At 45.3% G+C, this 64363-nt stretch overlaps 2 protein-coding genes and 1 pseudogene across 2 annotated transcripts; 2 read left to right on the top strand and 1 right to left on the bottom strand.

Annotated features, from left to right (window-relative positions):
- Positions 1 to 669: 669 nt before the first annotated feature.
- Positions 670 to 32989, bottom strand: LOC142573054 (uncharacterized). The gene is made up of 5 exons (XM_075682556.1): positions 32740 to 32989; positions 29402 to 29528; positions 21518 to 21657; positions 8078 to 8198; positions 670 to 2153 (listed from the first exon to the last, which is right to left on the bottom strand). The coding sequence occupies exons 1-5, from the start codon at positions 32822 to 32824 to the stop codon at positions 1904 to 1906; spliced, it is 723 nt and encodes a 240-aa protein (XP_075538671.1). The 5' UTR covers positions 32825 to 32989; the 3' UTR covers positions 670 to 1903.
- LOC142573356 (protein GVQW3-like) lies at positions 16260 to 16913 on the top strand (annotated as a pseudogene).
- Positions 32990 to 42279: 9290 nt separating the features above from the next.
- Positions 42280 to 48069, top strand: LOC142573053 (uncharacterized). The gene is made up of 3 exons (XM_075682555.1): positions 42280 to 42361; positions 43425 to 43505; positions 45876 to 48069. Exon 3 carries the CDS (start codon positions 45977 to 45979, stop codon positions 46388 to 46390), a length of 414 nt encoding a protein of 137 aa, XP_075538670.1. The 5' UTR covers positions 42280 to 42361; positions 43425 to 43505; positions 45876 to 45976; the 3' UTR covers positions 46391 to 48069.
- The last annotated feature ends 16294 nt before the right edge of the window (positions 48070 to 64363 follow it).

The raw sequence follows: 64363 nt of genomic DNA on the forward strand, positions 1-64363 counted from the left end.
TTCCGCGTGCAGGAAGTAAACGTGGGGGTCCGCGTGTGCGACGCTTGCCCCTTCCTGGCGGGGCAGACCGCGAACGCAAAGCGGTCACTTGTTGGAGAACCATAAACTCTAGACCGCTATCCTAAACCCCCATAATAAGCATCTTATGCCTTTGGTCAACACAAACTAGGTGTGTGGAAAATCCTGCTTGCGGAATTTCGTCTACCATCTCACATTCGGAAATGTCGTTATTCCGTCGAGGAAATGCCGATTGAGTTCCACGAGAATAGCGTGACCCTGCCCAGCCCATTTTGCCATATTCTACCAATATTTTTTTTCTTTCGAAAAAAAATATAGAAAACGAATGCAGGCTCTAGGATCGGCTAATGACCTTTGAATGCGGAGTATGCATCATGCAATTTAGGTGTGGTCGCTGAAGTTGAGCAGTATTGAGCTCAGTCAAGGTTGGGGACGGGTGGTCTTGTAGACGTCTGCTCTATTGTCGTTAACGTCAAAGTCCTCGGACACCGTAATCGTTTACCTCTGGATGAATATTGTGATGTGCTAGCAAAATATTATCTACAGCTTCTTCGCGCTTTCTACACGCTACGCGTGAATAATACGAAGACGCAGCTTACAGCATGAACCTTTTATTTACAAGAATGTCGATGAAAACAGCATAAATCTCTGTCATAGGTATGTCCAGACGGTACAGTGATCAGCAAGGAACGCGGTACACAGTTGCCACCGAATAAACAACTTGTCATCGTTAACGTGTAGAATAAGTAATCTGAGGCCAGGAAAAGCTTGTGCAAGGAATTTGTGCGCTCAGAAATTTTGCACGGTTCGAGAACAGACACTGCCCTTGAGTGCTTCTCGCCATGGGTGCACATGGTCAAAAAGTTGCGTGGTTGTTAACAGGTGACCGCATCACGTCACGTAGTTCAACTATGTGCAGCCGAGCCGTTTTACAGCGAATTTATTGGTGCGACTATATGTGGGGGAAAACGTTCGCCCAAGGACATCCATAAAAATTCTGCCCGCTCGACATGCCGGTGGAAATAAGTTTGAAAGAACATTCGAAGTGGGCTGAAAGATTTCTGGGAGTCGTTGCATGTCTTTAAGTACACTCTAAAACAAATGTACACCCTATGGGTCATATCCTGCCACACAACGATAATCGTCATTTGTCTTGCTTGAGTTTCCTTTCTTGAAAACGCCGCGCTCGCTACTTTCCTGTCGAGAATGCTCTGCCATGCTTCACGCTTCCCGTGAAGCTCTGCCATGATAACACGCTTCCCGTTCGTGATTTGGAAGTACCGGGCTCGCAGCTTGAAAGAGAGGAAAAGCGGACAAGACAGATTAAGATTATCGTTGTGTGGCAAGATACGACCCAAAGGGTGTAATTTTGTTTAGGTGTGTAGAGGTATGGGTATTAGCATAGGTGAACGAGTAATTAGGGGACGCGTTGTGGGGAAACTTCCGAATATTAATTAAGCTCTGGAGCTCCGTGGAGTGTTCGACACCACGCCGCTTGAAAATCATTGTGCGTATAAAACCAGTACATTCCAGGAATTAAATATTGCGATGGGCAACTTGGGGGAAAAACTTCGACGCTGTATGTACATTGTGGAGCGAAGTAGGATAGTTTCCAAAACGCTATTGCTGCCTTCTGCAGTAAATTAGGTTTTACATTTGTTGCTGAAGGCTAACGGTTAAGCTTTTCTCCTTGAAACTTTGCACGCGTCTATACAGGGCGTCCCAGCATACGTGTTCCGCACGCCCCGGAGTAGGTACTGGCACAGCATGCTCAGACGTGTATCTATGTCATACAAACATTAAAATACGGCATCGCAAATGTACGCAACTTTATCCCTATCTAGCGTCCTAGCTCCCAGGCTAGTCATTGTTCACGGTGCGCACTCTAGTTACGTCTCGTGAAAGCCACAGCCAGGACGACAGTCAGCATGGCAGCAGAGCTCGAGCAGGCTTGCGTGGCCACGTTGCCTCTTCCACTGCCGTCGCCGCGCGTTCCAGGCGCCACGTATCCAGGCGCCGCGCGTTCCAGGAAACTCGCGATAAGCTTTTCAACTGGCTCCACGTCGGCCTGTGCGCACTCCGTGCTGTTATTCCGGGCGCCTTCGACACACTTGTGCAATTCCACCTTCAGTACCCTGCAGTAAAAGCAAAGGTCGACATTATTTCCCTGTGACTGCTGCAAATCGCGTGAATTACTGCTCCTGAAATCGTGAGAAGTTGACGCTGCTTTCCACCTGATCTATTGTGCACATCTTGCTTGTAAGGTGCATAAATTAATTATCAGAGCTGAACGTCTTGAAGTGTCTCTTTAACCCAAAGGTTGATTGAGTGGAAAGAGAAAGGGAAGGCAGGAAGGACAGGCAGGGAGCTTAACTATACTTTGTCCAGTACACGTGGGGAGGGACATGGGGTAGTCAGAGAGAGAGAGAGAGAGAAAAGACAAAAGCCTTGGTCACAGTTTCACATGCACTAAGCCAGGTGTAGCCTATCCAAAGTCGGGCACTCAAGTCTGTAGCCTTCAGAAGAGCGGTGAGGCCAGGCTCCCAAGACCTTTGTTTCTGCTAATAGCCGATCGTCCAGTCTAATAAAGGCACATTGGAGTGTCTGGCGCTGTTTATCGAAGCGAGGACAGGTGGCACAGAAGGTGATCGATGGTCTCTTCACACATTAACTTAGCACACATGGATGAGTCAGCCATTCCTATGTCATAGTTGTGTGAGTTAGAGAAAGGTACTCTTACCCGCAGCCGACACAGCAGCACTGACCGACGTTATGAAATATTTATTGGTAACTGCAGTTTTAATACTGGGTGGGGGCTGTATAATCGACGGTTGGAGTTCTGCAGAGTATTCCGGTGACTAAGCGTGATGGTATGCGCGAGGTGGCGGAGCACCCCTGCCGCGTCCACCCTTGATAAAGGTAAAAAGACTGTCGTTGCTCAACCCTGGGCATGTAGGGCAGATTCATCGGCAAGATGGTTAGTTAGCAACGATGCCACAATGCCCCGGCAGCCACTGAGATTTTTTATCACGTGCTCGTTCAGAGAGACAATGGCAAATTTCGTTGATTTTGAACACCAGTCGGTCGTAATATCGGGGTCGTTAACTCGGCACGCTTTGAAGGGCTTGCTTGAGTGCATGCCTGCGCATCAATTTTGTCATCCCGCGGCTATGCCGTGTGCGTATAAAATGTGAGTATGCGGGCGTTTCTGTATTCCCCTCACCTCACCTCTCCCATCTCGCGCTTCATCAGAATGCGCCTGACACGTGCACGATGTTGTCGCGCCACGTTGTGCCATGTTGCGCGACGTGACAGCCCTTCCGCCGTATCTGAATTACGTAAGACGAAAGCATTGCTGTCATCTAAGCAGATTCCCCGCTAGACCTGGCTGATTTAATGCCTTATTGGCGGCATGGTGAACGCTCGGCGGTGCAGAAACATCCCTTACATATTTCTAACGGGTTTCAAATCCTTCTTGGAGACTACCAAAAATTCCTAGCGCACGAAATGCAAGGGCGATGGACGCCACATTACAGGCGTGCGATATTAGCTAGCTTTCGTCAGAGTAGCTTAGGACAGAGAAAGCTGAAGTTTCTGAAGCTAGCGCCTAATATAAATCAAGATCTGCTGCACCTTGTGGTCCTTGCTTCGGAATGTTATATCCATTTGCATATCACATGGGTCGAATTGACGAAAAGGTAATTCTGGGACACATCTCTGCCCCTTGGCCAGGCACCCCAGCTTAAATGAGTGGACTTTGTGCATTTACTTTGGCGGCAACGTCTCGTACTCTAAGTAGGGGACGCTGATAAAATTTGTGCACATTGCGCGCAAACCGAGTACCACTTGCATCGTGAGGTCGAAAATGTAATGAAATGGTGAAAATTCACGAAGGACAGAATTAAGGATACCCTCTGTCTCCATGGTTTTTCACGCTTTATGTTGAGGGCATCAAGCGACGACTGGAAAGCAGTGAATAAAAGTTTGCTTTATACAACATGCGTAATGGACAAATAATGCAACAGAAGGTCCCCGGACTCACGTCTGCGGACAGCACAGTGATACTAGCGTAGAGTGCAACCGATGTACAGATATTTACGAATACCTGTGGCAACGCTGCAACAAATCTAGGTCTTAAGTTTAGCACATGGAAATCGGGAATTATGATCTCTAAGATATTTAATGCAGAGACGAGTAATTACGCAGTGTGAATTCAACGGCTAGTCAAACCCATAGTCAAGCACTATAACTAGCTCAACGTATACATCAACGAAAGAATTACTTACTCAAGCACCCGTCAAGATAATTGGAAGATAAAGGGGAAGCGCAATGCACCAATAATGAAACATAAAGCACTTTGGCACCACGATAAACGTGAAGTGGCGCGTGGAATCTGGAAAGGAGTAATGGTGTCAGCGCTAACGTTCGCAAATGCGATTCTCTGCTAATCGGATATCTCGTAGGGTTGAAAGCTGACCAAATATCGGTAGGCCGGATGGCTTTGGGAGCCAACGTTTAAAACGTCAAATGAGGCAGCGCAGGATGATGTGGTCTGGTCCTCATTTGAAATCAGAGAAGCGCAGATCAAAATTAGTTTTCGCGACTCAGGAAGATGGGTCGAAACATATGGGAAGCTAAAGTGTGCAAGTATCTGTACCTAAAGCGTGGACACAGAATGGAGGAAGAGGTCGAGAAAGTCGGCAACCAATTACGGGGTAATTGAAAGTTTAAATAAAGGAGCAGGAATCAACAGAAAGAAAGTGAGACCAACGTAAACAACAAATTGGACACAAAGAATGGAAAAAAATCCATCGAGATTTACAAGAATGGGACAAAAAAAAAAACTTAAGGAGGGAGATTCTGTACGATAACACAAAGAGCAGTACCTTGCTATTTGGGGCTCGAACTTGTTGCCCAAGGAGAAAAACATACCGGAGCAAATATTCGCGACAAGATGAGGCATGTGTATGCCGCAGCAAAAATATAGAGACTCCTCAACACATCCTGATTGAATTCGAAGCAATTCACCGAGTGAGACCCGTAGGTGCGGTACACCTTCCAGGAACGCCTGGATTTAAAGTGGATGGAATCATCAACCGGTCAGCTGTCGCGATAAGCCAGAGACGTTTACAGTATCGGTGAAAAAAACAAGCAGATAATGAACTGATACGACCGGATCCGGTACAGGCATAAGTAGCGCTATAAGCTTGATAGACAGGTTTTGAGGAATAAAAGGAAAGGTGATGGAGATCTATACAAAAATGCTAGAATTAAAAACTCTTCTAGCATGCCTAAATAAATTAAGCAGCCAGGATAGGTGACTAGTTGTCACCACTCCGTTTCAAAGGGAATTTCAAAAATCACCATCTTCAGCGGCAGCGGCAGCAGGGTAGCTATCTTGTACGCGTTCGAAAAGCTCACGCTCGATTTCTCCTACCGCGATTGGCCTAGATTGGGCTAGGCCGCCATATCGGTGCGGCCATGGGCAAATGCCTGAGACAAAACTGAATGTCGGCTTTTCGAACCCGCACAAAACCGGGGCCCAGGTCGCAGAATATAGTGGGCAAAAGTGGAGCACGTGAGATGACCGAAACTGACTAATAAATGACTAATAAACGCAAGTGTGGCTGAAACCTTCCTTTTCTAGTGTTTCGGGCATCGACGCAATATTTCGCACCTGCGCTACGTTAAGAAAAAAAATAATTAGAAATACCTACTTTATTTGATCGCATCTGCGTTGCTTCCTGTTTCATTAACGCATGTACCGTATTATCAATGAAACGCAACTCATGAAATTTTAAAATGTTTTTAGCAGTATGCACATGAAAAGTGCCAGCACTACTGGAGAGCTTAACAAGCTCGTCGCCGCTGCTCTCGTCATCGTGATGCCGATTTTTGGACCCGATCTGCAGCACTCGGCCCCACGTCTTCCGAAGCAGCAAGCACGTTGCGGTACGTTGCTGGGAAACCTGTTTGTGTGCTTGGAAGCTATGTGTTTTCGGCTGCCTTATTTTGATTGGTCGGTGTCAGCGGAAATTCAACATATACTCGCATTCAACGCAAGCTTGACTTGATAAATATCTATTCAAATAGTCTAGTGAATGCGTTCGATAGCTAATCCCCATGATCGTATATTTTCTTGCCTTCATTTTATTGCGATAGCATTTATATGGACACACCTAGCAAATTTTTGCCGTCGGCGTCGCCGTGAGGTTCCGTAAATATTTACGTATATGTATGCTATATGGCGTGCCATGATCGACATAAGGGTTATATTTCCACTCCATTTTATCAATATAGTTGCTCATATCAGGCCTTACATTAATGACAATATTATTCCTCAGAATTTTGAGAATGGCGGCCCACAAACAAATGTCGTGAAACAAGACAGCGACAGCGCATGCTTTTATCTTAAAGCTTCTCAGGCTTAAATATTAAAAGTGGGATGAATAAAAAACTCAAATCTGAAAATCATGAAATTTTATTGGCGCTGCATTGCACTCCCTGCGGGATCGGCCCAGGAAAGAGTTTTGAAACATAGCCGATACGAAAAAGCGATGGGAAAGTCGTTAAGAAAGACACTGGCGTAAATAAGTAAACATGAATGAAATTGTCCGACGGTAGGATTCAAACAATACACCGCTACAAAGCAGCTCGTTTTTATTTACTTTCTGAGCTTACGTTTACTTCAATTCAGGCTGCCACTACAGCTACGAGCTTTACGCTTAGTGTAAAGTGCTAACATGTTGCTATCGCATTCATCGCTTCACCGTTATAGCGAAGCTGTGATTTTATTTCCTTTCGCCGCCCTATTATAGCTAGGGACTTTGTGTTCCAGGTCACCATCCTTATGCACATCAGATTAGACGCCCACATATAGGCTACCGAATTCCCTGTGTTCCCCTAAACAGCTTTCTCTCTCCTTCTCTTACACACTAGTATGACTAGATGTTTAAATAGTAGGCGATGTATATGTAATTTTACCCAGCGCGCGCGTATTTTGATAAGCAAAGTACCTCCAGCGGCCAGACGCGCGGCAATTTTGCTTGTATTCGCGGGCTTCCTTCATGCTGAAAAAAACACCTTTATGTAGCACGTACCGAGCAACAGAAAGCTGCATCAGGAGCTCTTCATGTTGGGCTACTATATTCTCATTGAAACTTCTCATCTAATTATACTATCTGACAAGTTGATTAATTGTTAAGACTAATTATGTAGTTAGGGGGAATAAAAAAAGTAATCTGAGTATCTACAAGTGACAGCAAGCAACATTAGTTTGGTTCTGTTCAGCAACATGGCATTTTCACATTTTAAAATCTTGGTGCCTGAAGGTTGGGACACACTGTACACCCAGCAACTCAAGGTAGAAGGCACCGCCTGCTCTGCCGGCGCACTTGACTAAACTAGACTAGACTAGACTAGACTAGACTAGATAGATAGATAGATAGATAGATAGATAGATAGATAGATAGATAGATAGATAGATAGATAGATAGATAGATAGATAGATAGATAGATAGATAGATAGATAGATAGATAGATAGCACCACCACTTCGGCCACAGATTGAAGAGTGCAAGGAACACGGCGCACCACCCCCTCTGCATAACCCCGTTCCCACTTCTCGTTTTCGTCGCACCAGCAGGCGAACCGACGCAAGCAAGAAAAAAGTAGACTGCTGCAGCGACAGGCCGACACGTGACCTTGGCCTCGGCAAGCTCCCAGCTGCCTGTAGATCGCTGTCTTAGCTATCAGGTAAACTTACTTTCACTGACACTTTTCGGTTAAAGCCGACTCTCGGAAATAAAATTCGGCATAATATATTTGTTTCTTTTTTTCTCGATTTAAACCGAAGACTGCGCACACCATGTTCTATAAACAAAACATGCAAAATAGAATGGCACCAGTTTTAGAGCAGCGATATAAGGCCACGCCTTTCCTTCCGCACTCCTAACAATCAAAGGGTGAGCGTATGGTCAGCTGAGTTAATCGCACAAACTGCCCAGTTATTAAAGGCAACAGATTGGTCAGAAAAAGAAAATAAGAAAATATAGTCCTACTCCAAATCCTTTTGAGTCCGCTTTGCAGTGAAGAAGTCAAGACCCGTGGCCGTCAGGGGAACTTCCTTGAGACAGCTGGAGAACATTTCCAAGTTCCAACACCGGAAAGTAATCAGCAGCTCTGCGCAAAAGAAAGGGAAATGTTATGCTATTAAAGATAGCCACAGACAGAAAAAAATCCCAATATGAGCAAAAGAGAAAACAAACAGCTAAAAGCCGTTCGCATAGCATTGCGACTGAAGAAATTCGCCACAAGTGCATGCATGCATCGTGCACACGGTGACAATGACGTAGCATGGGCTCTTGTCCCCCAGTCGCCGCTCCAGGTGCACGTAACTTTCTATACCGAGGTGCATATATATATATATATATATATATATATATATATATATATATATATATATACACCACATGACTTGATGATTTCTCTGTACAACGTTTGCGCTTGGTAATTTGCACATGGGTCTTGCGTCCCACACGTACAGACTACGAAATGCGTGCGCTCATTTCGGAGGCCACAACAAACAGCACACTTCTGCGAAGGAAGTCGATGTTGTGTGCGTCGCAAAGTAGTAGTTCAGAAGATGGCTGTGTGAGCTGTGACAGCCTGCTGCTGCTGTGGCAGGAATTGAGTTCACCACCACAGAAATTACTCAAGTATGGCGAGGCTCTCATGAGGTCAAGGACAAACGTTCTGGTGGAGCGATATGCTCGGTATTAAATGTCAATAAAAGAACAGTCAGCAACGCAATCTGCATCGCAGTCCCAAGTTATTGCTTTAAAACATATAATTATTCAACTAATAAAGGGAAAATTAGATGTACACCCAATCGTAGCAATTGCTACTAAGGAAACACATAAGGGTTCCTCGAAATAAAAGCCTTGCAGTTGAAGAAAAATTCGTCCGGCACTTGAGCCCGGGACCACCGCCTTTCCGGAGCAGCCGCTCTACCGTCTGAGCTAACGAGGCGGCTAGCAGATGGCAGAGCGAAGTCGAACTTATCGACAACTCGAAGCAAAGGCAAGTGTTTGACGTAGTTGTTCTGCGGAAACCCAAGTCGCCACCACGCGTGCAGGAATAACTCGGAATGAAAATTAGTCGTCTATGCAATAAAGCCTGCGAACTGCATCACAACGTTGCGCTGTAGTGGCTACCAGCCCACTGCGGAATACAAGGCAACGTCTAGGCAGCCCATGCTGCCAAAGCCGGACACGACACTTTGAGAGAAATGGTCCAGATACCTTTCTCGAGAAAAGACGCGGCGACACTGGCTTGGCGTCTAAAGCGATCCCTCTGGACAGATGTGAGCTACCAGTACGGTCCCATACAGAAAATAGATCCATCGTGCGACTTTTTGCATGCCGTGAGGCCTCAACAGACAAGACCAAGCATGCTTTTACCGCATAAACCTCTACGTGGCCTACACAAACTACTTCAAGTGTAAGATTCAACTCACGGACTCGCCAATAATAATAATATTTGGGGTTTTACGTGCCAAAACCACTTTCTGATTATGAGGCACACCGTAGTGGAGGACTCCGGAAATTTTGAACACCTGGGGTTCCTTAACGTGCACCTAAATCTAAGCACACGGGTGTTTTCGCATTTCGCCCCCATCGAAATGCGGCCGCCGTGGCCGGGATTCGATCCCGCGACCTCGTGCTCAGCAGCCCAACACCATAGCCACTATGCAGCCACGGCGGGTGGACTCGCCATTGTGCGCTGAATGTAACGTCCCTGAAGACCTGTAGAATGTTCTGTGCGACTGCTACGGCTACGAGTGAGAGTCTCTGAAGGCGTGACTGCGCCTTCAACGGGACTCGAGCGTGGCACTACAGCACAATCTCGGCCCATGGCAAAGCACCACCTTTGCGTTACGCGCCGCGAAGGCGCTGCTGACGTTCTTGCGGGCCACGAGCCTTAACTAAACATTGTAAATATCTGTATTGTGTATCTGTGTGTGTGTGCGTGACTGTACGTGCTGTAAAGTGTTTATCACTGTATGTATCATAATCATCACTCAGTACCTGGAATAGCATGTTAGGCGAACAGTCAGGCTAACATCTCCAGCATACCATTAAAGCTTGTTTCTCTCTATCATCGCAAATAGCTAGCTAGTGTTGGCACGAGAAAAGCATACGTGCTTTTGCGGCCTAATGAATAACACATATAAAGTGTTTACATGTGAACACAACATAATAGGCATCTACAGAGGTAGTGCCTCAAGCCCCAATCACATCGCCACCGGCATACTTACTTGCGGAATCCTTACAACACAGAAAAAAAAGAGAAAGCGACTGTCGCCTAATAGAGCATCAGTTTGCTGCGCTGTGGGGCCAGGGCTTGAATCCCCGCCGCCAGAAGCGCTGAATATTTTTTTAAGCGAATGCGAATCTGCTCGGCGAGAACCCGACCAGCGACGTATGACAGACCCAGCCGAAACCATGGAATGGTAGGCAAAGATAGCCTCACCTTAAAACTACGCTTGAATAAGTGAGTGCGAGAGGTAAGTGGTGGAATATAAAGTGCATGACTGTTTTTTCTTGACGACATGTTTGCACGGGATGTGGGGAAGTAATCATTTGAGTTAACCAAGTTGAACAGAAGTCTTAAGATTTCTACTCGGTGCCGCTCGGAGAGTGGGGTGAGCCCTAATGAAGCTGGGTGGGAGGAAGGTGAGACGTTACAGTCATCACGATTACAAATAAAACTAACGGATTTTCTTTAGACTGATTCTACTTTACTAATGTCGGAATTTGTGCATAGATTCGGTACCGTAAAACCATACCCGAATATTGGTCTCATGAGGGTTCTGTATGTTAAATGCCATGATAGAGGTACTCGAAGAATGCGTCGCTAGTAATCTAGTTTTTTTAGGACCTTGTCACAAAGTTGTATGCGCGTAGTTTAGGACGTGTTAGCAGGAAAATGAAGCCCGAGTTACTTACACTGTGCTACCCATTGCGAAGACGTAGTTGAGTAACCGTAGTTAAATAGAGAAAGAGATGAACTTTTTGAGACGGACATAACAACCATTTTATTAACGATTATGATAATTTGATACCTTTTTCACCATTTTGAAAAACTCGAGAAATAAGTTTAAGGAGAATTGTTGCCCGTAGGCGACGTAACTGTCTTACACAAAACCCAATCGTCAGCATATTGATGTATCTTTGCGGAAATTGTAAAAGGAACGTCATTTATATAACACGAGGAAAGAACAGGCCCGAGAACTGATCCTTGCGGTACAACTGATGACAGATGTCCTACTGTACAATTAGATGAATTGAAACGAGGATATTTGAGTGCGGTTCAAACATAACCTGGCTATCGAGTTAACGAGATTAGGGTTGTTTAGTATGATGCTGAGTTTGTGCAGAAGTTTTGATTGCGTGACGGTGGCAAATAGGCTTCGGAAAAATCTATGAATATTGCATCAATCTGATTACCTATGTCAGGGGCCTGCATGCTATCATGCGTGAATTCTGTTGGCTGGGTAATTGTGCTATACGTGCTACGGAAACCACGGGGAGCATGACAGAGAATATTATGAAATTCCGGAAATTCTGTAGTATGCTTTTAGATAACATATTTTAGCTATATTGTCCTGTCTTCCCAGGTTCGCTCTTATAGTAAAGTAGCGTGAAGCTAGAATGACCTTTGTCAAGACTAGCTGCTTATCCGCATAGCACGTGCAACAATTATCACTTTGCTCCTCCCCTTCATCACCTTGTATGTACGCTGCTCGGCGAAGGCATCTACCAGCAATCTCCAGTCAGCCTTGTCTTGCCTCGGCCGACTGCGCCCTCTGCCTGCAAATTTCTTAATTTTATCCTACGGTCTCGTTCTACGTCAGCCTCGCAGCAAGATAGAGCGCCTTAAATTGCCACTGCAAGCATACGTCGCTGATCACAAGCGTGTAAGCTCCCCTGCAAAATCAATACAGCCCTCAATAGTGGTTGAGAATGTACCGCAGAACTATAGCCTGATCCTGCGTGCTATAGACTTTCAGTGGTTGAATTTATTGACGCCAAAGCAGAGAAAACAATAAAAGCACCATTATGAGTTGGTAAGTCTTGGATTCAAATAAATTAGTTGTCAGGATAAGTGGCGTATTCGGTTTGCATAGAGTAAGTGCCAGCCGAGAGTCTGGTAGAACTGAAAGTAAGGTGAGGAGATTGAAATGCTAGTTTTGTATTGTTTATGCTCTGACATACCGTGCGTGATGTTTTACTGTTCTCGTTTTCTCCATTGTTTCGTCAGGCAATTGCGCATGGTGTTGTCTTCAGGAGACATATACAGCTCCACTTCTTCTTTTCTTTTTTTTCTCTGTCTCTCTTGTGCTGCACCCGCATGCTTTGATATCAAGATTACGAATATTCCGTTTGCACATAGGGTAGATGCTCGGCGAGGATGACGTTATCTGTTGCGAGACATATAGCTTCACGCCTGCGCCGCTTTATTGTTCTGAGAGCTTTAGTAAGGATCTCAGAAGATCAAAGCACCCGTGAGGGCGTTTTGGGTGATAAAAGGACGCTGCCGACAGAAATCGCTTGTTTGGCAAATACTCGAGGTAGCGGGTGCAATAGAACCGCTCACAAGATTACAGGCGCTTTATAAATGTCAAGGAGAAGGTGTAGATTACGCGTGTGTTCGTCTTATACGTGCCGTGATTGCGCTCACGTATAGGCAATCCAGTGTGCAATAAAACATCTAGAAGCGTAACCTCGTAGTTTACTGAGTGAAGTCAAATTCTTCAATTACTCATTGTACTATCGCGCTCAATACAAGCTGCAACGCGTGGGTCGTGACTGCAGGGACGCTTTTGGGCAAAAAAAAAAAAAAAATGGAGTGTGTCGCCATTTGAGCAACGCGCATACCCCCTGCTTTCTGTCGTGCGCTTTCTTCGCGGGGCGTTAATTCATTGGCTCACCGAGCAGCTACCGCTGCATCACGATAAAAAGGGAAAAAAAGAAAGAAAAGAAAAACAAGAATGGTTACGAAGCTAGGTTAGCTCGCGCTATGACGAAGCACGCTGCGCCAAAGGCTAAGGACTTAGGGGATTATTTGAGGGCCACTGCATTGTCGCGCCGCGAAGAAAGCGAACGGCGTAAAGCGAGGGGGTATGCGCATTTCTGGAGTGGCGAAAGCTTGTGGTCTTTTTTTTTTCTTATTTTTTGTCGAGAGCGCAGCTGCGGCCACGGCTTGCGTGCAGAAGCTCACGTTGAGTTTATTGAAACAAGATTGTTTTGTCATGTTAGATGCGGTTCCTCTGTTTATATATATTGCGCGGTGAAAAAAAAAACAAGCAAGGAAAGATGATATCTTTTCAGAGTTTCTTTTTCTCCAGAAATTGGCGGCAGAGTAAAATGAGGAAGGTGCACCAGAAACACGAAGTCGGACTCGACCTGAGAGGCACAGAAACCGCAAGTCTTATTCCACTGGCGTGGTTCCGTACTCTGCCTAGATCGACATCTCTTTTACTTAAACGGCCCTTCACCAAGCCACATACAAAATTTCGGTTATAGGCTGGAAGTTACGTGCACTGAAAGCCGTGTTCTACCGCAAAGTTTCAAATTAGTTAATTAATAGCAGACATAGAAGTACTTCCAGTGCCACGAACTCATAATTTCAGGGGGCGAGCTTCACAGCCAACAGAGGCGCTATCTCCACATTTCTCCGACTAGCCTCCGCAAGGGAAATTCCTTCCCTGCGTTCTCCCATGCCGGAGCCGGAGGATTGCGTGACAGATACGCCACGGGCGCCGTCTTTCTTTCTCTCCCTCTCTCGCGTCTTTGCTGCGTCGCGCACTTCCGGAGACGGTCTCCCGCGCGAGGTGTTGCGTTTGTCTCATTTCGCGTAGCGCACGATTTTGTGCGCTCTGCACGAGAATACGTGATTAACAGTATAAGTCAATGCCACAGTCACGAGCACTGACTCAAACGCAAGCGGCCGTGTCAAAGAGCACGATCGAGCGTTGGAACACGGCACAAAGTGGCCGATTGTGTAGTTTTCTGCGCGCGCAACTGTACTTCCTGGGAACAAGCAGACGAAATTGAAGTACGCCACTATTGCTACAGCACGAAGTAAAACAAACACTCGCGGACATTATGTTTGTGGGTATTATTTCTCCAAACTTTTAAGCGTCTATAGAAGCGTTTTTCAGCAGCGGCGCGCGGGCGCGGTCATGTTTGTTATAACGTGATCGCTCCGGCATGATGGCCTTGGGTTGAAAGAAACAGGCCGCTTTTATATTCTCCCTAACATACGTACGGTTCCCGTAGAAGAAATATTTGTGGCAGAAATCCGAGGTCGGCCAATAGTGTCTAATAACAACACACCTACCGAGTCACTAAGTTCTTAAATCGCCACCTGTCAAACATCCCTACCACCCTCCCATCTTCTGTTCAAGTGACGCCGCACTTCCTTCTAATTATCGACGGAATCAACGCCTATCAAATCCTTTCCAATTGCGCTATTTTAGTCACTGTGGATGTTTCTGCCCATTACACTAACATACCCATGAGTGCAGGAATTGATGCCGTATCTAAGTCCCTCGCGGTCAATCCCCAAGCGCCCGCTCCTGAAGTTTGCCTGTCACTGCTTAGGTTAGTGCTCACGCTCAACTATGTCGAATTCGGTTCTACTGACTACCTGCAAACTTTCGGCACTAGCGTGAGACCACCATTCGCTCCCACGCACCCGAACATTTTCATGGGACAGCTTGAAGCAGACCTGTTCAAGTCTTACCCTTTAAAACCCCACACCCACACCACACGATTCAAAAAGAGCTTTACAATCTATTCGCTATGCTAAATTTCAAGCTATAGGCAACAACACTTACTTTGGTTCCTTAGCGGCTTTTCCCCTCCTTTCTTTGCTGTTCTTTTTTTCTTTTTCAGCAACGTTTTTTTTCAGGAGCACCGCTTTCTGCCGCTCCTTTTATTATCTCTTTCAGAGAGACGATATTCCACCGACCTCCAGCGAAGCAGATAAGAGAGGTGTGCTGTGCACACGACCGTTGACACGCCGGCTGATACGCGGCCGTGTCACTGGCCTTCTGTGCACAACACTCCTGTATTCTCAATCCTACACCCTCGCCGCGAGCACACCTTCGGTCGTTACCGCAAGAATATACCATTGCCGCACCCACCAGCCTTACCTCCTTTCCCCTTCAGAAGCATGTCGGGGCTAATAGACATTTTTCATAAGCGCCACCATATTGCTACGTAGTGGCGCCATCTATGGGGAGTCGGCATGCTGGCTTGGACGAGCGCTCCATTTTGCATGGCAGGTATGCGCTCGGCGGTAGTTTCAGACGTTTGTTTTCGCGCTCGTGCGGTCTATTTAGTATCAGGTGGCGTCTTCTACGTGGAAAACGGTTCTATGAGACGTACTGAAGCGGTTTAAGTCGACATGGCCGGGCTTTCTGCTGGCGTTGAGGCGGACGGAGCACCCACTGTGATGTGTACGCGCATATATTTGAGCCTACAATCAGCCCCGAATATCAGTTGTGTATTTCTGAAAGTTGCATTCACTAATATGTCCTTATTGCAGTATTATCCTCTAGCTCTAAGCTGCGGTTTAGGAGCAATGAAACATTAAATTAAGAGTTTGATGAAATCTCGTCTGGTCGGGAAGTAACGGCATGATAGGAAGGAAATACAGAACGCCGACCGAAATGGGGTTGTCAATGAAGCATACCGACGATCGTAACAGCATGGGTACCGTTCTGCTACTATAGGAGCTCTGCTGTTATACTTTACAAGCGTTCAAACTCTTAGCTGAAGATTACATTGCGTGACTACTTGGTTCGGTGGATAAAGTTTCCAGCCATGAATAAAATAGTTTTGGTTAGTAATAGCAGCATACCTTACAGTGGAAATTATACTTGTCCAGCTAAGCGACCGTTTACGAACTGCGCGAGCATCCTAACCAGTAGTAGGTGCTGGATTACAGATATCTTTGTTGTACGAGATCTGTTAGAAAATTATCCTACCTTATATTTTTTTTTTGCGAACACCTAATGGATATCAAACATGCGTGCTTGCATTAGCTGACCTTGAACCTCCGTACGCATGCGCGAATTTTTTCCCGCCTGTCGATAGCGTCAGTCGCTGGGACGCAGCGTTTGAGTGAGGTAGTGCGCAGTGCTCTCGTCGGTTTTTTATTGCAAGGGAAATGGCAGAGCGACTGGAGCAGCGCTACTGCATCAAATTTTGGCAGAAACTGGGCGACAGCCAAGTGGAAATGATTCGGAAGACTGAGACGGCTTTCAGTGACGATGCTATGAGCAGCACACAGATTAAGGAGTGGTACAACCGGTAAAAAGACGGCCGCACATCGGTGGAGAGCGAGCCACGCTCTGGTCGGCCATCAACATGCCGAAATGACCAGGTCATTGGCGAAGTGAACGCTGTGGTGATGCGGGAACATCGTGTGACTATACGAGAAATTGCAGAAGAGGTGGGCATCACCACTTTTTCTGCATCTTCCATTATGACCGAAGATTTGGCCATGAAGATAGTTGCGGCCAAATTCGTGCCAAAGCTGCTCACGGTGGAGCAAAAGCAACTTCGTGTTGAAGTCTCATAGGACATACTGGATTCCACAAACAGTGACCCCGACTTCATGAACGCCATAATCACTGGTAACGAGTCCTGGGTGTACGGGTACGACCCGGAATACAAATCCCAGTCGTCACAGTGGAAACATTCCACGTCAACTAGACCAAAGAAGGCCTTCCAAGCACGCATCAACGTCAAAGTGAAGCTGACTGCTTTCTCTTACTCGCGCGGTGTGGTACACCACGAGTATGCATTACAGGTCAAATAATCACCAAAGAGTACTACAGGGATGTCTTCCTTCGCCTACGTGATGCTATGCGGCGCAAGAGACCGGAGTTGTGGTCCACATGAAATTGGCGCATCCATCCAGACAATGCTCCTGCACATTCTTCGCAGTTGATTCAGACTTTTTTTGGCGAAAAACTAGACTCCTGTAGTTCAACAGGCTCCTTAATCTCCTGACATGGTCCCTGCGACTTCTGGCTGTTTGTAAAAACCAAGAGGCCAACAGACAAGGGAGGACATTATGGCTGCAACGACAGCTGAGCTAAACTCCATTCCGAAAGAGGCCTTCTCGGAATCCTTCGAACAAATACAGCACCGCTGAGAGAAGTGTGTGGAGTCCCAAGGAGACTATTTTGAGGGTGATTACGTTTCCAACGCTTCCGTTTTGCCACTTTTTTTCTTCGGCCAAAGGTCGGATACTTTTCCAACAGACCTCGTATATAGCGCACGGTCCAAGCATGCGGCATCAGCGTTTATAGATCTACAAACGTTGTGGGGCGTGACTATGCGAGGTCGTATTGCGGCGTTAGGCCCGTTTTTTCTTCCTTTTTCGGTAAAGAGGATGATAACCGAATGCTGTTTTTCGGTTGTGTTCGTTCCTTTCGCTACGGCGCACTCACACCTATTACGGAAATTTTGTTCTCAAGAATAGTCATCGCATTCTCTTTATGCGATCCCCCTCGGATATGATGGCTTTAAAGAACAAAAAGGCAATGCCGAAGCACATAGCTTAAATATGTATCATGCTGGTTCACCAACCGCAGTGATCGTTGTATTAAGCAGCGCCATCGACCTAATGCAGGAGGCTAGCGTAGATATATAGTGATTTCAAGCCTACTAGACTTGAAATGCGTGAGAACCATGCCGGTATATCCCAAATATTTGATAGCGCCTGCCGCTTAGATGTTTCGTCGTAGCCTTAGGTTGACCGTACACGAGCATGCGCTCTTATGTTTTAGTCGCTATTAAGCGATCATATAGTGAGCAGATTTACCATTTCATGCTGGTAATACAGAGACGCCGATTCTCTTCGTTGAATTAAAACCGATATACGCAAAATAGTGCACAACACATACACACACCGTGGCTGATAATGCGCGTCGCGTGTTCGCGCCCCCAAGAGATATTTCCGCTTAGTGTAGTTACCGATGCAGCGGAACACTTCACTGACGACCTTATATGAACGGACATTGCGTAAGTACGATCTAAAATCTCTGAAAATCGTTCCGCAGCAAGCGACAGAATCGATGGATGGATATTATGAGCGTCTCCTTCGAAACGGAGCGGAGGGTTGCGGCACCAAGCTCTTCCTATTATACTGCCTAATGTCCTACCTAGGTTAAACAATAAAAAAAAACACTATGAACTCACACAACCAAATTTTCTGATCCCTTATTGCGAACTATGCTTTTGTACATCTCAGTTTTTTGTCGTATCCTTATTTTTCTTCCACCAATCCTCCAATCACATCTTACTAACCGCTTTTGCGGGACAAGTTTACTTTTCCACTGCTCTCGCCGAACCCAAGGGCTTCAAGGAGGCCAGTGGTGCCTAAATCGACCGGTGGGTAGACGTCTTCATATTCTAGTAAAACATGCTCCGTAGTTTAACTAGCTTTACCGCAGCAAGCACATGCTTCTTCTTCCTTCTTATATCTCGCTTATAGGTGCGTGTTCTAAGGTAGCCCGATCTGGCTTCGAAAAGTAATGAGCTTCTCTTTGAGTTATCCTTAAATACTTTCTTTCCTGATTTCGTTTTTCCCTCTTAAGTAGTTACTCATGGCGGGTTTCTTTTCCATTACCGCCACCCATGACATTATTTCAGCCTCTCTAACTTTCCGCCTGACGTTCTTTGTTGCTGTGTTGCCCAGCCTTCAGGCCGCATACTTGCTGGTAAGCTTCCTAGTTCTTTTCCACCACTGTGAATCAATGTTGTTGCTGTAGAGATAGCTCAACACTCCCCCAGGAAATTTACTTTCTTCTATATTCCTCAATCGTTCTTCATACTCAATTTTACTGCGAGCTTCCCTCACTTCAAAACTAGTCCAGCTCAAATCACCCTGACAGCCATGCATTCAAGCAGTGCCGCGCCGGATCGCACAAGCCAGTGAGGAGGAAAGGCTCAAAGCGCGCCCTTTCCTCCTCGCGCGATGAAAAGGTCAATATATGGTGTGTACGTCGCCTTGAAAAAGAGAAGTACACTTCTCGAGACGTTGGCTCCCGCTTTTACCGTGTTCTCATTTTGCTCATCTTCTTTTAGCTTAGTATGTTAGGAAAGGAGGTACAACGAGAAAGAAAGAGAGCCGTACAAATAACCCTCTCAAAAGGCCGTTTTAGCCAACAGTGCAAAATAAATGATTTTTGTTATGTACGCATAATTTGCAAATTGCTTTCTGTAGCGTCGACACCATGCTTGTAGTTCTTAAGAGTTGCAGGTGATCAGAATCGTTGGAGGTGGCATGTCTTTACCTAAAATAACGAATGAAAAAGTTATTTTTCTAAAAAAAAAGCTTTGTACAACCACCTTTACTATGTATTAGGCACACTTATTATTGACTTCGAACATACTCAGTTACACTTTAAGCGTTCGAGCCCAAGCAACACGATCCCGATCCTTGGACTGTGTTGATTTCGATCGCAATTCCAAGCCGGATCAAGGCTCGATCGCGATCGAAAGCGCCCATGTGACAGGGGTATAACTTTGGCTGTAACTCAAGCATTTTATAAATGAGAGCTCCCGTTTCAGCCTTTCAACTTCATAGGAGAGCAACGCCAGCTTAGTAATCCAATCAATATTTACTAATTAATTGAATTCTAAAAATATAATTTAGAGATCCAAACGAGCGCTTTATTATCAAACTGTATCTACTGTGTCGTTTTAGTTCATTCATAGATCCGCAGCTGGCTCGAGGAGCAAAAAAAACAAAAGTCAGGTTGCCGTTATTGCTTTTTTTTTCTCATTACGAAAGTACACGCAAATCTTTCTCTCCTGTTTCAGTGGCCTACGAATACACGATCAAGGCAATCGACCCAGACGGGAAGGACGCACAGAAACGGCCTCGTGCAGCCTTGATTCATCAGCGGCCCGTGCGTTTCATAACACCGGCGTGCAGCACTGCCTAATGTCGCCGTAACGTTCCTTGCGACCCGCCACAGCACAAGCTTCTCGTCTAAATCTCCACGTTGTACAGAATAATGTTCCACGTCGCCCGACAGCACACAGCGTTCAGCAAACGGCGCTTGTCGGACGCCTCTAGCTTTGCTTTGGCGACGGAGCAAGGGTACTTTAGTTTTCACGTCCAAGACCAGCAGAGATGCCGAAAGCGCGCGGCATGCCGGTGGCGCCACGTGATTTCAGTTACAGAAACGAACTGCTGCAAAGCGCCGCATGAGATGAAACTAATGGTTGATGTTACCCTGAATAATTATCGAAGCCTCGCGTCACCGTGAGTGACGTCACAGCGCTGCAACTTACGTAGGCGCTCTTGTGCGATTAACGTTGACTCGGGGGTCTGGGGGCGCGGTGCCCGCGAAGGCCAGGCCGCACAGTGTTTGGTTTGAAATTTCAGCTATTTTCACGGCACGCGGGGTTGTAAAACTTTGCAGACGCGATCGTTAGCGCGCATTGTAAGCGCTGCGCTTGTCAGTTCAAAACGACTGTACACCTGGCAAGGTCTATAGAGCACGCAGCACTTTCTCCAGTCTTCTATAATGGATTCGCGTGGTGTTGAGCTCCTCGCAGTTTCCTCTCTATTTGAGCAAACAGCTAATGTAGCCGTATAGTCGAGTTTCGCACTTTAAGAGCGCATTGAAAATTTTTGATGACAGTGATGATGCATCCCGAGGAAAGTCCGTCCTGTCATTGGCAGTTGCAGCGTCGCTCGCACGTTGCTCTCGCTGAAGAAATGCCAGTCCTACTCTCAGTGGAGCCGAACTACGGCTTTAAGAGGGCAAGGAGGAGTGACAGCAAATCTGTAAAGCAAGAATTCTCGCAACACATAGCAAAATGCCCTCTAGTTTTTGTAATCAAGACAGCAGGACTTCTAGGTTGCATATTCGGCGATCAAAAAATAAACGTTGTACTGTCAGAGCGTAATTCCTCTTACGATTTTTCGTTTGTGGTACCGTTAATTCGACGTAAACTATTCAACGCCGAATGTGCGCTGCGCGCAGTGTTCTCTCCCTACCTAAATTTGGTGAGCATCAGGGCGCATGTATCTGCGTAAAAGGTCAAAGTGTAAAGGCAGCCACAGGGTGAGATAGAGGGCAATTTGCAACTCCTTCAGAATGGCACCTTCTAGCTGTTTTCTTCGCCCTTAGCTAAAATTCGGAATTCGGCTAAATGCTGCCACGTGCTTAGAAGTCGCCTAAAGAAAAAAAAACTAATAGACACCGACATTCCATGAGCCAATACGGGGTATCATGCTCACTTAATTTTCCTTCGCTTTTAAATGTGTGCTGATGGTGCATTGCGGTGCATTTAGTGATATTACAGCGGAATGAAAACACACGGCACATTGACGCCGCGTGCCGACAAAAAAACAAACAAACAAAAAGCTTAGGCGTCAATGGCAGCTTTAATACTTACTCTTCAGAAGGGATCCTTCGTTCGCACAGAGGACGTCAAGCCCTGCCACGACAGAACTCTCTCGGAGAGCCAGCGTCTTCCTCCGTTCCTCGGGGCAGTCTGGACTTGCGTGGAGGTCAGTGCAAGACTCGTTCTTCCCGCTGAAAGTATTGAAGCTTATCAGGGAGCAGTATATATATATATATATATATATATATATATATATATATATATATATATATATATATATATATATATATATATATATATATATATATAGGGTGTTTCAGCTAGTTTATGCCAAAGTACTATAGACAACGCCACAAAATGCATGTTGCTCACTTTTGTACGTATGTACACTCTAAAACAAAATTACGCCCCTTGGGTCGTACCTTGCCACACAACAATAATCGTCATGTGTCTTGTCCGCATTTATTTTCTTTAACGCTGCGAGCTCGGTACTTCCCAGTAATAAAGGGCATGCGCGTTATCAGCATGACAGCATTCCGGACAGGAAAGTAGCGAGCGCCGCGTTTTCTAGGAAGGAAACACAAGCAAGGCAGATGACGATTATTGTTGTGTGGCAGACATACACTCCAAGGGGTTCACCTTTGTCTAAGAGTGTAGTGTATCACTCTAATTTTTGTATTTTGCTTAATTAGATTATATGTCAAGATTAATTAACCATTTTCTGAAGCAACGAAGTTAGGCGAAAAATTCCAATTAGAAAGTTGTAGAGCTCTTTGAAAAACATCTGATTAGACAGATTCTAACTTCTATTTATTAGGTATTAGTGTTTTTCAGCTTACTGCGGATGCCCGCGTAATACAAAAAATAATACCACGTGACATACCTGTTTGCGCGCAGGGATTGCTGCGCTCCCAAACTGTCCGCGTACAAAAGAACAAAGACCCTAGCCGGGCGTTCTGCCGCTTAAAAGGAGACAGGGCAGTGACGAAGGCGTTGACTGTGCGATTTACGCCAGCGATGTGGTTCCCTCGAGGCGGTTAATGATGGCGATAACGGCAGTACAACCTGCTAAATGCTATGTTTGTTTGTGCGCGGAACGCTTGGGAGCAGTGCACTGACGACCCGCTAGCGGGCATGTCACGTGGTGTAATTTTCTTTTGTATTTCGCGGGCATCCGCAGTGAGCTGAAATACACTAATACTTAATAGATATAGAAAGTTAGAAACTGTCTAATCGGACGTTTTCCAAACCGCTCTATAACTTTCTAGCTGGAATTTTTTGCCTAACTTCGTTGCTTCAGGACTTTTTTCATTAATATTCATTAATTATCTAATTAAGCAAAGCACACAAAATAGCGTGCACACTGCACACAAAAATGAGTAACATGCATTTGGTCGCGTCGTCTTAGAGTGCACGGACACATTTTTTGCACATTGGCTAAAGTTAGCTGAACCACCATTAAAATTAAATTAAATTATGGGGTTTTACGTGCCAAAACCACGTTCTGATTATGAGGCACGCCGTACTGGAGGACTTCGGAAATTTCGACCACCTGGGTCTTTATATATATATATATATATATATATATATATATATTGTGAATTACTGTGACAACAAGTGAAAGAGCGTGGAAATGCGTCTGTCAGTCATTTTTATATTTAACAGACATGGATTTATTTATCAATTACACGCGGTGAACCATGGAGGCCCAAAAACTATTTTTAGCACCTGTGGTTCTGGGCCCCCATTATAACTACGAGTACGTAAGATCTCATGATGATGCCGGGAGAAAAGGCAATGAGGCTAGGGGATACAAGTCCCTGATCCCGCCCAGTAGCAGGAAGAGCACACATAGGAATGCACATTTTGCTACAAGTTATTTCAGTAAATAAAGAAATAATTGTACTTGGTGTATAAGTCTACAACATAGCGCGATTTTAGCTAATAGTATTGTCGAGGTTATGCACAACAAAGTGCATAATAATCAGCAGAAATGACTTGCAACACAAGAAATAAAGACAGCAGATGTTTGCGATCTTGGAGAATTACAACCCAATTTCCAGTGAAGCCGTTTCTTTCGAACAGTTGCAATAAATGTTTCAGTTTCCTGTAATTATATCGCGTACTTTAAAGAAGTTGCCCGTATTTGATTGTTGCGTTTGGAACCTTGCCCCCATTTAATGCATTGAAGCCTTTCTTGTAGGGAATTTTTATAAAAACCAGTAATTCAACAATGCAGATGTTACTTCGTCATGACATTTACTATGCTGCCTTCCCTTCCTGCGACCCCCCATCGTAATTTCAGCTAGATTTGATGTTCATTGAGTTCCCAGCGCTCCCAGGGCGGAGGGATAAATTCTGCTTTTTTGGTAAAGCACGTTCAGAAAACTCTGGATCGCTTGCATGCGTGAATTACTGCAGATGTCATAATTAGTCCCCTGCCTTTGATGTTTGCGTATATGTTGCCTAGAACTGTCCCTTTATTTTCGCCAAATATAAACAAGGTATCTTGTTAAGATTATTGAGAACATCGCTGAAACCAACTAAGAACGTCTTATGACGCTCCCGATCCTAATTATGAGGGAGGAGGCGTCCGTGACTCAGTAATTATTTACAACGCTTTCAACTGGACCAGGAACGTAAAAATGTCGCACATTGCACTTACTCTGACTGCCCTCTCTTTTCCACGAAATATAGACCTGTTGTAACCTTCAACTAAGCCGGGACGCTGAGAGCCATAGCTGATAGCGGTCATATCGCACGCTCTAACACTTGAATAAGAAGTTCTGTAAAGGCAGCGGGCTAAATTCTGCCCCGCTCGTTAGACACGCTTATAACTCTCTAGAGTGCCTGCATACGTAATTTATTGCGAAAGCCCTAATTACCATATATATTGAACTTCACCTAAACATCACCCATTACCTTGTCCTTACAGTTACCAAACATAAAGAAGCTGCCTCCTTTAGTAGAGCGAGTGGTCCGGGCGAACCTAATATATCACGCACACGAAAATTTAGGAAATTAGTTTTCAATATTTATTTGTAATGCTTCTAAAGATGTCAAATACGTTAAAATCACCCGACACAATGTACTTAAAATGCTTCCTATTTCTTCAAAGCATAAAATATCAGAAATGCAAAGTTCTCTTGAGACATTGGGATGACACTTTCTAATACGTCCTTGCAAATTTTTAATTGGACAGCTTAAGCTGTATTCCCCTATATTTCCAAAATTTGAGCTTAGTCGTAGTTGTCATGCCAGCGCAGCCACCTAAGTTTTACACTACTCGCAAAACAAGCCAATAAGACTATGGACCACTGACATACGTATTTTACAGGAAAAAGAGAATTTAACCCACCAATATGGAACGTTGCCTAAACATTATCCATAGCCTGCTCCTAATTTCCCACAGATATAAACACGGCACCTTGTTTGCCTCATCAAGGGCACCGGAGAAACAAACTGCGAGTCTCGTAGTATGCACGAACACACATGGAAAACGAGGGTTTAGTAATTACTGCGACACCCGCATTTAAAGCAGGAAAGTGACAGTTTCGCAACCCATTGCGCTTAAAATTCTCGCATTTCACGTAATTTCACATCCGTATCTCCTGCTGCAGTTTTAGGAATCCGGGAAACATGTCGGTTAGGGGTAGTATGGCACCCTAGAATGATTCGACGAGGAACTTTCTACAAAGACTGTATTAAACCTACACACAATAAACATTTATCACTTGTAACTCGGAATATCGCTTCGTACTTTGCATAAACATAACCACCATGCTCCACATAGCTTACCGAGGATACCAGGAGAAAAGAATTAAATGCCGTGTATAACTCATAAAATTACAAGAAGGCGAGTATTCAGTAACTGTTTTCAGAGCAGATAAGCAACCTACAAAGTTCAACTTTTCGGTACACGTCACCAAAAAGTGGTCCTTATTTGTTCAGAATATGAAATACCTCCTGCTTTCGCTGTTACCGGGAAAAAAGTAATAGTGTAGTCTTTATGTAGAAGCAGCCTGAAAATGAAATCCACAAATCAGTAGCGACACATTATTTAGAAGAAAATTAAGTCAATGTTCTAATTGTATTTAAATGGCTCTGCATGTTCGACCAAGGTAATTTTCACGAACGTATGTACCATAAGTCGTGATCACACAGTGAAATTCGACAGTTATACGTGTAAGAGGTTTGATTAGAATTTTGACGGTGATAAGATACTGGGACTGCAACGTCATGTAGGCTATCTGTGGACGGAGATTCAATAGTTCCAGCATTTGATAATCCATCGACTTCTAACCGTAAGGCACATAACTCGTTGGGCGCAGCTGATCATAATACTTTATCCCTCACCCACAGGGTCAATATAGCTAGCTGACTTTTCAAATACGAATGCAGCCTTCCCCCCAAAAATTCACCGACAATTACGATACTCCCTAATGCGAAATTTGAGTCTAGCTATATACGTGCCTTCATTTCGCAGCATATTGGCTGGCGCGGGCAATCTGTCTTGTGCGGCACGTTGCAAACGGAGTGAAGTATGACGCGACTGCCTCGCTAATCGGGAGATCGCGAGAGGCAGCGCGTAGGTGACGCATGGTCGTGATTCACAGCAGCCGCCGCAGACGGACTTCCGCTCATGCAGTGCTTTCTTTCCATATGTGGTATCGGTGGCGCGATCGGCGAACAGACGACGCGCGCTACTCTGGCGCCATCTCGTACCTGTCATCGCCGCTGAGCCCGTCTTGCGCGGCAATACGTTTTTCTCTCACGCTTTCGCCATACCCTCCTCCTCCGCTATCCTCCTCGTGCTTTCTTCGCTATAGCCGTTTTTCGGCACCCGCTGCGTTCCGCGTTCGCTCTCTCATCTTTCGCTACGCTCGTTCGCTCGGTTACGATGGAAGCCGACGCTCGCCACAGGAACGGGCATCTGAGAGCTGTGCTCTAAAAGCTGGGCATGTTGCCAGTAGTGCAAGCTGACATTCGCAAAGGTGAGACCTACCCAGAGCCAAGCGTGTATCGGGAATCCCATACGTCATCCGTTACAGCACGCGCTGAGGAGGCACAAAAGACAGTCCTCGCTACCCAAGAGGGGATACGTAGTAAAGAAAAGCGATACTTCTATGGACACTCTATGAAGAAAGAAAGTTTAGCCTCAGCTGTAGTTTTGTTGGACTTTCCAGAGCGCAGCCGAAAGTGCCCCCTTTCAGAAGTGGGAGAGCGAATGGCACACTTTGACCCCTCCCCCCCCCTCTACTGGGTATCCCTAAGGGGCAGGCGGTAAGTGCGTTGCCCCTCGTGATTTTCTCGCGATCCCTTTATAAAATAAAGATCGAAATAAAAAAAAAACGTGCTCACAACAACTAAAAATCTGTCGTGGCATACTATATCTGTTAGACGATATCTGTTCTGATAGTGGACGATTCTCCATTCTATCAATATTTGTGCACATCACTTGCCTCTCGGAGAGATACAAAGGTGGTAGTCGTCCCAGGATCGCTAATGTTGCAAGTGGCTCTGTGATCAAGCAAACAAAGTACAGCCACTATGACCATTGCTTAAGAACCGTGTCACGCGTAACGCCTTTGCGTTGCCTGTCGAGCCCGCGAGTGAAAATCGGTTCTACGCGTAGCAGCTGAAAGGAAACGGTCACACCCAACATAGCATTTGAGATGCGTGCGCCGTCACAGTCTCGAAGGCCAAGCCTTACGCGGGACTACTACTTTTTGTCGGCAGCGCGGCTCGTAGTACAAGCCCATGATTATGCGACAGGCGAAGAACAAGGCGAAAATATCTTCATTTACTGTAGACGGTTACTGAACTAACTACACGGTTGTTTCCTTACAGCGTACCTCAAGGAAGAGGCGTCGTCCCTTCAGGGCGACAATACATCCTCACAGCCTACCGAACGTAAGCCTATCTGTCCGCAGCCACCTGGCGTAAAGAGTGCGTGTTAAAGGACGTCCATAGGACAGGAGAATATCGTACGTAGTTAACAAATCTCAGCGTCAGCTACTTGCTACTCAGCTACGAAGGCTCTGTAGCTACGTCAGCTACAGAGCCTTCGCGCATGGAAAGTGAGAAAGAACATTCGCGTTCCCTTCTAAGGACTCTTCATATATGCAGGTATGCTACAATGTTCAATTTTCTCGCGATGTTATGTTGGAACTCCAAGCGTTGTGCCTCTTCTACATTTTCTTTGTTTTAGTTGTTGCTGAGGTCTTGCATAAGTGCTTTGGATATGTTTTTTTATTGTAAGCGTGAGTGTATTGTGTATACTGTGATGTAGAATGAAGGACTTCCTTTGGTTTTGCTACGGTTATCGTTAAGAAGTTCCTTTGGTCCTTTTTGGTATGACTGTAAAATATGTGATATACTCTTCGATTTCCTGCTGTGAAAGGGCTTAGGCCCACGTCAATCGTATTTCGGTTTCCAGGCTCGCATTTTTCATCACCTGTACTAAAAGAAATAAATGTTATCACCACCACCGTCATTATCCTCACCATTGTTGTTGTTGTTACTAGTATTAAAAGCAGAAAAAAATTATTGGTGCTTATGTGCCAACACTACGATCTGGTTATGAGGCACGCCGAAGTGAGAGACCGGAGATTTTGACCACCTGGGGTTCTTTAACATGCACCTAAATCTAAGCACACGTGTGTTTTTGCCCCCTTCGAAATGCGGCTGCCGTGGCCGGGATTAAAAACCTTGCCACGTCACTGACGCATATTTACGCTGGCGAAGTCTTCGATTGGTACCATAATTACGGATTATGTGTACCATTGATTGAAAACGTATTTTTCTACAGAAAATATGTTATATTCGGGGGTTCGACGAAATATTGTCTGGTCAGGTAAATTCACTAGAAAGCAAGCAGATCACTGAGGAAAGTCACAACAAAATGTAGTTTCGGGATCTGTGTGGATCCCTTGTTCGCAATCTCTAGGGTTCGACGGAATACCGTCTGGTAAGGTAAATTCCTCATAAAACAAGTAGGTCATTAATATCTTGATGAACATGCATGCTCGTCTTGTTTCTGGATATGTTCGAACAGTCAAAACAGCATACTTAACGGCAAGAAACAAAGCCTTCGCTTCCACGCGTGGATACGCTTTGGACGGAAATGGACCCTGCGCGAATAAACGAAACAATTTACAATGTGCAAAACAAACTAAGTTTCTCACAGAAATTAAATCCGCGCCGATAAAAAGAAGATGGTGGGTGGATAGAATTCACTGAAGCTATTCGGTCCTTGGACTCTTCTACTGCGGCAGTAGATAAAACTGAAATCCCCTGATACCGCGCAGTTTCTCGCAAATCTTGTTTAATGTACGGTACCCTCACACGTTGTTGAAATCGCAGTTCCCCGAAAAATTGTTACAGGGGAACTCTGAAGCTCCTGTGTACGGCAGTGGCAAGAATGGCGCTTCAACCAGTGTGGGACTGAAGGTTCGTTAGAATATGGATTTGCCCGGAAAAGTAAGAAAACTCAGAAAGTATTATGTTGCGCTGATACGTTCTACCTGCTGCATTTGTGGATATCTTTATATTAAAATCATTTTGTTCATACGTGCGTAATCATTTTTGACATTGTTGACTGTGCTTATCGTCAATTCCTGTTTCTTGCTATTAATTTTTCTAATTTGGTCGACTGGAGAGCTTCATTCTAAAGTCTGCAAGCGTATTCTTTCTTCTTTGTTGCTCGTACTGTAGCATTTGTTTTTCTATCTCGTCGTATTTGATCACATTTTCTGTCTTCGCTCTGTACTGTGTTGATAGTTTCTCAACTATATTTCTTACTAAACGATCACCCTTCTCGGCCTTTGGCTATGAAGCCATACATATTGTGCGTACCTTGGAATACAATTGACCAATACTAAACAAGTCAAGATTTTCCCGGTTCGATAACCCCTTATCTAAAAGTAGACTTACGTGCACATGGCCTTGTAAATGTTATCGAAATTTGTTGGTGCCTTTGATTTTTCAATCCCTGCAAACCGCTCCCCCAGACAATCCATGATGGCGTCCTCTTGACATGCGTCTGGCTTTGCTGCACCATCTACAAAGAGAGTTCACCGTAAACATAATTATTTATAGAGAACAGCACGGTATCTTTAATGCGAAGCATTATATAGGAAGGTTTCAACAAAGTCAGACATGGTCATTCTTCAGTTCATCTTAAAAAATCATTTTTCGTATACCAATATGGGAAAATAATGCAACAACCTTAAGATAGACCTAACTATGTGTCATAATACTGAAAAATCATGAAGAGACATGCAGTTGTCAATAATGAAATTTAAAATGAAAGTCAATGTTTCAATTTTGAGATGAGTGTTTAAGCGATTAGCCAACTTGGTAATTCGAAAATAGCCACGCTGTATTATTCATATAGTAACGGTTCATCTATGTGAGTCACGTGACCATATTATAATGTGCCGGCCCTAGAACCGCTGAACCCGAAGGCCACATCATGCGCAAGTACGAAGCTCAGCCTCCTTCACGCGCTAGAGACGTAGCTGCCGCGCAACTAGCGCGTACGTAGTCGCACGCTCATTGGTGCAATTATGGGACACCGGGCGCCGCCCCTCGCCCCTCTCCACAGCGGTTCCTGCTCTCAGGTTTCAAACATGCCTCGATTAAAGGAGGTGAGCGTTGTTACTACGTCATTCGCCGGGACAACCACGGATAGTTAGCGCTAACCTAATCTAACGGAAGTAGGGAAGAAATAGCGTTGAGCTCGCTAACGCGCAAGTTACGACAAGAATAACGACGCCGCTATGGAGGCGAGGGAAGAAGCGAGAATTATTGTGGTGCGAGCAGTACATAGTGGCTTTATGTCGGTGACGCCATTTGATCCTCCCATGTGCGCTCTAAAAACAGTTGCATCCTTTGGGGTGTATATTTGCCACACAACAATAATCGTCATCCATCTTGCCCGCATTTCCGTTCTTTAACGCTGCGAGCCCGGTACTTCTAAGTCACGAACGGCATGCGCGTTGTCAGCATGACAGAGCATTCTCGACAGGAAAGCAATGAGCGCAGCGTTTTCGAGAAAGGAAACGCAAGCAAGACAGATATGAAGATTATTGTTGTGTGGAAAATATACACCCCCAACTGTTTTTAGAGTGTAATGCCAGTGGTTTAAATAAGGAGCGACTATATTTACTGTTAAGCAAATTTACACCCTTTTCATAATCGTCATCTGTCTTGTCCGCATTTCCTTTCTTTAACGCGGTGAGCCCGGTACTTCCAGTAACGAACGGCATGCGCGTTATCAGCATGGCGTATAGCATCCCCGACAGGAAAGTAGCGGGCGCGGCGTTTTCAAGAAAGGAAATGCAAGCAAAGTAGATGACGATTATTGCTGCTATTATCGCAGTTGTAAACTTGATAGTTTCGTTTTCTGAAGATGTTCGATTATTTGCCAATGTTTAGTAAAAAATTGACAATCTAAATAAAAAATTCGAAACGAACAGCCACTATATTTTAAGTTTTTCTTTCAAATGCGACAAACGTCGCCAAGTTTGGTGCAGTGGTTGCCGAGCAAGGCGAATTCTCCTTTTACGTGTATTTAGAAAGGAGCACCGATCAAAGCTTCCTCTTAAGAAAGATTTGGTCGTAATGTGTTTAGTATTTAGTGCAGTGGTCTTAAGTAGTCATTATTTTTTATTCGTGAGGTCAAAGCGTCGACAAGCGCATATATTAGGTACGTGTTCAAAGCATCCAGATATTAGCATATGCGGATTGTTAATGTGAGAGCATTACATAGCCGATTAGGCGAAATCCCTCGTCATAGTCGGCGTGACGAAAAGGTGGTAACAAAAATGGCCCACGGCGCACAGAGTAAAAACACGTCAAAAGAATCCTCGAATTGACGTCATATTTCTCAGCGAGGTTCCTGTGAACAAAGTAAATTGATGACCTTGAAAAGAAAATTTGGCCAACTTCGGTCTAGGTGGGAATCGAGCCTCAGGCTCCTCAGTGCAAGACGGTTGAGCCCGCTTGATGGCTCCACGGTTTCGGCTGACGAAATCTGTGCCTAGTGCGGGGGTCAATGTACATATAACGCCGCAGCCATTTGGTTGAGAAAAGGTGCGGCCTCGTGGCTGCGTCACTGGGCACGTGACGACGCAGCCAATGGGAAGGAGGTGGCGCCACGTCATGAGTGTATAACATGAGCGCGTTCATGGCATTCCGAGGTCAACAAACGGTACAATGCTTTCGTATTCCCACAGTTAATCCATCTTAAGTGTCAGTGATCATTTTTTTTTCTTATGAAGCGCTTAATTACGAGTTCTAACGAAGATCGACACTGAGCAGAATGGGATCCGTATTCCGCGGATGTTCGCAGGAACGGAAACTGAGAAGCTTATGTTTAAAGATACAGTGTTTATAATTCGTCCTTTTTTTTGCAGTTGCGTTTTGCGTCTTATGTATCACAGTGTTGTTGGGCGCTTATAAAAGAATTACTTCACACGTACCTCATGAATAAAATATGCGGGACTCTCAACGACGGCCCTCTTGAACATCGCAACAGTGCCACAAACATCGAAAAACAAACATTTGGCTGCGTCATTCTGGCTAATCGAAACTTCTAACATTAGTAGGAAATCAAGCTAATGAAGTAAGGCAAACTGTGACGGTCTAAAAAGTCACACGTGCACAGTTTTGCCCTTCGTTCGGGTTCTTGATTCCCTCTTTAGCCGCAGGAGGCTTTACAGCTGTTCCAGGCCACCTCAATTCCTCGCTGCCACGACGGTTTCTAGAGTTCCACGCCGCCCGTGTCGTTTAGCGATTAGTAAATGGGACGCTTTGAAAATTTTAACCATTAATTACATGTTACTGTCATAGCGTTCAAGCACATGAATTGCGTATCGAACAAACTCAAGATTCGGTTAGTACATGCTCTAGCCCAATACGGCGGGAATGCCACTAATCCTACTGAAGAATGCATACATTCTGCATTATTTACTAGCTTCCGCATTATTTTCGCCGCATCGGAATGGATCATACACCGACTGAACATGCATCGGCGTTGCAGTTAATATGACGCGGAACTTCTAGAGGTAGATCTTTTTTTGAAACTGTTAAGAATAACGCGAATACATTTCCTACCATCTTAAAGGTTGTTGCATCGATTTTCGCCAAGTCCGAGCATGCGTTGCAACTTGATACATTACTTTAATGGACTGGCGGGCGCTCGAAAGAGAGCGTGGCTGCCTAGGTACATTTTCAACCACTTTATGATTGTCAGCGGCGAATCTCACCTGTTAACGGAGAGAAAAGGAGCAGGGCAAGCAGAAAACTCGCATGCGACATTGCGGCCTCCATGTATGTCTCTTCGAATGACATCCCACGGCGGCGGATGATGGTTATAAAGAGCGTTTATCTTCTTCCTTGGTGCTTCCCCTACTTTTCCTACATTCATGATGTGTCGAACTTTTCGCACCCGACAAAGGCTTCACGAGTGACGCGTCAGCTTATCATGCGCCACATCCTTTCTGAACGGAAGGCGTTTAGGTCAGCGTAAATGTGCCGACTGTGCGATCGCCCCGATGGAATCATGGTAGGTGTTGCACAATGCCGTAGAAACGCAGTTCCGGGCTGTACAAGTTGCAGGCGATACAAGGAAGATCCGCCTAAGGGAGGCGTTGCATTGCTGTGGGTAACTCCGGCGCAACGGCTTGCAGAAAAATTGTTCAAAGGCTATGCGCGGGGCACATTCAGTCGTGGAGCTGAATAAAAAAATATAAATAATTCTTGGGTTTTACGCGCCAAAACCCCAATCTGAATATGAGGCGCGGCGGTGACTCCGGAGTAAATTTGACCGCCTGGAATTCTTTAACGAGCGCGCAATGCGCGGTAGACGGCCGGTTTTTTTCTTCTTTGCATTCCTCTTCATGAAGATGCAGCCGCCGTGGCCGGGATTTTATCCCATGACCCATAGCAGCGCAACGCCAAAGCCACTAAACAATCTCCGCAGTTGCCGAAGTTTCTTTCATTTTCGTAATATTCTGCCTCCGTTGAAAGCTAGAATTTCATTGTTGTATCGTATAAGTTTCAGCGCGTTCTTATTTTATACACTAGAACAGCAGCTTAGGCTTGTTGGTTTTCCATCTTGGTTAAACGAGACGCGAAGACGACACCACAAGCGTTGACTTTAAACAAGGTTGTTGAAAGTCAGCGCTTTTGGTGTCGTCTTCTCGTGTCGCGCCTACGTTTTGAGCTGTTAGCACCAGTATTTTACACAGCCGTTCTCGTTGATTTATAAGAACCAGTACGGTTAGTTTCTTTGTGTTCTGGTTGTGTTTGTTTCGCGTTGGGATTTTAGCAACTCTTTAGCACACTAGAAATTCGCAGTTCTTTGTATACAGCAGTTAGAACATGTCGATAAAATGAGAAAAAGAACAAAAAATTGTTTTCGGCAATTCTGTTTAAGCCTACAGGAGTGTTATCATTTATATCAGTGCACAGAAACTTTAGGAAGGAGCAACACAGTATCGAATACATATCTGCGATTTTTGCAATAGGACCTCACCTTAATTCGACGCAAAGCTAGAGGCAATATAAGATTTCACCAAGATTAAAAAAAATGATCCACATGCATAACTATACGGAATCTTGGAAGTCAACAACCCCAAGCCTGTCGATACAGGATCTCACTGATTCAAACAGGGAATTCCTTTCCCAAATTCATAGGGATTTGGAGCGAGTTTTTACGAGTGGCCCGGTTTTAAATGTTTTAGGTACGTTGACAAAGCAGAACGACTTGACGAACCACGTAGTGGTGAATTATGTTTTAGAGGCCCTTGCGCAACATGGACAAGGCTTAATATTCACTCAGGCGCGGCTGCACATCAAATGAGCAGGAGGAAGACACCTTTATTGAAACCAGCAGTTTAGTTGGCTGGGCCTAGGCCTCCCACGCCGGGACGTTGATGTCTTGCCTCTTCTCCGCCTCGCGGGCTTGTTCGGTAGCCCGGAGTTCATCGTCGAGATGAAAGCCGCGCAGGGCGGCTGCAATCTCGATGAGATGGTCACAATATTAATTATCGGATATTGGTGTTTACATTCCCATAGCACGTAGGAAAGCGAATGTGCCTGAGTCTTGCAAGTCTTCCAAGTGTTACTAGGGTAGATGTCTGGGTAGATCCTGTGGTAACCTGTTAGTGAGGGTTGATGACGATGAATATAATGTGTTGTGGCGCAACGGCCAAGTATGACCAAAGAGCGCCAGGCCAAGTTAGTGAGGGGTACGTGTTTGTAACAGGCGAAGAGTAGTTGCCTGTGTTCTGTTTACCTTGCGATGAGGAAGGTTCTCCTTTCGAGATTGAATGATTTCGTAAGGTCGTTGTACCTGGTGAGTCGATCGCGTTCCGCCAGACATGTATGATTTGGCTTACGGGTGAGTGAGGGGCTTGGTGTAGGATGCGTAGTGCTTGATGTGAAATACGACCTTTGATGTAATTGCTGATTGCCGTGAGGGAATCGCTCACGATGGTGTAGCAGTCCGGATCGAGGGTGGTCACAGCGATAGCCACTTCCCCGGCCGTCTCGGCGTTTTGGGTTACGATGCTGGCGGCGTGTCTGAGCGAACCGCCTACTGTGGTAGCCGTCGCGAAGCGGTGCCCGTCTTGATATTCAACTGCGTCGACGAAGGTGACGCCCGTGGTGTCGCCATAGGCTCAAATGAGGGAGCCCTTGCCCTCCGACGCTCTTTATTGCAGGCCGGGTGGATGTTTTTGGGGATAGGGTCGGCATGTAGCCAAGTCTGTACGTCGCGTGGAATTGGGTGCACTGCGGTATTAAAAGCGAAGCTTTTGTTTACGCACCTCGCCGGATTTTCTTGGCCGTGGATGCTGCGTGGCTGTTCTCCTGTTGTTGAATAAGCCAACCGATCACGGCGGAGCACGCGCGCGACGTCTCCACCACCGGGTTCCTTGCACCACTCCCAGATAGCGCTCGCCTCCGCGCTAGCGGCAGCGGCGTCCGTGCGGTGATAAGGAAAAACAATAACCAGATAAGCAATAACGAGACAAACTTCTTTGGTGTTGAAGTAAAAAGAAGCCGAATTTCCAAGCACTCCACGACATGTGGAAACATCTGCGGGGGGCCATGATAGTATGCATTATATTGCTACGGAATAGTATTTACAATGACGAAGAGGCGAGCAGTAAGAAGACGACGACGGCGATTAGAGGCTAGCGCGGGCTGTTGCCTCTTGGCCAAGTGCGGCGTATTACGCTGCAAATATACTTGTATATAGCTTTTCATCTGCGTATTATTACGTAACATATCTGGTGGAGGTGGACGTTCCCTGTACCTCGTCACGGAGGTTCGCAGTGGACGGTACGTAGAGCCTTCGTTCATGGCTCCCGGCGATGACAATTCAACTCAGCCGCCTCCGACACCTTCTGCCCCCCACTTCGACGACTTACATCACTCTCGCTGCTCCTCGTGATCCTGGCGTATTCTCGGGCGAAAATGGGGAAGACGTCGAGGACTGGATCAGCCTGTACGAGCACGTCAGCCGCAATAACCGGTGGGACCCTACTATCATGCTCGCCAACGTAGTCTTTTACCTTGGTGGCACACCTCGAGTTTGGTTTCGGACGCACGAAGACGAGCTCACCAGTTGGGATTCGCTCGAGCCAAAGCTCCGAAACCTGTTCGGCAACCCCTACGGTCACCAACTTGCCGCACAGAAGGCGCTTTCGGGCCGTGTACAGACGTCAACAGAGCCGTATGATCAGAGGTACATTGAGGACGTCTTGGCTACATTCAGGACGTCATCTGCGTCTTCTTACGTAACAATATTCTCAAACTACCGTCTTGTGGACGCGATATATCAGTAAAGATATGCCAGTAAATGTATAAATAACCAGTAAATATATGCCGCGCTGGACTATTTCTGCCATTATTGAAACAAAACTGAACGAGAGCGAATGAGCTGCAGGTGTTACTAGAACGCCAAGCGAAACACTAGATTAGCTTCTGCTAATCTGACTCTTGATAATTAGATATTTCGGTTAATTTTAACCAGACGGAAGGGCTCGGCCGGCGCCTATGCATTTCTATGGCCCCAAACTTTCGTTATTCGATCTTAAAGTTGGCCTTCAGCAGATAATTCGAATTTGACAAACCTACATGCACGGATCTGATACCTATAGGAGAACCCTATGGTGACCCCGATAGCGACCCCTTTAGTGGCAGCGACTGTTTCAGCGGCGCTTTGGGGGAAGTGTATGCGCTAAGCACATACCAGCTCTCCTCGAAGACGCCTGTTTTCGACCCGCCTTAAAAAAATTGTCAAGCAATAACCGCATCTCACAATGATTAAAGTATTTACCCGGTTCTAACATGGGCTTAAAAATAAAGCTGGGCCGGCGACTGCCTGCGCCGGTGCACGCGGACACGATTAAACCAAAGCACATTGTGGCGAATCTAACTTAATAATAACGGTGTGGCGAAGCTGATTTAAGGAAACTGGCCGCCAATAACTTCCTTTTTTGCTAAAAGCTGGGGTTCGCACGAGATTTATACTTTGCTAACAGCTTGAACATCATTTCTACTTTACTACTTTGGATACAAAGAAAGCTGGCGGGAATTTGATTCGGCGGCGTGTTAGAATCTAGTAGATACTGCCCAATGAGTCAGCGGCGTGTTTTGTGTTTTTCCTCCAGCGTGTTGAATTAGACGCGAATGCTAATTCGCTTCTTCTTAGTCGTGCCCGTCAGGGTTGAATTGACGGAAGTAGACTGTATATAAATTCAACTACAGCCAGCCTATACCTGACATTGCAGCGTTAGCCACTGTATCTGGGGTACATTAACTTTCTTGTTCCTTTGTACATGCATTGTGACAGCATAAAGCAAGATAGACGTTTCAGTTCGAAGGCAACAGCGCAAGCTTAGGAAAAAAATATGCTGCTCAAGAAAGACAAGGACGAGAGGGTACAGACACTGAACAGCGCAAAGATTAACCTAACTTTTTATCAGTCAGACTTGGCAGTACAAGCAGTACAAGCACATTGCCAGCACCTGATCGCCTGTGCCCATATCACATAAAGGGAGCAGACATAAAAATCGGAAAAATCCCCCTGAAAAAGAATTCTCCGAAATCTATCTCACAATGACTTTCGACGGCAATGGGATTAGCATGCAAGCAGTGTAGCGACACAGCGTGTTGCTGAAGACACGTGTATTTAAAATGTGCAGTGGTCATGCTGAGACTTCCGTTGGTTCGGGTATAGGCGCATACACTGTTCTCCTGTATTGTGCCATGTTATGCTTCTCACTTGCCAGGCTCGGCCATGAGCATAACGGTGTGACGAGGACACAGTGACGAAAATGGAAAGAAGGAATGACGCCGATGGAACGTCGAAGGCGGTATAACATGACGGTATGTGGACAATGGCATGAAGAGGACGGCATTATTACAACGGTACGACGACGAATGTGTGATAACGATGGCGTAACGACGACGGTATAAGGAGAATCTGATGACGAAGTTTGACGACGATGGAAGGACCGATACGTGATCACGACGGTATGGTAATGAATGCATGACGATGCTGGAATGACGAAAGTGGAATGGCAATGAGGGCAATGGAATAACATCAAGCATATTACGACGAGGCTGATGACGAGAACTTCACAGGAATCAGATAACGAAGCAAGAGTGACAACGATAGATCTACCCCGGCGGCATACGATGATGTTATGATGATGATGGCATGGCGAAAGCAAGATGAGGAAGCTGTAATAAGGACATGTAAACGACCACAACCGCATCACAGTGACGGCATGAAAAACGAAACGCTTGTCGACTGTATGGCGACGATGGCATGACGAGATTAGGATGACGAAGCTGGAGTAACGAAGACCCAAAGACCACGACGACATCACAATTACGGACACTAGGTACTGGCCTAGATGGGCGTGGAAGGTTTGACGACGGTATGACGAAATTCAGCTGACGAAGCTGCAACCACCACGGCGGCACCACGACGATGGTGTGACGACGATATCATGATGAGAGTTGGAGGGCGAAGCTGCAATGACGGCGATACAATGACCACAGCGGCATCGCTACTACGAGCACATACCTAATGGTCCAAGCTATTAGACATTTTGGTCTACAGGGATGGAGTAAAAAGCGTTACGACGCAGGCACGATGAGAGTCAAATGACGAAACTGGTATGACGACGACAGAATGACCACGACGGCATCGCCACCACCTAGTGGCCTAAGCTGGTAGACAACTTGACCACTGGGTCGGCGCAAAAGGATACACTCTAAAAACTAGGAAGGGTATCGCAGGAGTGAAGCGGCCGGTTCACTCTTCAAAGCGTCGTTTTACTCTCGCAAAATGTCGAGGAGAGTGAAATGCATTGATCACTCTGTCACCAAAGAGAGAGTGAAACGTGCTTTTCACTCTCCCCTTCAGAGAGAGAGAGTAGAATGACCCTCCTACTCTTGCGGCAATAGACGACAAAACGTAGCGTAATCATCTGCTTCATGTGTAGGTGGCTGGCCCCGAACATGCCAATGTATCAATCATGCACGCTGAGCAAAGAACACATCGTTTTGCTTCTATGAGGACAGGCCGCCGCAGTTCAAAGGAACGCATAGCGAGCGCTCTACTTTTTCACTCGGAGTTGCTCCACTACGCGCGCGCGCGCGCTCAAGATCGCGGAACAACACAGCACCGGAGAAAGGTGATCCGCCCAGCGAGCAACGAAGGCCAGCCAAGGGAGATCGTGTGTCAGCAGCCATCTCGCGTCGCCACGAAAACACGACAGTCGTTCGTCATGCCTTGGATAGAACAACAAATCCTCCACGGTAAGTGAATTCTAACTTAGGTGCACATTCTCCGTATATGTCAAGCTATCGCCAGGAAGTCGTCGCTGCGCTTAGCCGACGCGATTGACAAAGGACTAGGCATACGCTCTGTGTCTCTCGATGTCGATCAAAAAACCCAGTCGTCGCGATAACTGCATGTGATTTTATCACTTTGCCGTTGTCCGTAAGAGCTTTAAAAATCGCAAACGCTGCCAGAACTATGGTATGTTCAATAAGACGCCAGGCGAGAGGACGCTTAAAATGGTTCGTTCACCAGCCCGTGATTCCGAGCCTATGCGGAGCGTGATTAGCGTGCGCTTTGTGTGTTTGAATTTATTTAGTTTGGCAGTCTACTGTGTACGGAACGCTGTTGAACTAAGGAATCACATAACAGAAGCCGTCATTTTGCTGGCAGCATGCTTTCTTTATAAATAAACCGCGCGCTTGACGGTGTCTCGCGCAGGGGGAATCTGCGACCACTGAAGTTACGTGCAGCACCAGTGCTAGTTAGAAACTTTGCCGCAGGCATTCAGCTGCATGCTGCAAGGGGTCAGTTGGGCGCGTTATCTTGAACTTACTGAAAACGCATGAGGAATCTATGTTTTATGCTGAAAAAAAGTATAAACCCCATATAAGCGATCTTGCGCGCGGCAGCTACAAGTGACGCGATGGAGATGGCTGTCGCGTTCGCTCGTCGCCTACAAGTCGTACTCCGTGTGAGCGGCGATATTGAGCGACGCCTCCCCGGTGTTGCCGGCATGAGGGCTGCAATCACGCGTGACGCGTGCTTTAGTAATTTACGTTGATGTATTTTACCATAAAAAGTAGCATAAAATATTTCCGGAGGCCTTGCAGTAGGTTCTTATCCTTGCACGCATAAAAATTGAATCATTTGCTCGTTCCGCGCGACAATCGGTAGTATTTGAGCGATGTTCCGGCTTCGCGCTATTGGCTAGTCGCTCATAGCACTTCCGGGCGACGAGCGAAGATTTCTAGGTTTCCAGAACTGAGCCATCTGTTCAAGCGACGGCCCCTTTTGTCGCTCGAAGCCGTCGCTCGTCGCCGTCGCGCACTAAATCGCTCTCACAGTAACCTAACCTAACACTGAACTGTTTTTGCTCATGTATTGAAATGGTGTGATTATAGGTCTGGTTTTGTCTCCGGTTGCTGTTTTCGAGCACGGTGCGAAACTGAAAGGATGCTTACGTCTACCAACTCGGTGCATTGTCGAGCAGCTAGTTATGCATCGGCATCGAATATAACGGCTGCTGTGTGGAATTACAATTGCAGGGGTGCTTTGCGTACGCTTATTGTTTTGGACATGCCTGCGCAGTTGCTAATATGAGTTGGCATGTCAGTTATGTCATATGAACAGCTAAATCAGCCTTCCTCTGGGGGTTACAACCGTAATGTGTGCATTTTGCTATTGCATGGTAGATCAAAATGTGTTTATCGCTTGAATATTTTTAGTAGAGAAATAAAATATCAAAATAAAATGTTGCTTTAATACCGTGTTATTATTCTGTCGTACACAGAACAATAGGTTGGTGTAATGAACTAATAACTGCAGTTTAACTGCAACTTTTACATGCCTTCAAGAATCTAAAATGCTAGATTTCAAACTACAGCAGTAGTCGGGTCTGTCAAAAATGAACTCCATTGCGCACCTCATACATGAAAATAAGTTCATGCCTTTTAGTAAGCTTACATGCAGGCCGCAGTGAACTTATAGTTTGCATGCATTTCACTAGGAAGACTAAGAGCTAAGACTTTCTTTTATTGCCATGGCCTTGACTGTCTTGATGTTGTTTTGCACCATGCCCTTGTGTTGACTTTTGCATGCGATATTTTTCAGGCACCTGCTTTATATAACGCAAGAAGGCAGCTGCAAGGACACGAGGATGTGAAAGAGCCAGTGCAGCGTGACTTCACATAGTGCAGAGGAGCCAATGCCAAAAAATCAGAATACATTGGCATGCAATTTGGACAAAAAAAACTAGTATGTGGGTATATTGGGTGTACCATTTGACGAAATGTCAACAAAATCAAGATACAGTATGTTACACGAAGATGAAAATTCTCACGTGCTCCAGGCAGTCATCTTAACATGGTATATTTATGTAATGTCTCTGATTGGAAAGTCAAACAAGTATGCTCTCTGGAGACAAACACATAGCAGCAAGTGTCATTGAAAAGTTAGAAATTTGTTTTAAAAAAAGCTGATTAGTTCTGACAAGTGACTGCTTTTTGTCTTGCCTCTCAACAGATACATCCATGTGATAAAAAAATAGTGGTACATTGAAATTGCATATTTGCTTAGTGACATGATACATACTTGCAATGAGCACGGTGCCTGTGTTTACTATATAAAGCAACAGCCTATGCTTGGTTGGGTTAGGCCCACTACAACATGCAGGCACGGGGGGGGGGGGGTGATTGGTGCTTTCTTTTTATTTGTGTCGTGAGGTTTATTGACGTGCGTATAGGTGCAGTGGCACGCAGTATGGCTAGTACAAAAAGGGGGGGGGGCGGCAGATATATGTAGCTCACTGTACACGACACAGGGCAAAGGAAATCCGTATTCAGCAACTATGTTAAATGCCATGCAGGTAAATTTTACAAAGCTACTAATTAGAAGCGTGCACAGGTGCATATGGAAGAAAAGTTTTCCAGGGTACATAATTTAGTGCGTAATTTACACTAATTTCGCTCTAACCACGAGACATAATAATTTGAATATACTGCACGGAAAAACCTAGAGCGAATTAAATTGTGTGTCAGCTTCGTGTGTATACATATAGTCTTTCCTATGCATTAGGTTTTTCGCGTAATGCATTACCAGTTGACAGCCTATCTTACCATGTGTACTCTGTTTACATTACAGTTGTTTATTAGTTTACTCATTTGTTTTGCAACTTATGAAATGCCGGTGTATATATATTTTCAACATTTGACACAACCCTGTATGTTTTGTAGGGACAACCCAGGACGTGCATTTCTCAGCACCCAGTCAACTGCCAGAAGTGACTCAAACACAGGCCACCAGTAAGTGGACATCAGTTGCAATTTCACATTATGCTGTTGGCTGCTGCTTTGTACTGAGGCTTTGTTTTTAATGAGATGGTGGTGTCGTTCTAATGTACGTTCTGACCACAAAGGTGCGACCATGTCTCACAGAGGCATATATGGTTGCTGTTCTCTGTGAGGGACGTGTTCTCGTGTTCGTGAAACATTTCTGTTTGGCAGTATTGTCGCCCAATGAGTCAGATATAAACACTGTAACTCGCCACTGCCGGCAAGTAGTTGCGAGAAACACAATATATTATGACGCTGTAAAGTTATTTCATTAATTCGAAGGAAAGTTTTGCAGCAGGAAAAAAGGTTGCTATTCCAGGTAAACATGTCTTTTTCTCACAAGTTATTTAACCAAACTGTGGATGCGTGAAATTCGTGACTTATGAATAGATTTTAGTTCATTCTTTAGTAACTCTTCTAAAAGAGACTAGAAATAGCATGTGACTACCTCTCCAATCAGCAGATCATACACTTACAGTCATAAGTGGTAGTTCCATGCAGTCTCGCACTCTATATAACCTTTCCTTTCAGCAGCATTGGAACTGGTGGCTGCGTTTTCAGAAGGAGGAGTGCACTTGGCACTGTATATGTATGTGTGAATTTGGTTTTCTTTGTATGTGTCGGCTCACTGACACAAACAGTGCAAAAATCAGTTGTACCATGTGGCTGACGATGCCTCCTGCTGCTAGAAATGTGGCACTTCATATTTTATAGTACTGCATGATATTTAAATCAAAGCTAGCACATAAAATGATCAAGAAAACTAACCGCTGTTGTAGCTGTTTTCCTCAAAGAAAGCTTGTCCTTTATGGGCTGTGTTAATCTGAGCTCTCCACTGATGTTTCAGTAGTATTATCCCTTAGTGAATGAGAAATTGGGGGCAATTAATCGTGTTAGTGTTTAAATGGTGTCCTAATTATGTGTATTTGTTCCAACAAAGTTGTCTAGATTACTTTATTGTGTAGTGCAAAGCTTATGAAACCATCAGCAGCTACTGAGTTGCTAACATGCATATGCATTTGTCACTATACAGGTGGCACTCGGCTGTACCACTGCAGTGCTGCGGAAATTGCCAGCACCAGCAGCCTTGCAACAGCTGTTTCACAGCATGTCGGTATGTGCTAATTTATAGTTATGTTGGGATGGGCTAGTAATATGGACCACTGCTACTCTGTATTGTGACAGATCCATATGATAAGTGATGTAATGGGCACAGCGAAAACCTGTGAATGTTTTACTATGGTACATAAGAAGGCTCTCCTTTTCGTCACTGCAGCAGAAGAGAAGAGCATGCAGGCACTCCTGAATGTACATATATTTCAAAACATGAGAGAGACATATATATATATATATATATATATATATATATATATATATATATATATATATATATATATATATATATATATATATATATATACACATACAATTAAACCAAAGGCAGGGACATTCCATCTTTCATCTTGAATTGACTTGTACAGCGCAAAAATACAACACAGACCACAGAGAAGCCCGCATGTTAACAGGTTTGAAACACAATAATTCAACAGATTTGATACTTCAGGTGTGCTATTTTACGCAAGGGGGAAGGGAAAGGGGAGAAAACCAGAAAAAAGAGTGGAGTGGAAAAGAAAGGAATCGTGCCAAAAAGCATGAGAAACATCGTGCAGCCAGGATCGCCAGCAGGACATCTAAAAAGCACTCTGATAAAATTACACACAGGGCAACCTTACATATTGTCTGTTTCAATCAACTCAGATCACATGCAGCCATTACTGCAATCAAGTTGTTTCCTTTTGTCATGAGGGAATGATGCGGGCCCAAAAAACTGTTTAGAGCTGAAGGATTATGTTCCATGCTAGCCTCATTACCTGCTTTTTTATCATATTGTTCAGCTGCTTATGTTAGGGACAAAAAGTAAGAGTACGAGCTTTTTCCTGATTCGCCATTCCACACAACATGTCTTTGTGACTATATGTACACGGAGATGATCCATAGATGAAAAATATTCAGTACGGTAGAATCTGATTACAAGATACACTTGGTTGTAAGAGACATCTCAAAATGGTTTGGTTGGTTTTCCAATGTTAGCCACGTTAACAACACTGTACACAAGATACACCTTTGTTACTAACGACTTTTTAAGTATTCACTACTTCGAAGGGACACAACCCAGACACATTCACTTCATGCACCTTGTGTGCTCCGAAGGGCGTAAAGATCACGCAATCCTCATACAAGTCAATTGCGTATGTCTCTTTAAGCATGAACTAGAAAAGGAGGGCAACGAGGACAGTGCAGGCCAGAAAGTGTCGGCAGTTGAAGCTGACGAGCGTCTAAGAGCACCTCAAAGGTACTGCGAGCAACAAGGCTTGCAAAGTGAAGTGTTTAAGTTCGAGAAGTTAGGAAAAAAGCTAACACAATCTACAGTCACTAAAAAGCTGTGAATGTCTTCTTTAAAGGGCCCCTAAACAACCGATGTTGAAATTTAGTTGCGGTGTTGCAGTTGTACATGTTAAGGCAACGAACATGTAGCCACGAGAATTTTTCGAAACTGTGCAGTAATAGTGGGGCTACGTGTGTTTGATTATCGAAAAGTAGTCCCCGCTCATTTTACTCTTTCATCTGGTACACGCCATCTGGACAGTATCATCTTTTCCTCGCCTAGTACACCTCCAAATGTTACGGGACATGCCATCACCAACGAGCTCTGTTGCTGCCGCGCAGGCCCGTCGTCCTGCGAGGGGTGGCGCTAATGACCTTGCCAATATAATGGAACTGTATGGTGACTCTAGTTGAAGAGCCTCATAGGGAGACCCTTCTGTTGGCGTTTCTGTTCTTTGCCCCCGTTGGCTGCCCACAATGGCATCGCGAGCAACGCGACGAGGAAGAAGGAGTGTGTATTTGCTTGCAGGCCTTGCCGGCAGTCGTATACTTTCATTCGACCAATCGACAGCACAGGAAACTGGTGACATCAGAGACAGCCTGGTGATGTCAGGACAAACTGGGAGGTGCAGGATAGGTCCAGAGAGGCGCACGGGGTCGTTTTCTTCATATTGTGGTGCTCCCACAGTGCGTAGCACTGTGGCGTTTGGCATCATCAATTGTGACAGCATTCTGATTTTGATGCGCGTGTTTACTTGAAATGTTCAAAAAATGTTGAGAAGTGGTTCAGGGGCCCTTTAAGCCACCCTGAGCAATTATTCCTTCAGATATATCTAAACATACTTTAGTGATGATGCATAATAAAGTGATCTAGTCTGGCTCCTCAGTGTTTTAAAATTTGTGGTTTTGAGAGACATGTTTCCCGTGCCTCTTGAGTATCTCTTCTAATGTTACACACACAGTTGTGTAACTCCTCCTGCAAGTATTATTCATTAAGCCTGGTCACTGATGTGCAAAGCTTGTGGTTAAGTTTTGATGTCCGTACTTTTTAGAGCTATGTTTATTAATTCAGGCTGTTCTTATTGGTTCTTCGATGCAGGAGACAATGCCTACGAAATTATTGGCCCTGATGACGAGAGCCCTCAAGGGGCAAACGACATCTCTGTTGCAGAAGTGAGCCCGATACCGCCTGAAGTTACCATGACAGGTGACACAGCAGCAATAGATACAGAGACGGCCATGTCTACTGCAGCTGCAACAGTGTACAAGGCAAGCAGCAGTGTGTCAGCATCAGCAGCAGTGTCAGAAGGAACCGCACCAGGCCTGGTAGAGCAACATGTGTGCTATCACTGTGGCTTTTTTTGTGGTGCATACAACTCATTTGCTCAACATACAAAAGCTTTTCACCACGACTGTGAGCCAGTGTTCTTGTGCAGCAAGTGCAAGACTAAGTTAGGTGTTATAACACAGTACAAGCATCACTTTAAGATATGCAAACATATTACAGTTGTTGCCTCCACAGCCAGCCCACATAGCGACAACAATGTGGAACACATGGTGGGACACACCTCTTCCACATTAGAAGATAGTAGAGACTGTCAGTGTTGTTGCTAGATTAACTGGTATTTGTAGGCAACTAGAAGGATAACACAGGTGTCATAAGATGGTTGTTGATGTTGTTGTTGAAGAGGTAAAAAAGAAGTTTGATGCAGCTGAAATGCCGACTGATATTGAGCAAATCAAAAACAACCACCTGAGAAAGCAACACTATCGAAATTTGGGTATCTATGTGCCGCCAACTCTCGTAAGGATGTCATAGGACAAAAGTGTGATACAGACACTGCTGTTCCATCACTGGTCACAGTGAGCAGTGACTTGTAGGGCAAGAGAGTCAACTGAAACGAACATTATGGCATAGTGTCATGCTCCCATGTGACCACTTTCCATGTTATTTTGCATGATACAGCTCAATCTCCAGAAACGAGACTGCAACTTGTCTGTAAAAAGATTTCACAAAAAATTATTCATAACACTATTAACACAGCAGTATCTTCTTTTTTTGTGGGTTCGAGGTTCCCGGGTGTCCATTAATGCAAAAATTGCGGGGGAAAAAAAAACGTGTCGTACTTACACCTTTTTAACAAGTACGAGGGGGACAGAACTTTTCTAGTCATGCATCTTCATCATACTATCAAGTTTTTAAATGCCTTTTATAATTATTATTACCAGTTATATCTGAGTGCATTGTATGCATTTAGCAGGTGTAAAATCAGGTCAGTTGGATCAGATGCCTTATCTGCAAGAGAGCCCTATATTCAAGAAATTTGAATTAAAATAGGTACGTTAGAGACGCAGTCTTTCAGCACTTTATTGCGTGTGGTTTAAGCATTGCTCAATACTTTTGTGGATGGAAGTTTCAACCGGCACAGCACTGCGCTTTGTCACGGTCATGTGTCTTCAAAGCGGTGTTTACCATTTGTGTTGATCTGTTTGTGTATTCATAGAGCAAGTTTTTAATTAATTTTTTTTTCGCATTCTTGTGCTTGCACTAAGCTTGTATAAGACAGTTACAAAATGTGCATCACTATAACGAACTGTTCTGTTGAGCTTAAACTTGCAAATAATAGTGTTCAGATGGCCGCACTTCTATGTAGGTGCACCGATAGCTTTGTGTATGTTCTCATGTTTGTATAAAGCTTATATAAGCTAATTACAAAATGTATGTCACTAAGCATTGTGATATTCTTTAAAGAACTGCTTGGTTGGTTTTACACTTGTGAATTAATATTGGGGCGGTGATATTTCCATGTAGGCCTACTGCTAGTTTTCTGTGTGCTCACGTGTTTGTATTAAGCTTTTACAAGGGAGCTACAGCATGTACGTCACTAAGCGCTGTGATATTTTTAAAGAACTGCTTTGTTGGTTTTACACCTGTGAGTAATAGTACTCAGGTGGCACTAGTCATGTGTAGGTACACAGGGACCATTTGTATACATTATGCTCATGTAAAGCAGTTACAAAGTGTATGTCACTAATCACTGTGATATTTGTTGAAGAATTGCTGTGATGGTTTTACACATGTGAATAATAGTGGTCAGGACACAGTACTTGCGATGTATAGTTGAATTTATACAGTGCCAAGACATGGGCTGTATACGTAACAAAAGAAATGTATGTCATTATATCGTTGTGATTATTACTGTTTGGATTTTATTAAACTCTAATAAAATTGTTTCTTGTATCTATTGAGGTATGGCAATTTGTCATGCAACCAAACTGAGGACCTGGACTTGTGCATACAAATAAACAGCTAATTTAAGAGTATACTGCTCATATTCTGCGAAACCAGTTTAACAAATCTTGTACTACAATGCTGGAAAAATGAGAGCTGACAGGGATGTACAGAAAGAGTTCTGCACTGGCTGAAGGACTGCCCCACAGTGGAGTTGGTAATGTTGCGTTTATTGGAGTAGAACAGTAAGTGCACTTCTATTAAAAATGTGACAGTCAATGCAGAAACAAGGCAGACGAGCAGATGTGGCACATTTTTTTCAGGGCCCTCCTTGCCTACTACTGCATTTCTAGTCTTCCTGTGCTCTTCGTATAAGCCCCTGTTCAGCCAAGGTTTTTACTGCATGACAGTTGTTCTACTGGGTTCGTAGCAATATTGAAGAAAAAAATTCAATGGTTTTCAAGAATTTTCGAGGCCCCGACAGTAACTTCAAGGACCTCGTGCGATTTTTTTAGTAGTTTGGACAGGCAATAACTTGTTCAACAACATTGTTAACTTTAATGAAAACAACAAAAAAAACAAATCGCATTTCACTGATTTCAAACATTTGAAAGACCGCTAATTTGCCTTTTACCGCCGATCACTAAACGCACACAAGGAAGCATTTCAAGAAAGCGCTAGCAATAGCACAATTAACTACTTGCACCTGCAACATTTGCAGTTTTTGAATACTATTTGGTTTGACAGTGTATGTGATGTCATCTGTTGCCTCAGCTTTTCACCATCAAATAAGCAATAGTCATTTGTAATTTCCTTTTATTGTGTCTGTAGCTCTCGATTTACTCATCACGGCTTTTCTTTGAATGCCTCAACTGCTGAGCTTCCTGCTTCTGGTCCTCCAAGTACATTTGTCACCAGTTCCATGTGCCCAAAACTGGTATCTGCAGCTCCTTTGCAATTTCAGCTTTAAGGATGTCGCTTTCCTTCTATTACCTCCACAGACAATTCTCTGTGACATGCGAAGAGTGTCACAGAAGGGGAAAAATGCTTGGCAATGTCTGTTAAGTAAGTCTAGCCAAGTGTACAAATTTAAGGACTTTCCAGTACTTCTAAAAATTCCAGGGTTTTCAATGCTTTGAAAATGGCATTTTAGGAATAAAGGGTTTTCAAGGATTGCTACAAACCCTGGATTCTAGCACCTAAATAATTTTACAAGCTTATTTTGGCATGGAGTTCGGAAATTCATGCTTCTTAGCTAACGCTGCACTATCTCTGTACATTGAAGCCACGAGAGCGCGACCATTTTGGAGTAAAGAAAAATACTGAAAGCTTTTAATACCACTCTTTTTCTATGGAGCTTCGTATTGCCTAGTTAAGTTTACGAATGTGCCTGGTTTTGGTGGGCGTTTCTTCGACATTTTCTGGAAGAAGCAGATGTCTAGCCCCCGTATTCAGAAATGTATCTTAATACAAAGCTCATGCTTGACTTTATATAAACGACGCCTGGTGCGAACGTCCCCCAGACGCTCACTGCCTTTCTTTTAGCGCGTTCACGACTTGCGTCATTAAGATCAAGTCAAGCATGAGCTTCAGGTTATGATGCATTTCTGAATATGGGGGTAAGCGTGCGCGATTCCGGGCAACGCATTGTGCCATTGACACTGAGAGGAAACGGGGAAAACAAAGTTAACGCCCTATGCTCCTAAACTTTCGCGTACCTGTGGTGTGCGTGTATCGTGGAAGAAGAAACAGCGCAAACGCCAGGACGAATAAAAGCGTCAACCACACCAGCGCTTCGTGGTGTGGTCCATGTTTTTGCGTCGTCCTTGTGTTGCGCTGTTTCTTCTTCTAAAATGTTCAACCAACTAGCCGGCAAGTCCATCCTGTGCACATATATTGAACACACGTATGAGTGTAGGTGGTCTTCGAAGCTTTTAGAATGAGCACTGCCACAGTATACGAGCAGTGCACGCGTAACAAGTGGACACATTAGTCATTTAAACATGCGAGCCAATGCATGTGACGCGGCTATCGGCATAAGCAGTCTCCAAATGCTGGAATGCATGCTCTTCAAAACGCTAACGATCCGCTGCTAATGCAGGACAACAGCTCACAGCGGACTGAACCAAACTCTAAACTAATGCACTTGAAAAGAACGCCTACACGGCAGCGTGAGGCACGTCGAAATGCCTGGTGCTGGCGTCGCAGTTGACCACATACGAATGGAACTGGCGGAAAAAATAAACAGAAATGCTCACCAGTATACGCGCGAATTAAATTCACATACGTGGATGGTTGGCACGATACTTTGTATCCGCGTATTTTCGGAGAACATATAATGCATGGACTGGAAAAGCACTCGATCGTGAGCTCAACTGCACATTTGTTATTTTCCCGGGCTGACGACAAGCCGTGAATAGTTTTCACGTTGTCGTCTACGTTGTATTCCTTCTTTAGTCGTAGCAAGGAATGCAAATGATGCGAACGCAAACGTATTCCAGTACACAACAGCACAGCACACTGCAGAGAAATTCCACCCACCGCAGCCGATTCCTCAAATACATTTGTTATATATATAACCTTTAAAAGAACACGACTGGGCGAGGTGGCTCTGTGGTGTAATGGTTAGGATGTGCGCTTTGAATTGTATAGATGCGACTGTACGCGGGTTCGCATCCACGTGATGTATAGAGCAATGTGGTTCTTCATAAGTATGTGATTCCTTTGACTATTGTGTTCTAATTAGATTATGTGACTCCTGATTGTGAAATTTGCGAAGAAAATTGCGGATTAAATGTTAAATGGTTTTTTTTTCTCCGCAGTGGCGTTCGGGACGCATACGCATAGGCCGATTCCGAGCAGTCACGCCTCATGGTAGGCAGCAAATAGCCAGGAAAAATGACTAAAATTCTTCATAACTTTGCTCACGCCTATTCTGAAGGCCGCTTGGAATTGGGCCACTGACTCTGAGGAGCCGCCTAGGGAACGAACGGTATATCAGCGGCCCTAATTTGATCTGATTTCCTGCCTGAATGCGTGGCCAGGACTTCGCTAAGACGGTATTGGGAAGAGTACTAGCACTCTGTTTGGGGGAGTAGAAGTACTCGGTCTGATGGAGTGCCAATACCACTGCGGTGAGAGTATTAGCACTCTGCGGAAGAGTACTAGCACTCCCTGTGGGAAGAGTATTATCACTCTGCGGAAGAGTACTAGCAATCCCTTGCGGTGGAGTAACAAAACTCTGTCAGACCTACTCTCTCTCAAAGAGGGTCGATCTACTCTCGAAAAGAGAGTGAAATATGGGACAAGCCGCTACTCCCTCAAAGAGAGTGCCCAGTTCTCTCTTTGTTTTTAGAGTGTAGATAGATAGATAGATAGATAGATAGATAGATAGATAGATAGATAGATAGATAGATAGATAGATAGATAGATAGATAGATAGATAGATAGATAGATAGATAGATAGATAGATAGATAGATAGATAGATAGATAGGTTAAGCGGAATAACTAGGTTTCCCACACTCAGTGCACAGAAAAAATGGCAAAAGTTAGAAATAATACGTAAGACAGTCACACTTAAACAAATTTAAGTGGTTTGTCCTCTGTGATTTTTCCAGGGTGTGTGTGTGTGTGTGCCGCCCGCCGATGAAACTTTCGCGGTAACTCAGACGGCTGCACCCCGAACACGTCAAGTGTCGACGCATCGATAAGAAACATTACGGTCCCAGTAGCATTGACGACACCGAGTGTGACGATGAATGTGCCAGCCATCGTTTTTCCAACATTTAATTTTCTTTACTCGTTCCTGTACATTGAAGACTGCGACTTTGACGGCTGTGCAAGAACAAGCTGCCTGTAGGCCGCAGGAACGACATCACGCGCCCTGCGGAAACGTCAACGACAAGTGCGACGGTGTGTGTGCCGCCCGACGATGAAACTTTCGCGGCAACTCAGACGGCTGCACTCCGAACACGTCAAGTCTAGGCGCATCGAGAGGAAACATTACGGTCCCAGCAGCGTTGACGACACCGAGTGTGAGGACATGTGTGCTAGCCACCGTTCCAGTCCTCCGTTTTCGTTCTTTTATTTTCATTTCTGTTTCCTTCTTTTTCTAACGGACTTGTCTTGTGCACCTGTCATCGTGACAATTCCTCATGACTTTCACTTCATGCACTTTTATTTTTTGTCCTTTGCTTTAATTTCGTTTATATTATGTTTGTTTATTTCGTTGACATGGGGAATGGGTGGGGTTATTCACCTTTTTTATGGCATGCCCATGCCACCTTGCCTTTGCTTCATTATTTCATTATTAAAAGCCCGGCGCGAAGGCTTCTGAGCTCGATGAGACGCCTTAGGACACACACGCGTTATTTTTGCCCACACTTTTATTTTTCCAATTGGCTTTTCTATAACAAAAACATGCGCTTTGGGTATTAATTAAAAACCCCTATTCATTTAATTTTAATTGGCTTTAAACCTGGTATGCAATTCTGCAGGTACAGGTTTTTCCCCGCCAATTATTTTTGCCTTTGCTTTCGGGAATGACGGGGAAGCAGTCGGCCGGGGCAGTGTTCTGTGCTGGAAGTACTTTGTTTTGTGCAGACTCATACCTCATGTCCCATTAAGCAATGACTCATACTCCCCGTAAGCAAGCGAAAAATGCAATGGCTTATACCCCCATAAGGCTGAATCTACAAGTGCTCAGCAAAGTGAAGCGAACCGCGCATACATTCATTGAAATCGCCCATGCAACACATAGAACAGCATAGGCGGTTCTACTTCGCCGAGCTGAGACCGGCCAGCTTCTGTCACCAGCCTGACATGCCCGGCCAGAGGTACGGCCGAACATCTTCAGTGGAACTGCTCTGCCTTTTACACGATCCGAGAAAGGACACTACACTCCCTGGGCGGGAACCGACCTGGCATCCTGCAGGAGTGGCTCAGCCTGCCATTGCACATCGGGCCCAAGGACTCCAGCTTTGGCGTGCTTTTCTGGACTTTTTCAGGGAAAAGGAAGGGTCTGGCCGCCTGTTTTAGAGCCGACCACGGAACCACTCCACCTAGAGGGAGAATAGTGCACCGGTCCCCCTCCCCCTCCCCCATAGAGCACTCCTTTTCTGCCGCAAGGCTTCGCCTATTGAATGCAGAAATAGAGACGTGTAAAAAAAAAAAAAGAACAAGTTCAAAGCAAGCATCCGAACCATCAATTAATCATTGCATACCCGCCCTCAGAAAATGAGCTGTTGGTTTTGTAACAGCTTTTCTAAGTTAACCCTAATTCGCCCTAATTAATAACAAAGGTCGTGGGTTCGACTCTCACAAGAAGTTGAGGGTTCTAGTGCCTTCATTAACTCACCTCTCACCAATTTGTTACGTTGCAGAAGTCACGTATAAAGATGCATTTAGAATATTTACAAAGTAAACAACGGCGCATAAACAAGATGGCTGTCGAGACCGATTCTACCTCCACACGTCAAATCGTAGCCTTCTGACTGGTGCGACTCTTGGTTGCGCCATAACAACATATTACACACACAAAAAAAAACGATCGCCAACTTCAAGATAGAAACAGTCCTTCTGAACTCGAATGTCACTTTGCGATAGGGGCTCGTTGATTCGTAAGAGGTATGGCAGTTTCTCTTTCTTTTATGCCCTTGGAGTTGCAACGTGGCATAAGCTGGGTATGAAATTAGATATAAGCATGCGTCTCCTTTGATGCACATACGGCAACATTGGCTTATAAGATGTGTTCACCATAATCCATTCCTCATGTTCAACTTTTCGGGCCTTCGGTAATTACATAGAAACTGCTTCAAGAGAAACTTATAGAGTCGAAGAATCATCAACCTCTGAATGAAAGGTGCCGTAATCACGCCAATAAAGAGGGCAGAAATCATAATGTCAAAAGCGTTTAAAAGTGCGCAGGGCACGGCTGAACACCAAATCATTGGCACAAGGGCTATCCTCCTAACACACATGCAGCAGTTAGAAATTTTATTAATATAAGTGACAAGAGCTATGTCAGTATAATTTATCTTCTTTTACTTTCTCAATTAGCGTTATGGAAGTAAGTATGTGTTGATCAACGACGCCGTAAGGTCAAGTATATATATATTCGGACAGCAATATGAACATAACAGACAAAAACGAATCAGTGGCTCCACCTTATAAAGGGAGCCTCGGTGCAATCGAGGCATGCCATTGGCAAGCGATACACTAGCACTTGTGAACAGTAACCGTGGACATTAGATACGCGGCGCACAGTAACAAAGTAACACTTGATAATCGGTGTACCGATACCGCAGTGCGGAAAAGAAGCAGCGCTGGTGTCTGTTCGTTCTTTCTTTTACTGCATGTAGACTGAAAAGCTATTGTTTAAACTGTCGCAACAGAACAATATTTGCTCTGCAAAGAACAAATATTTGCTTTTTGCGTGCAGATGGGGGGGGGGATTCCCTCGTTAAATGTAACACGACCCAGCCGTGGTTGCTCAGTGGCTATGGTGTTGGGCTGCTGAGCACGAGGTCGCGGGATCGAATCCCGGCCACGGCGGCTGCATTTCGATGGGGGCGAAATGCGAAAACATCCGCGTGCTTAGATTTAGGTGCACGTTAAAGAACCCCAGGTGGTCGAAATTTTCGGAGTCCTCCCCTACGGCGTGCCTCATAATCAGGAAGTGGTTTGGCACGTAAAAGCACACAATTTTTCTTAAAAACAAACACGAAATAATATGTTGGCACCCCTAGCACGACCAAGTCTGAACCTTTGCTCTTTAACCGGATCTAGTGAAGCAGCGCCTGAAAATTCTGTTATCATCATCGTTACGCCCACTGCAGGGCAAAGGCCTCTCCCATACTTCTCCAACAACCACGGTCATGTACTAATTGTGGCCATGTTGTCCCTGCAAACTTCTTAATCTCATCCGCCCACCTAAGTTTCAGCCGCCCCCTGTTACGCTTCACTTCGCTTGGAATCCAGTCCGTAACCCTTAATGACCATCGGTTATCTTCCCTCCTCATCACATGTCCTGCCCATACACATTTCTTTTTATTACTACTGTTATCACTTCTGTTATGATTTTTATCATTTCTGTTATTGCTACTGTGCAGCAAATCGGTTGACTCCATTTTAAAGGATTCATTCCCGTTTGTGTAAGAGGAAATTCTGTTTACGCTAAATTTTGCACTTCAAGCCAGACACATATGACGCATCACTACTAAACTGAATGCGAAGTTCGTTCGGAAACTCACTGTCACTGTCCATGATAGTATATGGAATAGTCAGCGAATAGAATTTGAAGCGATTCTTGGCAGTCGGAACACCTATTAAATCTGAAGAAATTTGTCTATGCTTTAACACTTTCCCTACCATCGCGTAAATAGGTGTTTTTTGTAAGTTACGCCAGATTGTTCTTGCTGAATTAGCCACTGCACTCTATATATTATGTAATATTTAAACAAAAGGCATAATTAATGCACTTTTCACGCATATAACTTTTATTAATGAGATAAATGTCATAAAAAGATACAAAATGCCAAAATCAAGGTTTTGGGATCAAATTGAAAAATTTTTTTAAAGACTCGCTTGTATCTAGTAAGAAAAAAAACGTATAAAAATTATGAGATACAGTAAATGTACTGCCGTTTAAGCGGGAGACACATGGTGCGATTTTGGGTGCGATCGGTCGTACGACCATTCGCATCGGCAGCCGCACTCAAAAGGTTCTCAACCAAATCCGCCGCACGCGGCGCCGAATCGCACGCCCCGCATGCGACCAACTCGCTGAATATTGTCGTGCGACTGCCGCATCGGTCGGGCGACGCAGCCAATGACAGCGCCGGTAGCGCGAACGTCACGGCCACGTCGTAGACCCGACGGGGCGGAGCCGGCGAGCGAGCGCCTCGCCGCTCCGATCATGTCTGTTTTTTTTTCTCCCTGGTCGAAACGAAGGCCTCTTTCGCCGCTGACGGCGGCACGTAAATAAGCTGCAATTTGTTTCTGACACGAAATAACTTATAGAATAAAGTGGCCTCGAAAGAGTGCATGTTATAAAACGTTAGTGCGATATAATAAATAGTTGGCGTGATTTCTAATCGGACGCGGTAAGCGCAGACGCGCCAGCAATCGGCTGTATACGAAGCGGCTCGCCTGACAGGCATGTTTACTCATCGCTACTAACGGCACCGAGAAAACTAACCGTATTTTCACTTAAGAGAACCATAAATGTTCAGGCATTGATTGTGCTGATGAATTTAGGCGCTTTATTACGAGCTGCGGACGCATCGGCATGGGCCCTCGGCCTCGGATAGACGGCTGGCGAGCTAGGCCTACACAGTCTCCCAGCGATCGCAAGTTCGCCTGGCATGCTCGTTCGCTTCCGTCTGCGCCAATGAAATCAAATGTGCTGCAATTTAAGCGTGAGATAACTGTGTACATGTTGTGCCGACTAACATAGGCGCTTCGTTATACGAGCTGCAAGCGATCGTGTCACAAGCGCCACCGGTGTTGGATTCGATGGCCGACCGAGCTATGCCTGCCGGCTCCTATAGCCATCGGCGGCTGTCAAAGGAGCTGTTACTGCTAACGCGGCCTTGCGGAAACACGTCTACAGTGCTTCCATAGGCGTGTTTATATTCTCATTGTTTGTTTCAAACAAGAGAGCTGTGCACATACGTTTGCTTTCACTTTCTTTTCGAAGTTGCAGCATTCCGAACTTCCGCGCCGCGCAGGGGCGCCGGTTCTGGGCGGAGCTACCCGCCGCTCGGTCATTCGTACCATGTGTCCCGAATCGCCGCATGCGGCAAGTCGCACACGACACGCCGTACGACAGATCGCACGGAAAATCGCACCATGTGTCTCTCGCTTTAGGCGGCACTATCTCCGAAAAAATGAAAATTTTTCACCGAACAGGTATACCACTATAAAAATTTAATTGGAAGCGCTATACAGTTTGGCGTTCCATGCTGCAGCCGTCCATATTCCGGGCTGGCTTGCGTCGTCTTCGCTCTCAAAGTACAACGAATAAGTAGCAACCCCAGACTCGCTGCTGCTCGACCCATGGATACAGTCAGCCACAAACTCAGCGGAATTGCGAGACCTGCGATCTTTCGAAGCGTGCGCGCCGCTCCCGGAGGCGGCCATTCTTGCTTCCTGTTTTGACGATCGCCAAACTTCTGAGTGCGTTCGAAAATGATGATGATGATATGTGGTTTTTAATGGCGCAAGGGTCAGTTATGGCCAAAGAGCGCCATGTCAAATGGTAATTGAAAGGATTTATTGGGAATGACATGGACAGTGAATTCATTATGGTAGGTGCGACGTGGCTGTATAAGGGCCTAAATATTTTCGCTGTAAATCGCGTAAATATATAGCTACTAAAGTAATGACACTGATTAGTTATGGACGTGGACGATGGCAATAGTGTTTTGATAAAAACATACGAAAAGGAAACAACAGTTACACTAGAGCATCAAGACGGCCCTCGAATACAATGGCTGGTAATCACTTGTTAAAATTTCCTGGCCAAATTATTTGCAGTGTCGATTTCGGTTAAGAAATCTAATACTAAAAAGCGATTAATCACTAAGAAAAAATGCAGGGTGAAGAGGTATATTTTCCCTATATGGCAGAAGGGAAATACTTTTTCCTCTCTGTTTCTATTGCAGGGCACTGGATAAGAAAATGGCGCACTGTCAAGCTATCACCGCACCTACTACAAGTTGGAGAATCCCCCCAGTCAAGAGGTAGGAGTGAGTACTGTATGCGTGTCCTATTCTTAATCGGCAAAGAAGTACTGCCTTGTCCCGTGCTGTTTTGTCACTTGTCCAATTCCGCAATTTTGGTTTTATAATGTATAACTTATTCAATGTTTGTGTATCCCACTCTGCTTGCCAATGATTCCTCAATTTACGGCGCAGAAAGGGCTTTAGGTCTGTGGCAGGAATGAGGATATTTCCATCTGTGTCGCTAAAACTCACTGACGTAGCGTTTTCGTCAGGAGCTACGTCGCCTTTTATACCTTTATGGCCAGGTACCCAGCATAGGATAATCGCTTGGTTGCACATATATGCGGAGCACAAGAAGCTATACAGCTGATTCAAAACGGGATTCTTATTCTTTCGTAAGCTAATTAGGGCTCTCACGACACTTAATAAGTCTGTAAAGAAAACAGGCTTAGCGACATTTCTTCGCCTTATGTGTTTAGTAGCCGAAAGTATACCGTATGCTTCTGCCGTAAAGATACTGGTGTGTGGGTTTAGTGCCCCAGATGTTGAAAATGAGGGTCCGAGAGCTGCATAAGCAACATTAGCAGGAGACTTCGAAGCATCTGTGTAAAATTCGTCACAGGAATACTTCTCTTCAAGTTCAAGAAAATGTGATTGTATGTGAGCCTCAGGTGCTTGTTTCGATAATTCTAAGAAAGAGATGTCACTTTGGATAGTTTGCCACTCCCAAAGCGGTGGAAGCCGAGTGGGGGCCATTAAGACATTCTCTAAAGGAGGGACCCCTGTTTTTTCTGAGAGTGCTTCCAACCGGAGAGACAGAGGAGACCGGACACCTGGGCAGTTACGGAACAGCCTGGCAGTGGAGGAGTCGTAAATAATTGAATGAATGGATGATCCACAGCTGATTTTACCTACAAGGCATACGAAAGACTTAAATATGTCCTTTGGTAATATAGGGACCATTCATTAGGTTCGACGTAAAGGCTTTGCACAGGACTAGTTCTAAAGGCGCTTGATGCCTAAGTGGTGGACAGGATCTAGAATTTTCACAGTACTAGGTCCAGCAGAATTATAAACTATGGCCCCATAGTCAAGGCGTGTTAATATTAGACTTTTGTACAACTTTATTTGGCACCTCATATCGCTGTGCGTGGCAACAGCTTAAAAAATTAAGTTATGGGGTTTTACTTGCCAAAAACACTTTCTTATTATGAGGCACGCCGTAGTGGAGGACTCCGGAAATTTTGGCTAGCTGGTGTTCTTTAACGTGCAACTAGATCTAAGTACACAGGTGTTTTCGCATTTTGCTTGACAACAGCTTCAGCAGATTCATAGTCTTGAGGCACTTTGCCTTAGGCTACTTCAGGTGTGGCACAAAAGTTAGCTTTCTGTCCAGAAGGATCCCTAAGAATTTGTGTTCACAGCTCACAGATAACCGTTATCTCATTGAGATTGATTACGGGGTACGTCAGTATACCTCTCTTGCTAGAGAACAGGACGCACGTACTTTTCTTGCGGGTTTAGCTTAAAATCATTTTCGTCCGCTCACTTAGACAATTTATTTATGCAGAGCTGTACTTGTCGCTCACAAATACTTAGAGCACCTGATTTAAAATCTATCTGGATGTCATCCACATATACAGAATAAAACATATTACGTGGTATGGCAGTCTGGATCGAGTTCATTCTGACAATAAGAGTGCAGCTCAGCACGTCTCCTTGTGGAACACCATTCTCTTGCGTAAATGGACGAGACAGAGCGTTACCAACTCTAACACGGAACGTGCGGTTAGAGATGTAACTCTGAATCACGTACAGCAAGTTGCCTCGAACTCCCATTTCAGACAGATCATGGAGGATTCCAAAGCGCCAGCTTGTGTCGTATGCCTTCTCCATATCTAAACATACTGACAGGAAAAACTGTTTGTGGACAAAGGTATCACGGATATTTGTCTCGATGCGGACGAGGTGATCTGTTGTGGATCTACCCTCCCTACAACCACACTGTAAGGGATCGAGTATCTTGTTGCTTTCAAGAAAATGGATGAGGCGACGGTTAATCATTTTCTCAAATAATTTGCATGGACAAGTTGTCAGAGCTATAGGCCTATAACTGTTGAGTGAGGAAGGGTCTTCGCCCTCTTTGAGAATAGGGATTATGATTGCTTCTTTCCAGACAGAAGGAATGTACCCGGCGGAGAAGATAGAGTTGAAGAGTGACAGCAGTGCTTTTTTAGGTTTCGGGGTGTAAGTGTCTGATCATCTCATACACTATTCTGTCACTTCCTGGAGCGGACTTGTTGCAGCAGTCCAGTGAGGCCTGAAACTGAGCCATTTTAAATGGACGATTGTATACTTCGTTGGATGTGCTTTTCCGACCCAAATTCATCTGTTCTGGTAGTCACTAAACAAGAAGAAAGGGGGTTAACCGAGGGTCCCGATTTTATTTGTCATATCGTGTTGGCTGTTTGTTGGCTTCTTATGATATGACTGGTAGTCACTAGTATTTTAGGAATGTATCTGTGTAATGAGATGTACTGGAGATGTGCTCGAAATGTGCTCGTAGACAATCTGCTTGATCCTCAAGAGTCTCCTCGTGTATTTAATAAAGGTAAGGGATGAGTCTCGCGTCCTTTTATTTTTTTCACCCTGTTCTAGGCTTTTCGTTCGTTTGTATATGAATTGATGCTGCTTATGTAGTTTTTCCAGCTTTCTCGTTTAACGCGGCAGCGCGTTCTTCTATCTTTGGACTTGATCGCCTTGAAATTAATTAGATTCTCTGTGGTTGGGGAGTTACGGAGGAGATTCCAAGCCTTGTTTTGCTTTTTCCTGGCTTCCTTGCACTCCTAAATCCACCATGGAATACAGTGTTTGAAGGGCAACCCTTTTGTTTGGGGGATACATACTGATGCAGCATCAATAATGAAGGCTGTTATGTATGCTACCGCGTCGTCTAGGCTAAGTTCAAAGATATCATTCCAGAGCAGCTGCGTTAGTTCGCGAAACTTTGTCCAGTCGGCTGAATCAGCTTTCCATCGAGGAACATGTGCAGGACACTCACTTTGTTTTTTGAGGTTTAGAACGATGGGGAAGTGATCACTGCCATAGCGGTTATTAATGACATCCCACTCTAGATATGGCACAATTGTACGAGACGCTATGCTTAGGTCTATCGAAGAAAATGTTTTATGTGTAGAGCTGTAAAATGTGGGTTTTTCTTGTTAAGCAAGCAGGAACTTGAAGTGAATAGGATGTTTTCTATAAGCCGTCTTCTCGCATCACAGCGAGAGTCGCCCCACAGTGTGCTATGCGCGTTTAGATCACCGACGACTATGTAAGGGTGATGGAGCTCAACAGTAAAGCTTTGAAATGTTGTGATTGAGAGTTGATAGCTTGGGGGGATGTATACAGACGTGTTGGTAACTAGTTTATTGAATAGAACTGCTTCGATAGCAAATGCCTCAAGAGGAGGTTGGAGTTGCAGTTGCCGACAAGCAACGCCTCTGTCGACTATTACTGTTACCCCGCCGGACGATGCAACATCATCATCTCGGTCTTTCCGGAAAATAGCGTATTGCCTGAGAAAGTTTGCATGCGTAGATTTAAGATCTGTCTCCTGAACACACAGCACCTTTGGATTGTATTTGTGTAAGAGTTCCTTGATATTGTTACGTAGGAAGACGCAGATGAAAAGCTGTATACGAGTATATTATAAAGGAGGTTTCTTGGGGTTCGTAGCGACCGCCGATTCTAAGATGCACCGAGCAAAGTCCCGCGAGCTCGAGCCTCTGCTGCGCGCTTGATGCTGCCGATGCTGCTGACTGCGGGCACGTTCGTCACCTTCCTTACAATGGCCCCGCGGAAATAAAGGAGCCATCCTGGCGACTTAGTTTTCTGGAAGGACGGTAGAATTGTGAGACGGCTTGAGACGCTGAACGTGAACGACTTCGCGTTTACGACGTCGCATGTCAGACGGTGATGTTAGCGGCTCAACCAAATTAACGGGTGATGTTCTCTCGAGAACGGGGTATGGACCGTCGTACTTCGGAAGGAGTTTTGAAGCGAGCCCAGGCGTGCGGTGTGGCACTAACAACCAGACGAGAGCGCCCGGGAGAAAAGTGGGAGTCGAGTTCTGGGCATCGTGAACAGCTTTTCGGTGGTTCTGGTCGTCCGAGGTGAATCGGCGGGCAAGCTGGCGACATTCCTCTGCTTGTCTGGCGGCTTCCGAGATCGGCAGGCATTCAGATGGGTCCGGCCGGTAGGGCAGAATGGTGTCGATGGTGTGCGAAGGATGACGGCTGCAAAGAAGGTAAAAGGGTGAGAATCCGGTAGTGGCCTGAGTCGCGGTGTTGTAGGCGTAGGTGACAAACGGAAGAACTAGGTCCCAATTAGAGTGATCAGGTGAGACATACATGGCGAGCATGTCACCAAGAGTTCGATTAAAGCGTTCCGTGGTACCGTTAGTCTGTGGATGATAAGCAGTGCATTTACGATGAACAATAGCGCATTCAGCAAGCAGTTGTTCGATGACTTAGAAGGCGCGGCCTCGATCGCTTAAAAGTTCACGTGGACCTCCATGACGAAGGAGAAAACGACGGAGTAGGAAATTGGCGACCTCCTGCGCTGCAGCATTTGGTAGAGCAGCAGTCTCCAAATAACGGGTTAAGTGGTCTACTGCAACGATTATGCACCTGTTGCCGGCAGGAGTCAACGGAAGCGGCCCGTAGAGATCTATGCCCACGCGATCAAAGGGTCGGGATGGGCATTGTAAAGGCTGGAGTTCACCGGCGGTATTGTGGGGTGGCGCTTTCCGGCGTTGGCACTCATGACAAGAGTGGACGAACTTTCGAACGAAATTGTACATTCCCCGCCAGTAATAGCGGTGTCGAAGTCTTTCGTAGGTCTTGAAGACTCCCGCATGGCCACACTGAGGGTCGACGTGGAACGAGGAGCAGACCTCTGCTCGCAAGATTCTCGGAATGACGAGTAACCAGGTGCGTCCCTCTGGGGCATAGTTGCGTCGATACAGTAGCTGGTCGCGAATCGCAAAATAAGGCACTTGGCGCCGAAGCGTACGTGACGCCGGAACTTTCGACGTATCCGAGAGAAGGTCGAGCAGAGATGCAGTCCAGGAATCATTACGCTGTGCAGCAGCGATAGTGTCAACGTCCAGAGAGGATAATGTGCACTCGCAGGGGGAGTCGTGACTGGCCTTCGGGGGAAGCGGTGATCGGGATAGCGCGTCAGCGTCGGAGTGCTTTCGCCCGGAACCGTACACCACGCGGATGTCGTATTCTTGGATTCGCAATGCCCAGCGGGCAAGGCGGCCCGATGGATCTTTGAGCGTCGACAGCCAAGATAGTGCGTGGTAGTCGGTCACTACGTCAAAAGATCGGCCGTATAAATATGGGCAAAACTTGCCAAGCGCCCACACAATGGCCAAACACTCCTTTTCTGTAACGCTGTAATTGGTGTCCGCCTTGGTTAACATGCGACTCGCGTATGCGACGACGTTTTATGGGTGGCCAGGTTGACGCTGTGCCAACACAGCGCCAAGGCCTACACCGCTTGCATCGTATGGATTTCGGTTGGCGCTTGTGGGTCAAAATGGCGAAGAATCGGTGGCGTCGAGAGAAGACGTCGCAAGGTTGTGAAGGCGTCGTCACACTCTGGAGACCATGATGAGAGATCTCTAGCGCCACCAAGCAGCTGCGTGAGAGACGATATAATTGACGCAAAGTTTCGAACGAATCGCCGGAAGTAAGAGCAGAGGCCGATAAAATTGCGTAGCTCTTTCATAGTAGTAGGTTTTGGGAACCCAGTAACAGCACGTAGCTTCTCGGGATCCGGGCGAATGCCCTCCTTTGACACGACATGGCCTAAAATTGTTAGCTGACGAACAGCAAATCTACACTTCTTCAAGTTAAGTTGCAACCCGGCGTTCGTCAAGCAAGTGAGTACGTGCTGGAGGCGGAGCAGGTGTGTTGGGAAATCAGGGGCGAACACCACAATGTCGTCAAGATCACCATCATCATCATCATCATCATCATCGTCAGCCTGGTTACGCCCACTGCAGGGCAAAGGCCTCTCCCATACTTCTCCAACAACCCCGGTCATGTACTAATTGTGGCCATGCCGTCCCTGCAAACTTCTTAATCTCATCCGCCCACCTAACTTTCTGCCGCCCCCTGCTACGCTTCCCTTCCCTTGGGATCCAGTCCGTAACCCTTAATGACCATCGGTTATCTTCCCTCCTCATTACATGTCCTGCCCATGCCCATTTCTTTTTCTTGATTTCAACTAAGATGTCATTAACTCGCGTTTGTTCCCTCACCCAATCTGCTCTTTTCTTATCCCTTAACGTTACACCTATCATTCTTCTTTCCATAGCTCGTTGTGTCGTCCTCAATTTGAGTAGAACCCTTTTAGTAAGCCTCCAGGTTTCTGCCCCGTAGGTGAGTACTGGTAAGACACAGCTATTATATACTTTTCTCTTGAGGGATAATGGCAACCTGCTGTTCATGATTTGGGAATGCCTGCCAAATTCACCCCAGCCAATTCTTATTCTTCTGATTATTTCCGTCTCATGATCCGGATCCGCCGTCACTACCTGCCCTTAGTAGATGTAT

Source organism: Dermacentor variabilis, chromosome 2, assembly GCF_050947875.1.
Source record: "Dermacentor variabilis isolate Ectoservices chromosome 2, ASM5094787v1, whole genome shotgun sequence".
Taxonomy (NCBI): domain Eukaryota; kingdom Metazoa; phylum Arthropoda; class Arachnida; order Ixodida; family Ixodidae; genus Dermacentor; species Dermacentor variabilis.

Bases quoted from the DNA above. Each gene is read 5' to 3' on its own strand.
- LOC142573054 (XM_075682556.1), bottom strand. From the start codon at position 32,824: ATGTCATTCGAAGAGACATACATGGAGGCCGCAATGTCGCATGCGAGT. The intron at 21,658-29,401 runs GTAAGTCTACTT...CAATACTTTCAG, and splicing joins ATTTACAAGGCCATGTGCAC to CGGGAAGAACGAGTCTTGCA. The intron at 2,154-8,077 runs GTAGGACTATAT...CTTTTACTGCAG, and splicing joins CGGACTCAAAAGGATTTGGA to GGTACTGAAGGTGGAATTGC.
- LOC142573053 (XM_075682555.1), top strand. From the start codon at position 45,977: ATGACAGGTGACACAGCAGCAATAGATACAGAGACGGCCATGTCTACT.